Consider the following 66762-nt stretch of genomic DNA (forward strand, 5'->3'; position numbering starts at 1 on the left):
ACTAGTGACTGTTAACCGGATTTTTAATTCTCCTCGTGCACTGTTGTGACGAGATATAGGCCCTTTGATGCTAAAAATAGGAGTTGACCTCTCATCAAATACGTAGGACCTACATGAAACTTTGATGACGGTACGTCAAATTCTTACAACCGCCTTCATTGTAATTGTCTTATTTTCTCTCTTTATTCAGCAGGAATTTCAAATTCTTCCACCCGAGTAAATCCATTAATGCAGCCGTTGGTCTGAACCGAACCCATCCGATCAAGGTTTAAGCCACCACCGGTATCTTTACAGTTTCTTTGGTGCAGAGGCCGGTTATGACTCCGCTTATGCTGCTAAATGTCATTAAAGATGTCAAACTCAGTATCTCTCGTTGGTGTTTTTGGGGCGACGAAGGATATACTGTAAAGGCATCATATGTACACTATATAGATCAACTGAAGAGGTGTGTGCTGCTGGAAGAGAGAATGAGATCGCCAGAAAATTTTCAGCACACGAGCACATTTGCAGTGGGAATATCCTATGCGGTGTGACGGCTGTCACCCTCGTGAAAATGAAGTTAAAAATCACAGCAAACTATCAAATGTTTTGCAGCAAGTGCTCAATCGAAGAGCCTTCATAACTATATCCTTTTACCAATAATGTTGCCCTTAGAAACCAGTACGTCTATTTTTCGAGGCTTCATAAAATATGGTAAATTTTTTTTAGAATTGAGATATTGTTATGAAAAGTAATAATTGATCCTCGTGAAAATTTTATTTAATCATGGATTCTGAATATAAATAAAAACTATTTATTAAAATATAGTTACATAATTTTTCAAATTATAAGCATAAAAAAACTTAAAACTTTTAAGATTGTAGTTATTTTTATTTAGGTTAAAATCTAAAATAAATAAATTCTNGATCCGATTATTTTTATCCAAAAACTTAAACCAAACCAATCATTATTGTTTGGTTTATTTTAAAATCAAAATAATATGTGAGACCTGAAAATCAATCCAAACCATGTGGTTTGATTTGATTGATTAACACTCACATAAAACAATACCTAGTTTTTCCAGACGGCCCTTTTTGCATTCTAAAATAAATTAAGTTTTCAAATTTTTTTTACGTTATGACATTACTCAATTTTGTAGAAAGCAATCAGCCCAATTGTCAATTTCCAGCTAAAAGTATAAATATATGTTGTTTGAGCATGACTTAAAATAAAACTGGCATAGATAGATCCGATGGACAAAAGTTCATAACAGGGTGAAAATGTGAATTTCGGCTTCCATTGGATTACAAGTAACAAGGAATACAGTCCAGATACACAGCTAAATGTCAAATCAACAATACTGCAAATATAACATTCTACCAATGATTTGAATGAAGAAAAATATTTAGCACAAAAACAAACAATTGGACCATCGTTCTCTGTGGTAGAGCAACAATGAAGTTCCCATTCAACAAACAAGATGATGACAATCATGCAAACAATTGCCCTAAAAATTAGCAGCCAAATTTATATTCTCAATTTCACATATAAAATTGTTTATAAAAGCCAAATAATTTTCCTGCTTTCATTCCAATTGTGGCCGAACTGAAGATCCTCAAGGGTCAGAGGGCAAGAGTTTTAACCAGCTCTTTCTGTGAAATGACGAGCTAAAACTGGAAGGTTTTCAAGAAGTAGACTAAAAATGATTTTCTAAGGTAGTCAACTCAACCACATTATCTCGTAGAATATCATCGCGTTCAATCCAACTACATTCTCTTCTCTCCAGCATATTAATCTAGTTTTCTCACTTGTATCTCTAAAGTTTGCGGTGTTATCGATCTTCCTAGGTGTCAAGTTTCCACATCCACTCTAAAGAATCACATTAACACGCGGTCTTTGAAAACCCAAAAATGCACCTTTATATTCAAATCCCAAAGGAATAGCATAATTATTAATCTTTAATCATCTTCTCACTACAGGGTGATTGAAATGGACAAATTAGTTCTGCAGCATTAATATACATAGAACTAGTAAATGAAAAATGAATCAAAATAAGCCAGGAAACTGATGAGAATGGAGATCGATAGTGGGTAGTAGAACATTTTGAAGAAAGTTGCCACTGCTGAAAAATTCCATCTTTACAGACAACACTGACACGAATATATAAATTTAGCAAGCGATGATTTCACAAAAAAAAATAGACATTTAGCACAGTAACTAAGACACATATCTATCAGAATTGATTCGAAATCGAAAGAGAGCAAAATTAAGTATCATTAAAGCTGAATAGTATGACATCATGATTGTCCTCGAAGAAATCCAGCAATCGTAAAGGAACAATATCGCAAAAATAAAACTCGGATAATTGACCTCTTAATCGATGGTCTGCATGATATCCTCGGCGGTGAACTTAGTCCCCTTGTCCTTGTCAGCGGCGGCCCGTCCCTTAGCCTTGCGATCGAGGAGCGACTTGCGATCCTTATCGATGCGGAGCTTCGTGATGACAACCTTCGAAGGGTGAATACCAACGTTGACAGTAGATCCGTTAACCTTCTCACGAGTGATTCGCTCCACGTGGATCACCCATTTCTTTCGGTACACCTGGACCACCTTACCTTCCCGTCCCTTGTACGTTCCTCGAACAACTTGCACCTCGTCGTCCTTGCGGACCGGCATGGACCGGACATTGTGCTTCGTCCGAAGGTCACCGGAGAGAGGAGCGCTCATCAGCACGCGGCGGACGCTCGACGGCGCGGTGAAGTGAGCCTTGCGGCTCTTGCGCCTGGAGGAGGAGACGCGGGGGTTGAACTTCATTTGGGGTTTTTGAATGGTTCCTTGTTCTTCCTCTCTCAGATGTAGTGCTGCTGCGAGTTGTGTGTGTGCATAAGGTTAGGGTTAGAGAAAATATCTTAAATAGTCGGGCTGGTCTAAAGTTTATATTGGGCTTGAAATGTTGGACTCGCTAAGGGTGAGCCCAAAAATAATCTAGATTCCGGCATGTTGATTACCTGCTCGAAAGAAAAGGAGAATGGAAAAAGAAGGAAGACGATCATCACTCATCAACAATCACCATCAATCTCTTATCAAGCTCTCGATCAAATTTCCAGTTAAATTTTTCAATAATTATTTTTCTTTCATATTTCGAGTAGCTTCGCATTCCCCTCGTCCTTTTTCAGCAACTATGTTAGTTTTTACATCTCAATTTCCTTTGTATTTCCTAGAGAGTTTAATCCTTCAGCTTCATTTCACATTCCTTATCGTGAAAATTTCTTTATTTTCATTCGTAGTGGCATAATCAAGTATCCATGTAATTCGAAGAATTTGATTCCTAACTTTTTGGTTAGATTTCATTTTTAGAAAGCTATAACTAACCGCCAAATTGAAGATCTGAATAACCTAGTTTTAGAATTTAGATTTAAACGGTTAATTTCATCCTATCCATGTGGGCATTGACCTCACGATAAGATGGATGACCAAAATTTGTCTTTGCATATATAGGACTCACTTTTTTTTTTGAAATTGTATGTGTGGCAAGATCTTACCCGTTAAAATAAAGTGAGGGCAGTGCCTATCATCTACCGATTTAAATCCATTTCCCTTTGCTTTATGCGGCCATTCGACCGTGTGAATGAATCGACGTGGAGTCTGATGGTATTGAGAGAGAAGAAAATTAGATCTTCCCTCTCGATATATAAGTAGTGCCAACCATACTAAATTACCGAAAGAACACCTTTCCAAAATAATAGGTCTCCTTTACAGATGTCTCAAATATTATATCCTGAAACAGAATGATCTTGTCCATATTTGTGGTGAAAATCAATATGTTCGACATACAATACATATCCCACAATATTTATAACTAACAAAAAATAAAATTTTAGCAGCGAAAATAATATATAAAAATACTTTTTTCTTGGATCAAATGTTTTCCTTTCAATCAACATATGATACAAAATATTTTTTAAAAAATAACTAAAAAAATAATACTTTGAACATAAAATATAATATTTTTTACGAATGATCATCTCGAACTCCATCTTATAAAATTTTACTAATGAGATAATTTTTCAGAAATTTTAATATTTCTAAAATAAATATCACACGGTTTTTGTGTTTTCAAATTATGTGTCCACATTATGGATATGAGACGCTTGTAAGGGATAAAATTGGAGTGGTGCCAAATTCAATGTTTCTCAGACAAATCATATCTCCAAGTCCCAAAGAGATAACTATCGAGACAAAATAATTTATAATGAAATAAGCCATCTACACATTGTTGAGTTTTGTATATTGTCATGTTGGTGTTAAAATAGAGTAATAATTTGATCTTGAGCTTAAATCAAATTTCTTCACGTCGGTTATTTTTTTTTAATTTAAATAAAGTTTTATAAAAATTTTCTCCCGTTCTGAAATGTTATTTAAGAAATACATAAATACTAATAATAACTCCCACTTGATCTCTTCTAGGAAGGAGTGACTTTGAATGAAGATGAGAGGGGATAGGATATGGTTAAGTATATTTCAAATAAAAATTACTTCAATAATCATCTAACTTTTTATTCATTTATTATTTCTGTTCTCTTCGTTTTTGGTATATAAAGTTTTGAAATGACATAATTTTTAAGAATTAATTAAAAAATTATTTGAATGGCGTGCTCAAACTTATATTATATAAAATAAAAAATTATTGTAAATTAAATTTAGGGTAGAATTTTATACTCTAGAGAGTATACACAAACTCACTATTGTTATTTTTTTATTTTCTGAAGCCAAAAAAGTCATTGTTGTTGGGACCGATATTTCCAATAATGATAAATGACATATATTCGAACATGGATAGACCCTCTTAAATCTTAAGGAAATCCACAGTGACGGCTCCTAGGAAACTTGTGTTGAGCTGGCAAGTACTTCAGCTCTCACTGCCAATTTAGACATAATAATAATAATAAATACAATAATGTTGAAAATGTGAAATATTTGTGTTGAAAATTATAATGTTGAATGTTGAAAATTAAGTGTTGAATATTGAAATTTGTGTGTGATGATGAAGGTAATGATGTAATTTATTTTTGGATTATTTGTAAAGATTTTCTATAAATAGATTTCTCATTTGTGAAGAAAATCACAATTGAGTTCAGAGAAAAATATTATAAAGTGTGTAGTGTTATAATTTTGAGAGTTTGAAATTTTTAATTTTTACCGTAAATTTTTATTTTTTCACAACAAATAATTATTTTTTAAATTTTATATTAAAGAAACTAAAATTTAACTGTTGTTTTCAGTTGGTCGGACGACGAAGGAGATCCTACTGCATAAATATTTATGGGAGAGTTAAGTACATCATCAACTTTGAGCCAATTTGATTAAGCATATATATCTGGGTATCCTACGTGTGTAATCAATATAAGATTTATTTATTAATTATGAAAAATTTAATAATCTTATGTTTTTTTTAATCTAAATTATTTGTATTAATTGGTTGTTTCATATTGTACTTTTTATTTTATAATAATTATTTTTTTGCAATTAAGATTATTTAAAAGGTTGTGTTATAATTTTTTTAAAAAAATTATTAATATTTTAAATAAGTAGAATATTTATTGAGATTTTTGAATTGGGTGTAGTCTATAGAAAAATTGTTTGAGATTTTTTGGATTGTGGTTAGATGAATGTACTACTGAGGATGCCCTTATAAATTATGTTTGGAAACTTGGCCACAAAATTCAAGTGGCTTGCACCTGCGATTAGAGATGTTAATGGAGAGGGTATGGATAAACCCAAGACCCGCCCCATGAAGAAAACTTTGATCCATTACCCGCCCCACCCAGGTTAAATATTTTTCGGACCCACCCCACCCCAAATACGAAATGAGGTCGGGTAGACCCGCAAGACCCGTTAGACCCGAATTTTTTTAAATGAAAACTGTAATCTTCTTATCACATGGCTGAATTATGAAACAAACAAGTCTCTAAATAAAACACAATAGAAAACTAATTCATGTCTTCGACCACACTTAATAATAACAAACAAAGTATTTTTACGACGTAATGAATTACATTAAAAAAAAGTTACTAGCTCTCCAAAAAAAGTCTTGTCATCCCCAAAAATAACTCATCAGAACTTAAACAGATCAATTTAAAATCAGCGAGTAAGCAATATTTTAGACACATTCTTCATGATCATCTTCCTCTTCCTCAAGAATGGTAGGACAAGTTGGTAAATTACTTGAAGAATTACCTACAAAATTAAATAAAGAAAATACATTGAAAAAATAAAATTGTAATTTAAAATCGTAAAAAAATGTAATTTAAAGAGAGAAAGTATAGTCACAAAATTAAAATAAAAGTACAATAACAAAATAAAACTGTGATTTATTTACCTTCCACCTCACCCCACAACCATCTTCGCGAGCATATCAATTTATATCCAAATATATGGGGAGGGTATAGGGCGGGTATTATAGGACCCATGACCCGCTCCATACCCAGATGGGTTTGAAAAATTAGACCCGAGATCCGCCCCATGACCCATTTAGTATGCCCAAACCCGCCCCAGATGAGATGGGTCCATTGTGGTTTTGGGTAAAACCCGGACCCATTGACATCCCTATATACGATGACAAAATTATGAAAATATAATGTCGAAAGATAACAAATTATTATATTTGAAAAACGTGGATGCACATATTTACATTAAACAGGTTATGGTTATGTATGGTTACAGAATAATCCCATAAAAAAATGAGTAATGATTTGAAAATTATATAACATTAATCTTGATGAAGTAAAATATTTTAAAGAATAGATTAATCCATTTCAAATATTAATTAAATAGGGCGTTCAATTGGTGAAGTTAGTGAACGGTTAGTCAATGATCAAGACTCTGATTCTCTTTTACAACATCTTTTAGGACGTCCTTGTCACATGGAGTTTACCCAATATAATTTACCTGACTAATTAACGTAGTTTGCAGGATATTACATTAATCCGAGATTTTACTTGTTGCGTATCGAACAGTAACGACTACGAATTCCTATCTCATAAAAAATATATGTATATTACCGCTCAAAGTGAATCGTAATTAACAATACTTACAAGTGAAAGTTGCATGTTGTAAAGGCCGCAATGAATGATTTAGAAGCGCATTTTGGGTGCTTGGCACATACATATAATCGTGGGGATTTGAGAAGCCTTTTTCCCTTTATAGAAATAATACAATTTTTTGTGGAGGTGGAACAAGTGAATGGAACGGAATAATATTTTTATTTAGTATATTAAAGCTTGCATTATATTTCTTTGTTATATAATACTTGTGAACGGTCGGACCGAAACTATAACTGATGGTAATGATACAATTCAAATATTTTAAATTGCATGCATAATAGCCCAAACGTCATTGTTGCATCGCTCTATGCAGCAGAGACAATTATTGCATATCAACAACCTTCCAATAATTGTAATTTTTTCAATCAATGAGAATCGAACCTATGACATTGTCTCTGATACATATTGTAGGATCAAACGTTTGCTGCTTTATCAAAAATTAAAGCTGACGATAATGGTGCAATTCAAATATTTTAAGCAACATACATAACAACCCAAATATCATGTTTCGATCGATTTATCAATCAAAGACAATTATGACATCTCAACATAATACCAACGTTGTTAATTCAATTTATTATTAATGTATATCAATCAAAGACAATTATGACATCTCAACATAATACCAACGTTGTTAATTCAATTTATTATTAATATATAGTGTCTTAAAAACTAAAACTAATATATGTTGTATTATTATTGTTTGTATAATAAATCATTTGTTTTAAAACTTAAAATTTGTTAACCATTAAAAATAGCATAATGTAATGTACTCGCGAGTATCATATAATAAGATTTTCAAATTTTAGTTTTTTTAAATAATTTTTTCATACAATAAATATATTGGATTAGCAATTGAATGAAAAATGGTTATAATAAGTGCGATTGAGCTAATTGAAACAATCGAGATTTACTAAAATGTCTCTATCAACTTAAAAAAAACGTACTATTCTCTCATTAAAAAAGCATAAACTTAAAACCTATTTTAATAAATTTATAATTTACCCAGACTTATAATATCCCATTTATTTTTCAAAATTTAAAAATCAGTATATTATCTAAACAAATTAATAATATATTTAATAGAGTTGCATAATTATTTTTGTTAAAAAATAAGCCATTATCCAAATAATAATAATCATATATTATTATAAAATAATTATAAATATTTTTAATATAAGTATTGAGTTTTATAAATAAAAACAAAACTCCAAAAATAATACGTGTAAAAAATGACACTGATAATAGTTAATTGTGGTTCCGTAATTAACGAACCTAACTTCATATAATTGATTATATAATGTGTGGTATGAATTTGTATGGTTAAAGTTACATATAAATCATTCGTTTGTGGATTCCCTCTCGATCTCTCTGGCGACTGGTGGGATTCTTATCGGTCTCCCACCAATGTCAATATCACTATAAATTCTCTCTTTTTAATATTATTATTATATATTTATTTTTTCTGTCTTTTAATTCGATTAAAAAAAAAAAATCAAATTTTCTTGGATATATTCTACCAAATTATTTGAATTCTCATGCTTTTGTGTTTCGAAATTTGCCCACACTGTTTCTTGAGTGATTCAATGGTTGTTCCGATTTAATGAAAGTGTTCTTCACGTGTGAGTTTCCGCTGCATTGTGAGATATAAATTACCGGTGCTTTCTATAGACAGAAATATATATGTTGTTTATGTTAAGGAGGAAAAAATGACGGCGGTTGATTGCCAAAAGTTGAAATTGGGTAAAACGGTGGATTTGAACTCTTCCGAGGCATCATACACCAGGTTGACGTCTGTGAAGGTGGTGGTATGCAACGGCAAACACAAGAAATTGGGGATTTGCGGAGCAGCTGGAAGATCAAGCTTTTTGGCGCCAATTAAGGCGATGGAAGCTTCCAAGACGACAGCGTATGCCAATGGCCAAGTGAAGGGAGTCGAACGCGATTCAGCCGGCCATGTTCTTACAAAAGACTGCAGCGGTTTTACCGGTATTTCGTTGTTTTTGCCGTTTTGTTCGCTCCCCCACCACCCCCCTTAGGATCGTTTAGATCGTGAGAATTATTGTTTGGGATGTTTTTGGAATCTTTTTGCCTAATTAACTTGCTTGATAATTATGTGCACAGATAAAAGTACGGTTCAGATGTCCACAATTGGAAATTCATCAAATATTGTGTGGCACAATTGTTCTGTTAGCAAGATTGACAGGCAGGGATTGCTTAATCAGAAAGGGTGTGTCATTTGGATCACTGGATTAAGTGGTTCAGGTTTGTTTAGCAACGGGAGCTTTGGCACTGTAGCATTCCCTGACATTAGTTTTGATGGAAGCTTGTTATGTTCTTGATCGATCCATGATTTGTGGGGCTGACTATTTTCATGTGATCAAGAGACTGTTTCTAATTCTATGTTTATACGTTGTGTCAGATTGCCTGATCAGAACATTACTTGTTGGGTATGGGAATGATTAAAATAGTTCTATGTTTTTCCTGAGTATGTTCTGAAGTTGTTGACACGAGGATATGATAAGAGACAGTTTCTTGGAGCATTTCTTCGAGGTTAACTCCAACAGATTTAGCTATTCAGGGGAATATCGATAAATGTTGACTTTTCCGAAATTCTTGACTGATGTGCATGTTTTTTTGTTATCTCGAATTGTCAGCAGAGGGTGAAATTTCTAAAAAGGAAAATTTTAGGACAGTGATTCCATTTCTTTAGAATTCCCGAGTCTCGAGAAAAATTCACTCCATGGTGCATGATATATTCGACCCTATCTTTATGGCACTGCCCAAAGTATTGATCTAATGGTTGTAAAGTGGTCAAATGTGTTTTTTCACATTGGTCAGTGCATTGCATCACATGGTAAAATGACTTGACCCTCTCTTATAGCCATTGGGTCAATCCTTAAGTATGGTTATTTTCTTGTTTTTTGTGCAGCAAATGATCTTTCTACTTTTTGTGTTTAAATTCTACTTCTTGCGTTAGAATTCCTTTCTTTTCTTTCTTTTATTTTTTAGATTCAAATATGGTTCATCATTACTGGTAACATCTCTCATGTTTTTGCCATGCTTGGCCTTTATGTGGTGGTGGTTTTGGCAGCAGGAAGTAGGTGGTGGTATTTTATTTTATTTTTCATGATCTCTTACTTCAGGAAAGAGTACTCTGGCATGCGCTTTAAGTCGTTCCTTACACAGTAGAGGAAAGCTCTCCTATATCCTTGATGGGGATAATTGCAGGCATGGTCTGAACCGTGATCTTAGTTTTAAAGCTGAAGACCGAGCTGAGAATATTAGAAGAATCGGTTGGTTTCTATGATTATTCTTTTCAAATTTTTTGTTCTTTCGATTCAAAGTACCGAGTGATTTACTTCATCAGGAGAGGTGGCAAAGCTCTTTGCAGATGCTGGACTCATTAGCATTGCAAGTCTCATATCTCCCTTCAGACAGGACCGGGATTCCTGTCGAGCTTTACTTCCTGAAGGAGATTTTATTGAGGCTAGTTTTGTCTTTGGAAATTTGTTTCGCTGATTTGATTTGCCTCTGGTTTCTGCATGCAGGCAAGCGAAGTGGTGAAAATGATAGCTAGAATTACTGAATTTAAGTACAATGATATGTAGGTATATATGGATGTCCCTGTACAAGTGTGTGAGACTAGGGATCCAAAGGGATTGTACAAACTTGCCAGAGCTGGAAAAATCAAAGGTATGTGTTGTATGGCTGAATATTGGGATTCTAAAACATGGTTATGGTTTCTGTTATCTACTTTAGTTCATTACACTGTCATTATATCCTAGAGAATTAAAGTCCTCGCGTAGCTATCCCCTACCCAATTGCTTCTCTAGCTTCTTCGCTCTTATGCCTTAATATATGGATCCATTGAGCAAATTTTGGTCCAAGAAAGCAAATACCAAGCTACAAGTGTGGCCCTGCTGGGAGACTGGACCCAACCCACTTGCACATGTCATGCATCTAAAGCACATAACGTCAGTTGGATTTTTCTTTCTGCGTCACTCTACGTAACAGTGGTTCATTGACTCATATTATTATTTTTGGTTTGTTTATAAAAAATATCATGTGATTTTTTTTTTGATCTCTTCGCGCAAGTTTGCCTTCAGAATGCGCTATCTGCACTGGCTTCAACTACCGTTCAGGAAATTAATTCATCTTGTTATTTGTAAGGGCCTATGAAATTAACTTCTTATACTGTTAAAGAAGGAGAAGCCAAAACTGTCCGTTTGCTGTGATTTATTGAAGCCCTTCCATTGCATTTATATTTTTCGGGAAATCAGCTTCATTGCCCTTTTACAGGTTTCACTGGTGTTGATGATCCATATGAGCCACCTTTGAATGCTGAGGTATGTAAGTTTCTAGATTCGATAACAAATGCTGTTTACATGCTAATGCTTTATCTCGTTCACATTTAGCCATGTAACACGACACATCTTGTGCTTATGAAGCTACAATGTTACAACATTAATATTGTGTTGATCCAATGTTACCTTCATCAATCTTGTTCAGTTAGCTTTTGGCAACACGTTCCTTTTGTTCCAGAAAATGATCCTTGATTTACAAAATAATGCCTTATCAAGAAAAAGATTATAGAACACGATCTTCTGAAGCGGTCTCTTTTCCTTCCAGATAGTGCTGCAGCAAAGCGAAGAGGTGTGCGATTCTCCGGCTGTTTTGGCTGAAATCGTTGTTTCTTTCTTGGAAACAAAAGGTTACCTGGAGGCCTGATTACCTCAACGTCCTCTCATGCCTTACGTGCAGTCTACTTGTGCATATTCTGTGTGTGTTACTTGTTCCATCAACAGATTTATCTTATTCAAATTTTTTTGTTGTCAACGAAGAGCATGTAGTTGATTGATCAATCAACTGAGGAGCAAATAATTTCAAACTTTTGAAAGTTGAATCAGTGTTTAGCCGGTGAATGATTTATACTAGTTATTGATTAATAACTAGTTTGCCTGTAATTTTTTTTTTCTTCGTGTACTTGTGAATTGTAATTGATTGAATTAAGGATCTGTCTTGATGAATCAATCCTTAGATTGGTTGTAATTCGTTAAGCAAAATAAAGCATGTTTGTTGTATTTGTTTTTGTAATGCTCTTCAGTGTTGTGAATAATTTCCGACGTCATTTCGATGTGCAAATGGGATGCATGGAAATTTCCTAACTATAGCTTTTGATATTATGGTTTTTCTCCGTCACTCCGCGAACGTTATCATAACCATGTTGAGCTTTCTCTGTAATGGTATACGAACTAACAAACCAAGCAAAACCATTGAGGAGACACTTGTACAATCTGGAAAAAGGGAAGCTAAGGAGATTCGAGATTACTAATTTTGTTCTGGTGCATGGTATAATATTAGCATTTTGAAAAAGTTGTACATAAAATTTAGTTTTTATTCTTTTTAACATATGAAGATTTTGATCTGTCTTATTTTGTACATAAAAATGGAACGTAAATTTTGGAGTCTTTTGAAGTGTTTTTAAGCGAAAGTGGGGTAAAAAATTTGATGTCGATTAATTTCTTGTTCTTCTTATCGTTCTATTTTGGTCAAGCATCGTATGGGACCAATTAATAATATTGTATCTTGAGTTATGGAAGTGGATACCTCGTGTACTAAATTTATAAGGATTTGTTTGGTTAGAAATAGATAGAAGAAAGGGAATGGATAAAATACATGTAAGATAGGCTACACACAGTGAAGGATTTTGTTGGATGATGGATTGTTCGGGATTTCAAATACTTTCAAATTTTTATTATTTTTTTTAAAAATAAATAGAAAGGCTAATTTCAAACTTTTGTAGCCAAATTAGCGTTATTGATTCCAAATTAACTATAAAGCTCAATTCCATTGATCCAAACATTTGAAAACTACATTAAAGGTCGAATTATTTGCATTCACCTCTCCTTATATTTGATGTATTTGACACTTACCTCTCTTATCATATATGTAAGAATTATAACAAACCAAGAAAAATGAATACCAAATACATGAAAAGTAAGAAAAATGAGTGAAAACTACCATTTTAATGTCAGATGAATTTTTTTTTTGCACCAAGAAAAGTTGTCTGTCGAATATCTATGGTGCCCAAAAACAATGTTTCACTTTCTTCTTTAAAAAAATGTTTCACTAATAAAGCTAAATATAACCACTTTTCCAGACAATAATTAATTTTTCATAAATATAAAATTTACTTAAAAAATAAATTAAAATTTTTTATCCCTTTCAATCTTAAATTATTTGCATCTTGTGTATATAAATTTAGACTGATCAAGACTTTTGCTTTCATTGTCATTTTGACGCACTTACTAACGAGGTTTTGTTGGTACTCTCCAAACAAAAGATATTTCAGTGCAAGTCTCTCAATGCCGTCTTCTCTGTTTTTCCAAAATTTTATATTATATAATGACTCGACATCAACTTATAATTTTATATAATAAATATTAATTTATACTTAAATGGTTCTATTGTATAATATAGTTGAGATCGGTGGAATATTGTTGAGTTCAGCTTCCTTAAATGTTTGGTGATTTAGCATTTACATCCCATAGGCTTCACTATTGACATTTCGACCTTGATTTTTTTTTTTTTGTCTTTTACTTAAGGATAAATTCGTCACATTTGCAAAAATGTAAAATAAATTAATGGATGATACAAATAATATACATATATCAATCTTCTTTGTTAAAAGAACGAATTCGTCGCATTAAATATATATCGGGATTGTGGAATATAATAATTATGTAAAATCATAAGGGGTTTGTTGTGAACTTTCAAATTTAAAAATCCACCCATGCGTGACGCATAGATTCACCAATTTTTTTTCTGGCATTTATTTGTGGCCAAAAGAGTCATGTGGTACCTCAAAGTTGAAAACTCTCCAACAAAAAATTATTCAGAAAAATATTTGGACCCAATTTAATACAATGAGTAAAGAACCCCTTGCTGGTCTAAATGGATGATGGATGAATTCTTCTTGGATTTTGGAAGCTTTCACTTCACATTTTGTCTCCATTTGAAACTAAAAACTACTTAATATTTACTCATTTCTCGAAGAAGACAACAATAGTCCAAAGAAGGAATTTGGTGCAAATAAAAATGAAGGGAATAAATTTAATTGAACTTGTAGTGTAAGAATAATATTCACATTCATCGCCAATATTTATTTATAAAATATATCGATTTTTTAATTTGAACATAAACTTGACACATCAACGTAGTTGTACAAAGTATACCACATCAATGAATTACTTGAATAAGTACTAAATAATATTTGCAACTTTGCCCGAGGAAATAAGGCATCGTATAACATGGGGTGGAGTGGAAAAGTAAAGAGCATGCCCATATTTTGGGGATATTTGGTGATAACCAATATAATAGTAGTTCTATTGTGAGACGTGTCAATCCTACCGATATTTCAATAAAAAGTAATACTCTTAGCATAAAAAGTAATACTTTTTATGGATGACCCAAATAAGAGACTCATATCACAAATTATGACTCGTGAGACCGTCTCACACAAGTTTTTGTCCCAATATAATATGATATTGAGATAACAAACACATAAGAAATAGAATGATGGTTCTTTTTTTGGTAGTAATAATTATATAAAAAAGGTAAAAAAAAATAAAGTGGGAGATTTATTGGCAGAGTTTGGAGAGGGATTGGGGGGCAGGGAATGCGGGTGAATTGTTTTGTTGGTAGTGATGACGATGCACGCCGGCAGCTTTTTCTTGTGGCTCTTTCACAACCCATTCGTCACGCCGACTCCCACTCACTCATTCCACAGTATTATATTATATAAATCTTAAAAAATACACATAGTTTTGGGTGTCTTTTGTCTTTCCCTCACCCACAAAACACACACACTACGAGGGGTCTATGAAAAGCTCAGCCATTGAGAGCCACTTGATGAAAATGATTTGTCACTTTTTTTTTTATTTTAAAAAAAGTGACTTGTATAACTATAAGTTGAATTTGAGTTGTAATATTTTAGAGTACGGAAAAGTTAATTGTGTAATATTTGAAGCTATATTATGTCCAACTCATTATTCCACTCCACTCCATCTCTTCCTATGGATTCACCATAAAGAAGTGGAAAAAAAATCCAACAAAAGCTTTATACGTAGCAAAATTCCAATTTCAAGATTCTCCCCTCTACTTAATTCAATTCTCCACTATCCAATTTCTCAACAAATTTACGTAAAAAGAACAGATCGATACAAACAACTCCATCTTCCTAGCTCACCTTTAATTTCCACTCCAACAATATTAATATATATTCCAACAGATCACGAAACCAAAGCCAAAGTTTGAATTTTTATTTGGCGTGTGGGTCTCCTCTTGATTAGATGGATACATTGTTTAGACTTGTAAGCCTCCAATCTGATCAATCTCTCAATTCCAGCCGAACCTCCAGCAGCTCGAGATCCTCCAGGCAAAACCCTTATCAGCAAGAAGACGAAGAATGCTTCAACATTTTCATGGATGATGAAGATTTCTCTTCTTCTTCTTCCAAACACTACAATCCCTATCCCCACCACCAACTCCACCACCATACTGCTTCAAATACTCCCACTCCCACCACCACCACCACGACGGGCAGCGCCACCCCGACTCACCACCATGTCTACGATCAATCCGCCAATCAATTCTCTTATTCTCCAGCACGTGACGTGACCCTCGAATTCGCTGCCTCATTTTCAGGGCATGATAGCAAGTGGGCTTCTGATATTCTCTTGGAAACAGCGAAAGCGATAGCTGACAGAAACAGTGCCAGGGTGCAGCAACTCATGTGGATGCTCAACGAGCTCGGCTCGCTCTATGGAGATATCGATCAGAAGCTTGCTTCTTACTTTCTCCAAGCTTTGTTCAGCCGCATGATGGATTCAGGTGAGAGCACGTACCGGACTCTGATCTCCGCGTCCGAGAAGAACTGTTCTTTCGACTCTACTAGAAAAATGGTGCTGAAATTTCAAGAAGTTAGCCCTTGGACCATGTTCGGTCATGTCGCTTGCAATGGTGCGATAATCGAAGCATTTGAAGGTGAGAGCAAATTACACATAATTGACATTAGCAACACCTTTTGCACACAGTGGCCTACTCTTCTTGAAGCCATGGCTACTCGTAGCGACGAAACCCCACATCTGAGGATCACCACCGTCTTGGTCCGCAAAGCTGGAGGCGCAAACGGTGGCTCGGCCGGAGTGCAAAAGGTTATGAAAGAGATCGGCAGCAGGATGGAAAAATTTGCAAGACTAATGGGCGTGCCCTTTAAGTTCAATGTCATACACCATTTAGGTGATTTGTCTGAACTGAATTTAGCTGAATTAGATATCAAAGAAGATGAAGCACTCGCCATAAATTGTGTGGGGGCATTGCATTCCGTAACAACAGTTGGTAATCGTAGGGATTTGTTGATATCCATTTTTAGGAAGCTACAGCCTAGACTCGTGACGGTTGTTGAAGAAGAAGCTGATCTTGATATCGGCGTTGACGGGCTTGAATTCGTCAGGGGTTTTCAAGAAAGTCTAAGATGGTTTAGGGTTTACTTCGAGGCATTGGATGAGAGCTTCCCGAAAACAAGCAACGAGCGTTTGATGCTTGAAAGGACAGCCGGATGCGCCATCGTGGACCTGGTGGCGTGCCCGCAGGTGGAATCTGTGGAGAGGAGGGAGACGGCGGTGAGGTGGTCTCACCGCCTGCAAGGTGGCGGATTTAGACCGGTTTCTTTTAGCGAAGAGGTCTCCGATGACGTGCGCGCCTTGTTGAGGAGGTACAAGGACGGATGGTCAATGGTACAGGGCTCAGATTCCACCGGAATATTCCTTTCCTGGAAGGATCAGCCGGTGGTGTGGGCTAGTGCATGGAAGCCCTGAACATCGGGAGACTCCCACAAGAAATGGTGATGAAGCCACACGTGTGTCTTGAGTTTTAGTTGGCACGTGCTTGGAAGGAATAAGTGAAAATATCGGTGAAGTGATTTTCTTTCTTGGAGAAAAATATGAAAAAAGGTATTATTGGTCTTTATTATTATTTTTTCTTTGAGGGATTTTAATTATCATTTTCCCATTTGGATTGGATAGAATTGATCTAATTTTTAGTAATCTTGTTCCCAATTTGTGATCAATTTGCAATATTTTTTTTCACATGTTACCATGTCAATTTGAAGAATGCAATATAAGTTATGAATTATTTCCAATTATAATTAGTAAATAGCTCAACCTAGACTAAATCAAATTAAACACCATTTTCTAAGAAAAAATATTTGAATATAGTAATTATAATGATGATTAATGACACATATATCCTTTTATTTGTAAATTGATTTGACGTTGTTTAATCAATAATGGAGTTGGTATCAGGTTCAAGATGATTTCAATAAGAATATTGAGAGCTAAAAAAATGTGTAGTTAATTACCAAATTCACTCGAACTCCAAAAAGAAGTCGATCGTTTTCTTGAGTTTATAGTATAATATTTAGGACGGCAATATATATAATGGAGTTGGGCTTTGTTTGGAAATCTAATTCTTATATATGTAAAAGTGTTTAGTCTTTAGTGGCAATATGGTGTCCTCATGGTTATCCTTTTCTATAAATATTGTTGTATTCTTTTTCTTGGCTATTGGATCTTTCATTTTGTATATTAATTTTAATTTACTCGAAGGTTGCATTTGGATGGAATAATTCAGATTTGATAGTTGGATTTCTTATAATTTCGTTTTGTGTGAATCTGAAATCAAATCTAATACTTCATATATGACTTTAAAATGGATGTACATGAATAATAAATTAGTAAATTTCAATCCAAATGCATCACAAGATGGTCTCGATGTAGTAATTTGGATGTGAGGAAAGACATTAAGAGAGTGTTTGAGAGAGCTTATAGGAATCACTTCTTGAATTTTAGTCTGGTGGAAGTGATTTGAGGTGTTTGTGAAAACGAACTTCAACTTCTATTACTTTTAACCAAAAGCTAGAAGTAAGATTGAGAAGTTTTTTCTGCTTTTGTTTTGTTTTGTTTTTTTTTGTTACTGATTTAAAGTTACAATTTTGCATTTGAATCTTTAAAAAAATCATCAATTACTCTCGATTTATATAAATATTTTTGGAGATTTTCTAAAATATTAAATTTTATTTTTATGAGTTTTTAAGAGTTTCGAATGAAATTCATAAAATTCAAACTCATATTTTATTTCAAGAATTTTATATATTAAAAATAATTTTTTATAATTTTCATTTCCATATTTATTTATTTTTACATATTTTATTCATTTATACAAATTTTTCATTTGTTTTACATTTTTTTATTAAATCTTATATAAATTTTCAAGTATTTATATTATAAAAAGATAAATTAATTTTGATAAAAAATATTCAAAATTTAATATTAATTATATAAATATAGTGTTGATGGTGTGAATACATAAATTTAGATAATTAAAAAAGACAAATGTTATATAAATTAAAGTTATTGTTGTAATTTTTTTAAAAAAAGTTTGGAGGCAATTTTTCTCCAAAATTCAAATTTTAACTTGTATTAGCGTACTAGGATTTTATTTCCAAACACTCTATATTTTTGTTTCTCACCAAATTTCAAAAAATCTCTAGAAGAATCATTTTGAAATATACGAAGTGAGAGATAGGGATAACGGAGACAAAGAACCACCGTCCCTTCGGGTAGGGCAAAGGCCTGAGTTAGAGTCTTCTACTGACGACCCAACGCTTCAGAGTGTAAGTCCCCTTCAGCCAGGCTTGGGCTGAATAGGTGAGTAAGTTTCGTTGTTGTGAAATAAGAAACCTTCGTATCTTAATGCAAATATTTAATTTATTCGGAGCTATTGGAACGGGATCCACTTTTTGAGGATTTTAGTGATAGGTTTTATAGGAGCTCTCTCAACCACTCCTTAATCAAAATTTCTCAAATGGTTCCATTTGAAAATATTTGAAATAATTTACATCACCTATATAATTAATTATTAATTAACAAAATAAAATTTGAATTGAGGAAATTTAAATTCACGCAATTTAACAGTACACGTTTAGTACAAACATAACCTAAGAGAGTTGAAATGAGTTTTTTTTTTGTTGATATATATTTTTATAATTAAATAATATTTATATCAACGATTCAAATATAGCATCCACCTTTAGTCAGTACTTGAAAAAACAATCTTTTCACAAAAAGAGATTCATCGTTCTTGGCCGATCTTACTTTATAATATTGTCATTTTAAATTTCCAACTCGGATACATGTCTAATTAAAATTTTGAAAATATACTGGAGATAAAAAAGGGCTAAAAATTTCATTTTCCATTAAGCACATCATATCATATAATGAATATATAAAACTAAATTAAAGTTTAGAAAAAATTTTAAATTATAACAAAACAAGAAGTAGCTAGAGTGGACGTGTTGTATTATAATTTCTTTCTTTTTTTCTTTCTTTTTTTTTTCGGAAAAAATATAACTATGAAGGGCAAATAGACCCACCAAAAAGGAATAAATATTTGAATGGGAACTTCTTTTAATGGTTAACAACATCTTTATCTTTTGATGAGACTTGCCACGCTCCCCTCCATCTTTATATTATATATTCCCCCACCATCTTTTTCCACCTTTTCCCATCTCTTTTCATTTTTTAAAATATAATACGAAAATAATGTTAATAAATAAAAATATATATAGTGCTCTTTATTTCGAGATTTTAATATGTTCTGTAATTTTTTTTTTATACACATAAAAATGATCCATTTACCCTCTTTTCTTTAATTTATTCAAAAGCTTTGATTTTGTTTGATACGAGCACACTTGACAATTATTTATCGTAATAATCGTCCATCAATTTACTTAATAAATATTGCTTATTATTCACAAGAAAATAGAATATGACATACAACTTTAGTGCAATGCATCTATCTTATTTATTATTTAAAAAAAAATGTTTTCCATTACCTTGAAATACTGTATCATTTAAGTTTTATAAACTTTCATTCAAATTTATTTTAAAAAATGACTTTCTTTGACTAAATCCCGTGAGACAACCAATAGCACTTTCTTAAATTCCTTAGGTGGAGGATTTGGGCCATTAAATTTATTAAAGCCCAACGATGTCACATGGTTGAATTTACCCAACCGTGGGCCGATGATACAGCCCAACTCAGTACCAACAACTGCAATCCAAATAAATCCATTCTTTACTCTCTATACATATAACTGGAACGAACAATATTACATCAATTTCCATAACCTTAAGCCTGAAGATTCCTCTGTATGTCACAATGAGATCAAGAAAATGGGAGACAATAACACAGCATAAAAACGGAGTGGGAAGCATTGTGCTGCAAGAATGACCTCTCCAGATCTTCAGAGTTTGGTCCCTCTCCATGCAGCAGGGAGCCTCCATCTCTTGTGCCAAAAAATCGACACTCTAGACCATAAAGGGAACCTGAAACTGTAATCAAGAGGACGATCTGCAGGTCCTCCTACGGTTAAAGGTAACCATATGTATCTCGAATCCCTCAAGTCAGCTGGATTCCAACGATCAGCGATGAATAAAAAAAAACCAGGAATTTCTGGTAAAGGAAGAACAAATGTACTCTGAGCAAAGAATGTTGTGAGTCGAAAGATTTTGTTCCCACCGAGGCATGGGTTCCCCATTGTCTCCCACGGCCCCATTATTGATTCAGAAGTGTGTGCGAGAGCCTCGTTTGGGGCCCAACCAGTACATCCTGAGGTGATCATGTAGTACGTTCTGTCGTGCTTAAATAGAGCTGGTGCTTCTCGATGCTGTCCCACAAGAATTCGTTTCATAACTCGTGTGACATCAAGGTACTCTTTGTTGAGGGGACCAATATGAAGCTCGCTATTGTCTCCAGATGAATAGATGAGATAAGCGACACCATCATCATCTTTGAAGATGGTCATGTCTCTGCTGTCAAATCCATGGGGACGTATACTATAGAGGTAACTGAAGGGACCTGTTGGATGGTCACTGATTGCAATTCCAACAGAGGCTTTAGTGTAGTTAGCATCGTCTACGTGCATCCACATTACATACTTTCCGGTCTTATCGTTGTAAATTACTTTTGGCCTCTCGAGCACGTTTGACATGTGTAGGTCACGAGTCTCGTTTTTTTCATCCGCTGCAAGAACGATGCCCTCATTTTTCCATGTCCATAAATCCCTCGATGAGTAACATCCCACACCAATAACATCCACCTGTAAGGGAGAGAACATTTATGAGCAAAGTAAAGATTGAATCTTGATACACTTCCAAAGTTGGACCCCATTCGCAAGACTAAAATTTAGGGCCATGTTTTTATCTTCATTTGATCACACACCAATTCTAAGAAACTAACAAGCGCGTTGTAAATAAAATTTCCATGTTGACAAAAATCCATAACTTACCCGTGCTGCTCCTTTTTTGTGGGCATGGTAAGTAGGACCATCTTTATACTCGCCATACCAATAGTAATTCAGGGATTTCTCATCATACAAAATACCACCTCCATGGGCTTGTATAGGATTTCGTTCAGTGTCGAGCCATATTCTGCCTGGATAATAGTATAAACTCTCGTTGCCAACATCCTTCATGGGATCCACAGCCGTAATGATATTTGGAAAAAATATGTGCCTTATTTGAGAAGAATCATCAAGAAATTCATCAATAAAAGTAGTAGGGCGCCTAGGTTTTCTTTTAGCGGCTCGTGGGGATCGCCTCCTTGGTGGAGGCATCTGTATATTTTCCTCCTCAACTTCTTCTAGTTCACGAAATAGTTGATAGTGGCTCAACCTTGTATGTATATGTTGTTTATGTGCATCTGAGTCGCTAGTTAAAGTGTATAAATGAAGAATGACAAGAAAGCCAACAAGGCTCCACACTAAAATTGGCCATCTGTTCCCTGCATTGCAATGTAAAATAGTTAGTTTCCGATATTTGTTACTCATCCTCATTTTGTTCCCTTTTTCTACCTCCAGGATAATGCTGCATTTGGAAACATTAAACCCCATGGAGGTCCAAAACTAAAGTCACAAAACTCATTTTGTTCAGAAAATAATCGAAAGGTTTTCTATGCAATGCCAAATCTTGTGAGCACACCAAAAGGTCAATGAAACCATAGGAAACCGAATACCTTTTCATGAGAGTCGCCTAATAAAACTGAAATGCAACAATGGTAATTCTGAAGACGTCAATCTTGTCAAATAATTGTTTGGTAGTAGCTAAATTGTCTATCTAAATTATGATAATTTTACAATGAAACAGCGACCTCAACGAATATGGGAAAATGCATGTCTCGCATCCCTATTATTATATTAAAAAAAATTGAAATAAAGAGTAGGTTACAAGTTGTTCTGTGTTTCAAATCACCAATCCTGAAGAATACTCAGACTACAGACCAACTGTAGGTTTCGTCAAAATTAGGCCACAAAAGGTTTCTGGAAATTACCAACAAAGTAAGATTTCAGTAAGGACAAAAGAAAACCCAAGAATCACATTCGCAAGCAAGATTGAACTCAATCAGAGCACGAGTTTTACAGAACTGAAACCCGTAAACAGATCCATGAAAAGCTTGATCAATCTACGAGAAAAGCCCCAACACAATACAACAACAAAAGTCCAAATAACAACAAATACATAGAAATATCAAGAAACCCAAGAACTAGAAAATAATGAAGTATGACTGAAGTCAAAGAAGCTCACCCGCAGTCAGAAATTGAAAGAATTTTCTCGACATGGGCCTGGCGGCGATAGCTCTCTTAAATCTTGTCACCATGGATAACACTCAATATCACAAGCATACTTTCACTGAAATTCTCAAACAAAGTGTCACGGAATTCTCGAGGAGAACCCCGTTTATTTTATTCTTAGTTCATTAACCAGATGAAAAGCGTGAACAAGAAGAGAATTTTGAAGGGAATTTGATGAGTAAAAGAGAAAAAGGCAGAAACTTTGAACTGGGTTCCGATTATTAGTTGGATCTTGAGTTGATGATGGTGACGTTGACTCGAAACCTATAATGGAACACTCATGCTTGCCGTTTTCACAGCGATAGTTATAAAGTAATGTTTCGGTAGAGTACAGACAATACATAGATCAATGTAGTATTTTCCTTCCATTTTGTAATGTAAATTTGGATTTTATTGGAAAATATGGTGATTGGATTATAGATAAGATCACGATTTATTGCAACAGGAAAACTAGATTTAGAAACTTTTATTGCTGTCAATGAAACAATGAGCGTAATAATTACTCAAATCTTATGTGTGAATTTTGGGAGTTTCAATGAATGGTGGATGCTTCTGTTTCGAGATTCACTGCTTTGGGAAATCAGTCAAATAGTCATACCAACCGTCGAGAGCAAGCCCAATTGTAATAAAATATTTTTGTTTTCTGTTTTTTACTTCATTAACGAATTACATTCACGAGTTGGTGAAATTCATTTAGGTACAGATACAATTGATAAATTATAAAATTAGTATATGAATTATTGTGAATTATTTAATTAATACACGATCAAGCTAAAAATCAATTTTACAACATATATTGTTTTCAAGTTTAATTATCATTAATAAATTCAATTAGATACACATTTTTATTTTAAATAATATTTATTTATTAATTTTTTTCAAAAAAGTTATATTTATTTCTAAATTATATTACAATAAATCATTATCTAACTCAAATATGCAACTAAATGATGTTGTATCATATTGATAAAAATATGGCAAAATAAATATTTTTCACCGGAGTCCATAAATACTATTTTCGAATGACCGAAACAAACATGATAATAAAAGTTATAGGTCGTGAAATGACAAACTTCCTCAAAAAAAATCAGCGACTCGTGACAGCTAAAGTACCGATACAACTTCACATGAAAATTTTCAGTCATTGTCATTATTTATGTGACTCCGTCACCAAAATTTTCTGTTTTTAAAATATATTTTAGCTATGTATATAATTTATTTATCGAGTTTTAATTTTTGTAATATATAATTGTAATATTATAATATTTATAGAGAAAATATATATTATATATTTAAAAAAGTTTTGAAAATATATTATATTTAGTATATAATTTATCAATTGATATATGTTTGTGTTGTTTCATCATTTTTATCATTTTTATACAAAGAGTATAATACTTATTTATTATAATATAATTTTCAGATAAATATAAAATTATTTTTACAATTTTTAAAAATAAAATGTCTTTTAAAAATAAAACGTGTGTTCAATTGAATTTAATAAAAATAATTAGATTTATGAGTAATTTTATTTAAGGGTAAAACTTACTTGTTATTTATATCATGTACTAATTAGATCATTTACCATCGTTCACATGTCAATTTATCATAGTTCATGTACCAAAATGATTTCATTCTTTCAATTAATTGCAAACCAGAGTTATTTATTGGTACAAGATACGTGTGTGTGTGTGTGTGTGTATATATAATATTACACTTTTTAAGAAATCTAAAGGTTATAATATTAAAATTTAAAAATATAAATTAAGATGCTTATTAGATTTTCTAATAGTTAATTAGAGTGGTTATTTACATTTGACAATATTTTAGCTATTTTAAAATTTACAATATTTGTTTTTATAATTAATTTTTTATAAGGAATGATAGGGTCAGTTAAATTAGGAATAAGATTAAACAAATCTTGTGATTACATTTGAATAAAATGATGCAATGATTTGAATTTGAATATTGGATACATTTTGTCTCGGGTAAGTTTCATAATAATTTCAACACATTTCAAATGAAAAAGCACTCTGTGCAAATCCATATTTATTGATCCGTGTAAATATACATTAGAACGTGAAACGTTTAATTTCCAAATCCTACAATGTTCAAGTTCTAACCTCATTACATAATCTTTTTTTGTCGAATAAATCAATGAATTTCATGCAATTTACTTTGGCCAACTTATAATGTGCTTAATATTTACACTGGTCTGAGGAAAAAAGACCACCTATTGTAGCATCTTCCACTATCTTGAATGGCTTTTTCACACCAAATCAACACCAAAATCACCATTAAAATGGAGAGGCTTAGCATTGCTGACCATAGTACTTTTGTTTGCAGTTTCATTGGACCACATTGGTGCAAAGCAATGTCCGAGAATGCTTCTTGTACATATGAACAGTTCATCAGTTTCGAAAAATCCGGGTATATGTTCATTAGGTCCTGTATTGATCGGCAATAAGCCAGAGTCATGGAATATATTCCTTTTGGGAGGATTAATCTTCCATCTGCTTCGCAATTTCCTGATGAATTGGCCTCGAAACAGACGAATCTTGACAGAATCTGCACGAAACATGTGAGGATTCGTGTATTTAGTTGTGACTTGGAATGTTTCTTGAAATGATGCATTTTGAGAAGCTAATAGTATGAAACACCCCATTTTCTGTTGGACTTGGGCAGTCTTATGCATGGTCTGCCTAGTTAGCTTGAGCCTTTTGAAGAAATTTTTTTAAAAATATGCATGAATAAAATACTTACAGTAGGTATATCTCCAACTGGAATACAATTATTTCCACAATTTTCAGGTGAATAGGTGTAGTTAGGTGCACGGGAGAAAGGGTCACAAACTCCCTGGATTTCTCGATTTTCGTTACTCTCGTTCTTTACGAACACTTCACGCATGCGCAGCTCCGAAATCTTTAAGTTTATCTTTGTTTCACGACAAGGGAAAAAAATGAGAAAAACACGAATATGCAGGTGATGTCCAGAATGAAACTTGACTTTTACTTCAAAATTTTCTACGCACCTGAGTTATGAAATTGTGAACTGTGTAGCCAATCTGTATTAAGGTTCCGTCGGATAATGAGGATTTTGGGCATGGAAGCATGTCTGCTAGGCTGTTGTTTTGTGGGATTTGCTCAAAATTCTTCAAACTTGAACAGGTATCGCCAATGAAACTGTCCAAGAATTCAATCCATTAGCATCTATGCAGGAAAATGAAACAGTAATGCAATCACGTACGATGAACTTCACAATTGCGTACATATAGAAGACGAAATCGATACCAGTTATAATCCAGCTCATCGTCGTTAGAATCCAACAAGAAAAGATTAATCTTAACGTAGAAAAAGAGCACTAGTCAGATATTGAACACATTTGTGGTCTGACCGATGTACAAACTTTGTGTCACTTACACTACAAGACCGGGACGATATTGCAAAGCGAGTAGAACTGAGCCAAAGCAGCAATCCATTAGTCTAACCAATTCAAGTTGGTTTTTGTCACATACATATTTGTCAGAACAAGTTACAATATGATCATATTATACCATATAATATGTCTGAATTCCAATGATCCATGAAGTATTAGTTGTCGAAAACTCACCTAATCCAGCAAATAAAGACGCCAAGTGGGCTGATACAACCACAAGATTTATCAAGTATCTGGAAATAAAACAGAAATTAGTTACAAGGAATGAAACGTCAGAATTTACACTTAATATAAGCATAATGACCCTTTACAGTGTTTGTATGGCTTGTTGACAAGATTGCCTCGTTTGGACGATAAAATTTTGAATACTTAATGATCCTTTTCTCAGACGATGTGTTATAAAATCCAACAGTTTGCAAGTTTTCGAGTCGTATGGACGTAGATCAGTCTGTATGTCCATCAATGTATTCCTAACTTCTCCTATAGCTTGATGAGCATCATTTCCAGCATCAAATATGGTTTTCTCAAGCTTTTTAGCCCTCTCCATTGATTTCTGGTTTGCTGAAATGACCACACCGCTACCAATTCTACAGTATTTATCAAACACGGGCCAAATAATGACTACATAACATGCAAACTAAGGTATATATATTAAGTAAACAAAAATTGAATTGCATAAAAAATTTTACATGGCAAAAATGGTGAACAGAACAAGAAGCAAGAATATCATCAGATGTGAAGTTTGATGTTGATAGACTATGTGAGATGTTGCGGTGCATGAATTCTTTACGAGTATAAAAATCCCGAATCCTATTCCACTGAGTAACCAGAGTCCTGCCACTGCATATCCATGAATACCTGCAAATGCGGCTGACTGGAATTTCAAGAAAAATATGTCACCAACATGATAACATAACGTACTTTTCAAAATTTGCATATCAACTCACAGCCCAGTAATGTTTGTTCTTGATATCATAATCTCCACCATAGTTTTTGAATTTTCGCAATGGATCAGGCCTTCTGGCGATCTGTTCTGATACAGGGGAGCCAAACACAAATGAAATTTCAGATAACAGAAATATGGAGACCACGAGAAACACAAAAGTAATGGCAGTGGTCTTTTGACTGGATTTAACCATAGCTGCTTCAACTTGTTTTCTGGGATTTTAGTCGAGGAGTTGGGAGAAATGGATGGAAGACAAATATAAGATGAAAAAAGTATAAGGAAACTGGATTCTTTCACTTGCTTGTTAAGGTAAGTATAGCTTGTAACCATGGCTTTTGTGTCAACTTTTGTGGGAAGTTTCGAAGCATTGTAACATCCAAGTTAGAATTCCGTCGCTAAGTTTTGCAGAATATATTAAATTTTAATTAAAATTATGTGAATTACATTATTATCGTTATTCATAACCTTTGATTAATAATTTATTTTCATCGTTATTCATAACCTTTGATTAATAATTTATTTTCATCGTTATTTATAACCTTTGATTAATAATTTATTTTCTGTTGAACATAAATTCAAATATATATAATCAGCGATACTGCAAAACTCTATCAGAAAAATGATGAATTCAATTTATTTAATTTAATCGTATAAGAATACCAACCAAATGACACTTTATTCAAATTGCAACACATGAAAATAAATTTCAAGTCTATTTATTCTACTCTATTTTCTTTTTGCCAACAATTATGTCTCCTATTTTTCTTCTAATATCTACTCACAAATAATATTAATAATACTATGCCTTATAAATATGCTAAACAATTTATTAAAAAAAGCTTGATTTATTACAATGATTTTTTTTAAAAAAATATAATCTATTGCTTGAAAATAAATTAGGAAAAAACTAGAATGCTAAAAAATTTAAATATTTTATCTATGACATTTTAAAGAAACCAAAACTATCTTCAACATGATTTCTTGAAATAAAAATCTTTTTCATATAAATCATATTTAAGTACGGATCCTACTATAATTTTTTTAAATGATCATATGATTTATATATTAATTTGTTTAATTAAAAATTTTAAAATAATAAAATTATATTTATCCACCAAGAAATATTATTTAATTTTTTAAAAACTATATCTGAATTTGATTCAACTTCGAAAATTTAAATACAAAAATAATATTTGAGCTGACTCAACGGGTTATGTTCATATATGTTAAATTGGAACTTGAACTTAATTCAACCCCAAAAGCTAACTCAAGAGGAGAGGATTGTCCAAGCCCATATATACAACTCTCAGGTATTTCATCCAAGCGATGTGGCACAATTAACACATCCTTCTCACGCCCAGGAATGAACATCTGGAACGTGAAATTTACAAATGACTCAAATATGGACAGAATGGGTGGCCCAGTTATGGACAATCCAACACATAACGGTGGAACCTGAGCTCTGATACCATGTTAAATTGGAACTTGGACCTAACTCAACCCCCCAAAAGCTAGCTCAAGAGGAAAGGATTGTCCAAGCCCATATATACAACTCCCAGATATTTCATCAAACCGACGTGGGACAACTAACAATATAGAGAATGCTTATTCTTATATTTGTTATGAGGCACCACATATATAAACAATTATCGAAAAAATAATAAATATTAATGATTATTTCATTAGTATTTATAAATGAATTACCAAAGTATTATTATTTTTCTCTACAGAGATATATTCTCTCACTTTTCATTCATAAATCCCAATATATTATAAAAATTTTAAATAAAATTTTCAAATTGATATTGATTTATACCTTCATTTTAAGTATAACAATAAATAAAAGTATGGTTGTTAATAAGTTTTTGTATTGTAAATAGACAGTGCCTTTTACCTATTGGTTTATATATTAAATTCAAAATTATTAAACCTCGATTAAATATTCAAATTTACCATCTAAAAAAATAGTTAATATTCTGAAATATAGAAAAACAAACAATTTTTTTTAAAAAAAATTAAAAAAAACAATAACAATATCTATAAACGAAATAATACTTTTATTAATGTTGTTGCATTGATTATTTCAACAAACGATTTATTTTCTTAAAAAATAAAATCTTACTCATTATTTTCGTGTTATCATGTGGATGCATTGACTTTAAATTGGAGAACACTATATCATATATTTTATAATTAAGATTAAGATTCTCTGTGTATGATCTTTAAGTTATAATAAAAATCAAAAGAGATGGTACAACCATCTATGTACAATTCAAAGACAAATTTAATTAAAAAAATTATTTTCAATATTAAATTATAAGCTTACAATATGAGGGGACATGCCCCTACATAAAAAAAAAACCTTGAATTCCTATAAATAAAACATTGACAAAAACTTGTGTGAGACGATCTCAAATATCATATTTTGTGAGACAGATATTTTATTTGGGTCATCTATGAAAAAAATATTATTTTTATGCTTAGGGTGTGTTTGGTTGAGTGGATTAAATAAGAATAGATTAATAGTCAAATATTTATCGTTAAAATTTTAAGATGTTTTAATAATCATTTTGACCCGGTTTAAGATCCAATACTATTGATCAAATAGTTATCCATAAAATTGGATATTAAACCGGGTCAAAATGATTATTAAAACATCTTAAAATTTTAACGATAAATATTTGGCTATTAATCTATCTTTATTTAATATACTCAACCAAACGGAGCCTAAGAGTATTACTTTTTATTGTGAATATCGATATGGTTGACTCGTATCACAGATAAAGATTCGTTAGACGGTATTACAAGAAACATATTCTAAAACATTATATTTCTAAATATGATTGAATTATTACATTTATTAAATTTTCAATATTTTAACTTTACAAAAAATAATAATTTTTAATGATTGTCCCAAATTTCTCGGCATGTGAATCGTCTTTTCCGTAATTCTCCCCCATCCTATCCCGCTGCGACGAATAATACCGGGCCAAAGCAGTAATTTCATCGTAACACTGGGCCCGATACTGTTACAGGTATTTATTCCCAATGGGTGTCTATCGTTGTACCACATATAATCGAATCAACCAGCTGCTCGATGACCGAGAAATTTTGAGAGGACAGTTGGGAGAAGACAGGGGAGAGATCCGCCACGTGGCCGCTTCGTCGCAAATCGATCGTAGCAATGGGTCTCTGGGAAGCTTTTCTCAATTGGCTGAGAAGGTGTCTGCTCGTGTTTTTTTTTTCTCGCGTACGATGTGTTTATATTTGAATGAAAAATGGAATCTTTCGCGGTGGTTCATTTCTGGGTATCTGAGATGTTTTCGAAATCTATGCATAAGTTTGTAGTATGATTGTTTTTTTAGATAGCTGGGTGAAGATTTACTGGGTTGGGTTCAGTGTCGCCCCCTATTTCGGGTGTTTGTATCATTAATGGAGAATGATATGTCTTTATTTGTTTTCTGAATTGTTGGTTTTGCAGTGATGAAGGTTTTGCGTTATGGTCGTGTTTCGGTGCTGTTTTTGTTACCTTTTCTTTATCTCATTTATTGCAATGACAATGTTATGTTTGTGATTCTTGTGGGATTTAAGGAAATGTAATTTGGATGATAACATTTTGTGGTTTTTGGGTTAAATGGGTAGGGTGTTATCTTTGAAGCTCCATAGACCATTCATCTTTTGACTTAAAATGCTATCTTATCTGTTATGGATTGTCAATTGCTTCCACTTTGTACTAAATACCATTAGAGCTTGAGATGAATGGAGGCGGGGGCCAAGGGGGGGTAGGTGGAGCAGTTGCCACCTCCGTTTTCAGATTCATAAATTTTTATGCTTTATATAACGAGAGCATGGATTCGCCTCCCTTAAAATTTACTATCATAGCTACACTTGGAAAAAGGACAAGTGCGGCACGCGGCACGCGGCACTAAAGGACAGATCAATCACCCCAATTCAAAAGAAAGAAGCCCACACAAACACAAAATTGTCAACATGATGAAGTATTTACTTGTGTTTGGAATAGTTATTTAAAAGAAGATTTTTTTTACTTATTTGGTGTTGAAATTTGATTTTCTTTTCGAATTTACAAGTACTCGTTTTGTTTTATTGTTGTAGCCTCTTCTTCAAGCAAGAAATGGAACTGTCTTTAATTGGTCTTCAGAACGCAGGAAAAACTTCGCTTGTTAATGTTGTAGCTGTAAGTTAATGTCTATTATCTTTTCATATACCGGTTTACTAGTTTTAGCGTAAGTTTTTCATTAGCTTTAAAAAATAAACCGAGCTTTGCATTTTTACTATTTTCCTAGACTGGTGGATACAGTGAAGACATGATCCCTACGGTTAGTTTCGGTTCTGTGTGGGTCGTGTTTGTAAAATTCAGTTATCTGTGATTCTATCTTGGATTATTGATGCATTTCAAGATATCTGTTGAGAAAATCTTTTATTCTTCAGGTGGGATTTAACATGCGAAAGGTAGTTAAAGGAAACGTCACAATGAAACTGTGGGATCTTGGAGGTCAACCAAGATTTCGCAGTATGTGGGAGAGATACTGTCGTGCTGTTTCTGCCATTGTGTATACTACTCACGCCATCTTCAGTTTCTTATACAAGTGCTTTTAGTTTATTGTGGGGAATTCATTTTAAATGAAACTTACTTAAATATAGTTCTATGTTCACTAAGACTGGAGTGATGTTTCTAGACTTAATCCGATTCTTGCACGTCTTCTGGTGCAGATACGTAGTTGATGCTGCCGATCAAGACAACATTAATATCTCTAAACGAGAACTTCATGATCTGCTGAGTAAACAATCTCTCAGCGGTATTCCTTTGCTGGTAGTAGGAAACAAGATCGACAAGCCTCAAGTCCTGTCTAAACAGGAGTTAACTGATCAAATGTGAGTGTAGGTGTGTGTTCATGTACTTTTGTTCTTGCATGTTCTCTGTTGTGTATAAAAAAAAGGATATTGTCGTGCAGGGATTTGAAATCTTTAACAGGGCGAGAGGTATGTTGCTATATGATCTCTTGTAAGAACTCGACGAATATCGACCAGGTTCTTGATTGGCTAGTGAAGCATTCGAGATTGAGGAGCTGAGTATGAGTTCCATATTCAAATGGATTTCTATTGTTTTTCTGGTGGATACATGATCTGTACATTCTTTCTTTCTTGTCTAGTTGGCTTGCTGCTTTCTTCAAAGTTGGCAGTGTTCTGTGTATTTAGTTACATTTGATTCTTACCACAAAAGAGTTTCATTTGGCTTTAGGATAAATCCACTCTCTACTTCGATTTGTCGTCTGAAAAGCATTTGTGTTAGAATATTTCCTTTGCTAGAGGAATGATTGCATAAAATTTCTTTGTATTAGCATATGGTTTATTTTGTTTGTGCACTAGTTGGGCAAGGACTCTAGTAGTTGGAATAGACCCTGTAATTTACTTAAATTAAATTTCAAATTAAAATACATTAATTTTTAATCTCATTAATTAAAGTTTTAATTGAAACAAACTATATTAAAATTTTTTGAATTTATTAGTAGGATTTGAAACAAATGAATATCAATTAGATTCATACAATAAATTCTATGATAATAAATATATTATTTTAGCAAATTATATCATGTTCGTAGAGTACATAGTTTTGTAATAACGGTCAAAGTTCACGCATTGCCCTACGCATATTTTGTATTTTAATGTTTACTGATAAGTTGTTTTTTCAATATGATATTATCTTTTATGGAAAGATAATTATTATACGATGAAATGTTTAATTTTTAATAATATTTTTTGTACGTGTCGTTTATATGTACAATCTATTAAATAAATAATTTTGAATTTTGAAATTATTAATTAATAAAGAAAATAATAATAATATTATTATTATTTTGGTGTAATTTAGGGTTTTACTTCAATATTTTATCATGCGGAAATTTTTACGACTATGAATTTGGAAAAAAGAAATTAATAAATTTTTCTGAAAAAACAGAGATTTATAATTAGAAGGCAGGATAATATTGAATAGTCTCTTCCATGGAGGCCTCGGCACCTCCAAACCTTCCGAATCCCCGACCGCAACTGAATGTCGAAGCCACAAATCAGAAACTTTTGAAACATGGAATTCAACCAACTCCCAAAATCATGCACACCCTCCGCAAGAAGGAACTCCAGAAATCCAACCGCCGGCTCGCCAAAGAAGCCTCCAAGCAGCCCCCACCCCTTACGGATGCGCAAAAACAAGCTATTTCGGAAGAAACCCATTTCCAGACAATCAAGTCCGAGTACAAGAAGTTCGAGAAATCCATGAAAGGAAACAATAAAATGGTGGGCATGCCTTGGGAGGGGTTAGAGAAGCTTCGGTTGAGAGAGCTGGCGAGTTACAATTTGGAGTATGGTGGTGACAAGTTGAAGCGTGAGCGTTTAAGGGAGCTCAGTGATATTATTGAATGCGAGAGGGATAAATTCTCTTGGCTTTTGGATGATGATATTGCGTTTGAAGATGGATGGTTTGAGGAAAAAGGCAGAGGTTGGGTTCCGCCTAAGCGCAGCGAGTCTGAATCGATCAAGTTTCTGATAAATCGGTATCGTTTCTTGCTTAGTCATTTATAATTTCAACTGATTTTCTTGCTGCTTATTGGGATTGCTATTTTAGGCTAAGTGAAACAGAATTGAGAATTAAAGATTGGAAATTCTCAAGGATGATGAGACAAACAGGGTTGCAGTTTACGGAAGGGCAAATGTTGAAGATAGTAGAAGGGCTAGGGAATAGAGGACAGTGGAGGCATGCATTGTCTGTGGTGGAATGGCTTTATAACTCGAAGGATTTTAGACAATATAGGAGCAGGTACACTTTTCTTGCTTTGAGAATTGAGATTATCACCCACACAATTTTTTAAACTTCAAACATGTTTACCATTTCGATTTTTTTAACTGCAAATTTAGGTTCGTGTACACAAAACTATTGGCAGTGCTTGGGCGAGCAGGGAAGCCTTGTGAAGCTCTTCGTGTATTCAATTTGATGCGTGTACTAATCTACTTGTAATGTTCTTGCATATGCCACCAAGATGTATCTTTGTTCATTGGGTGGAAAGTTAATCCAGATTGTTTTTAGGGTGATGCATACATATATCCTGATATGGCAGCATATCATAGTTTGGCTGTCACACTTGGTCGAGGTGGTTTTTTGAAGGAGTTGTTGAATGTTATTGAATCCATGAAGGAAAAGCCCAGAAAGATCAGAAATGTGAGGCACAAGAGTTGGGATCCTGTCCTTCAACCGGATATTGTTATATTCAATGCGGTAAGTGAGTTCTCAAGATTTCCTAGGATTCTTTCTGTATTTCTTGCTCTTGTGATCAATTTATTATAAATGGATGATCCTCCAGGTTCTAAACGCTTGTGTTCCGACCCATCAATGGAAGGGTGTGGCATGGGTCTTTGAACAGTTGAGAAAGAATGGCCTTAGACCCAATGGAGCCAGTTATGGACTAGCGATGGAGGTATCAACGATGGATACCGTTTCATTTTTTTTATAATGTCTGTCCAGCTGGATAGCACTCACTGGACGGGTCGCAGATATGCGAGTTGTTAAGAGAGAGTTTTCATGCTAATGGAAGTATTGCTTGGGGGGGAGGGGGTATTGGTTTGTAGCAGAGAGTTTTCATGCTAAACGAAGTATTGCTGGGGTGGTGTTGGTTTGTAGCCTCTGAAAGTGTCTTTTTGATGGAAAAAGTCACGATATTTGGTAACAATTATTTTCTTGACAAAATGGCCCTTTTGAGGTATTTTAGTTGTAGCGATAATTTAGTGTACTTAAATTTTATGAAAAAAACCATTATAATGTCTTAAGGACCTCTTTCTAAGAACTCTGTTGACTTCTTGGTGAAGGTGATGTAAAATAGACACTTGATTTTGCTTTTAGAACACTTTTCTCTCTACAAGTCGATAAGGGTATTTACAATGAGTAATCATTAGGTCAACCTGAATCCTATAATTTTTTTATGAAATTTTGTTTTTCATTTGATTCTTACTGGCGGTGTTTTTTGAAGGTGATGCTGCAATCTGAAAAGTATAACCTTGTCCATACTTATTTTGAGAAAATGAAAAGAGGTGGGGAAGCTCTAAATGCATTGACATACAAAGGTGTTATTCTCCCCCTCATCAACATGTTCTTTATTGTGTTTCTGTCCTGATCTTCTTTTTGTATTCCACAGTTCTTGTCAAGGCCTTCTGGAAAGAAGGTAAAGTTAATGAAGCTGTTCAAGCAGTCCGGGATATGGAAAGAAGGGGTCTAATTGGAATAGCGAGCGTATATTATGAGCTAGCTCGCTGCCTTTCTTATTATGGAAAGTGGCGAGAAGCTATTTTGGAGGTTAGGCTTCAGAAGCAATTTGCATTTGCTTCTCGTGTTATTACTTAAATGGCATAAAGTTGGTTTAGGGTGGTGAAGAATTGCAGGATTGCTGGTAATATGGCAGGACCAGTCATAAAAATAAAGTTGAACATGTTTTGTTCTTGAACATGAAAAACATCTGAACATGATTCTATGTCAAAAATAAAAAAAGTTCCAATGCTTTTTCTATGGATGTCTCTAACTTCATTTGTCATAAATTTATTTCTTGTGAAAATTTGTGCAGATTGAGAAAATAAGAATGCTTCGTCCTACTCGACCTTTGGCAATAACTTTCTCGGGCATTATATTGTCTGCCATGAATGGTGGGCACGTGCAAGATTGCGTATCCATCTTTGAGCACTGCAAAACCCTCCTGGCTCCTGATATTGGAATCATTAATGCCATGTTGAAAGTTTATGGTCGGAATGATATGTTTACTGAAGCTAAAGAACTATTCGAGGAGACCAGGAAAAATAGTTTAGTTTTAGACACCAGTGTCAAAGGTCACGTTTCTTCCCCCAAACCCGATGCATACACTTTTGGCTCTATGCTTGAGGCCTCTGCAAGTGCTCACCAGTGGGAATTCTTTGACTACGTGTATAAAGAGATGACCCTCTCAGGTGAACAACTAGATTTTAACAAACATTCTGAGTCACTGTTGGAAGCATCTCAGGCTGGAAAGGTACTCTACTAGTTTACTTGCCCATCTCTATCCTATTTCTGATGAATATTTTCTGCTACTTAGACTAGGACCAGCAGTGGTAAAGAGGTTTTAATTTTCTGATACAGTGGCATTTACTGGAGCACGCGTTTAACACAATCTTAGAAGCTGGTGAGATACCTCCTGTGTCGTTTTTCAGTGAAATGGTATGTCAAGCCACTGCTCGATGTGATTATGAACGGGCATTGAATATTATCAACTCAATGGCTCATGCTCCATTTCAAGTTGGTTTTGAACAGTGGGTCAATCTCTTTGACAAAAATGCGGATATGATTGATCATGCCCATCTGAATGAGCTTCAAGAAACCCTTGTCAGTCGAGATTTAGTACAAGAAGCTACTGTCTTAAATTTGTCCAGAGCATTGCAATACATCTGCAGATCTCCCGACCATGGTTCAATGATCGGTGAAGTTACTTCAGATAGCTGTGATGGAGAATCAGATAGCAGTGAAAGCAAAATTCTTCTCAACTTTTGCAATAATTTTGCTGGTCCAGATTTAGCGGACAATGATTATACTCGTCACAGAGACTCAAACAATAGGATGGGTTGTACCAAAACGAGCTTTAGCAGGAAGGATCAGGAAACAGAAGGGGCGGGCGTCACAGGACTTGTTGAGCAGTTTTTGGACGATGATCTGGAATGGGACATCTCAGAATCAGATTATGATGACCAAGAATTGGAACATGTTGAAAATGGAGAGATCCTGTCAGATGTTGATGGCTTCAACTTTGAACTTCTAATACCTAAGAGTGAAGATGATTCTCAAGAATTAAACATGCCTTCTGCATATGAGATTCTGGAATCTTGGAAGGATAAGTGGAAATCATAGGGTGGATTCGATATCTGCTTGAAGCTATTGGAGTAATGAGCTCCTTGTGTAGTTTTTGAATCGATCATTTTTATAAATGAAAACAACTATAAAATCAGTATTAGTGGATTTCTATGATTTAATTTGTTAGTCTGATCATAATCCACTTGCGTTCGACTCACCTCCAGTACATAATAATCTACTTTATTAATTCTAACTTTTCCAGATCACACAACAACAAAGAAGTGTTATTTTACATGTAACGTGAAAGGCAAGGAGATATAGACGGACTGTGGAGCTATTGTTGAATCAGTCGGTCAAGTTCCAATTTCAGCTATACTCTGTAAGGATGGTCTCCACTGCCCTCCGCCGGCATGATACCTTCCCAGGCCGCCCTCGACGATTGCTCCGCCATTGCCGCCGCCGCCACCACTGCTTCCGAGGCGGGGCATATCATGGCGCTCGGTCTGAAAAAGGGCCTGGCAGCGAAAGAGATTTAGATACCAAACTAATGTCAATACATCACATAAGTCACAAAGGCTGAAGCTACCTTCGTGGAACATGAATTTGTTGATTTTGAATTGCTTTTCTTTTGGCCCGCGTTAAATGCTCCTCCCTCCTGCAACGTCTTTCTTACTTACTTTGACGCATTTTTTTGCAGCAAACCCTTTCAACACATCTGAACATTCACATTCAAGAAAACCGAAGACATGATCAAGAAACCAAACCCGGAACTCAAAACTAAATAAAATAATTTGAAATGAATAATCAACCAACCTTCAAAGCTGATAAGCCTATAAACCTGTCCAAGAAGCAAGATATCATCAGGCTGGAGAAGCTTCAGCTGTCTCCCAGGTGGAGCGCCGGCGTTTTCATGAATAAGCGCCACGTAGTGCCCGGGGTTGGAATTCATGACCTGGTTGGCACACACAGGCCAGTAAATGCTCTCCACCTTATCGTTCCCCGGATGCTGTATCACCACCGTCGCCGCCTCCGCCGCCTGGCAGTTCCCCATCGCTATATTCTAGGAATCAACTAACTGGAAGTCGGATGGTGGTTAAAACAATCAAATCCACTAACGACTGACTATATATCGTTACACATCTATGAATAGAAATGCGACAGATGGAGATAAACCCTCACATTTATAATCCATGATGACGATGAATCTGAAAAGGGACAAGAGAAACAATCAAACACAGAAGAAATTCTTCAGTATACATCGATGATTAATGGTTGGCGAGCGTGTTAAGTGGTGGAATGAATCATATATATAGAAGAAAGTGAAGGAAGAATAATAAAATAAGAAAGAAATGGAGGAATGAATTTATGAAAGGAGCTTGCATTAATTAATTGGGTGAGACGTGGAATGTTAGATGTGCCTAAATGCCTGAAACTGGAAATGGCGGGCTCTAGTTTATCACCATCATTTCTGGTGGGTGGGAGAAGACGAGTCACTTCATACTATTTTTATATTTTCAAATATTATAATTATTTTATTTTTCAATTATAAATATAAACTTTGATGTGTATTAAATATTTTATATAATTTTTATTATAGTGAGTGTATCTTATTTAATATATACTGTGTTATATTATTATTTTAAATGGGGTAAAAACTTAAATTAATTTTACAAAAATTATTCGAAGTCAAGAATGTTATTCGAACGTAATAAAAAATAACAATTGTTTTCTTCCTCTATTTCAGTGTAATTAATCTATTCGTAAAATTTTTGCGATTATATGGAAGAAGGATAAAAAAATAGATTTTTTTTAATCGGGGAAATCATAATTTTAGTATTGTACTTTGATTTTTTTTTTTATTTTTAATCATATAATTTATAATAGTTTGGTTTTCACTAAATAACATTGATTTTTATATTTGGTAATTTTTTTGTCCGAATCCACTAAACTATTAATTAATGCTTATTTGACATCCATGCATGCTCTTCTGCATTACTCACATGACGAGAATAAAATCTATAATATTAGGCATAATAATTGTCCCTGCTGGATATAACAATTGAAACGTGACACTTGAGTTGTTATACAATTTAAAAGATTTGAGTTGAATCATTACCACAAACTGTAACTATATCTCAAATGGAAGCTTTTGCTAATGCGCTAGTTTATGGGAATCTGCAAGATCTACAGAGCCAAGGGGAACTCTTCACATGGTGTAATAAAAGACAGGGAAATGACCTTATTTTTGCCAGATTGGATAGGTTTGTCTGTAATATGGAATGAAAGCTTCTTTTTCCTGATGCTAAGGTGGAACATTTACCTTTTTTAGGATCGGATCATAGACCGCTCTTGATGACTCTATATTCAGATGCTACTGTGAATCTGGTGCGGTATCCGAAGCGTTTCACTTTTGAGCATAAATGGTTTTTAGAAGAGGGTTTCGACACTTTTTTCAAAAATTGCTGGCAGAGTATTATCAAATCCGATCCTCTACCTGATAAACTACTTCGTTGTCGTGGGGAGTTGCAAAATTGGGCTGGAACGCATTTTAACCAATTGGGAAAGAAAATTCAGAAACTGCGAAAGGAGGTTAATCTTTTGATGAGCTCAACTATAGCAAAATTCAATACAGGTCGTATTTCTGAGATCGAGAAAGAGATAGAAAAATTGTCATATCAAGAGGAAATACATTGGAAACAACGGTCTAGAGTTAATTGGTTGAATTATGGAGACCGAAACACAAAATACTTCCATTCTTCGGCCACTACTAGACGAAACACAAATCAAATTCGGGGGCTTAACAATGCGGATGGAGTCTGGTGTACCGATTACTCAAGTCTGGTAGATATCACGACAGATTATTTTACTTGTCTCTTTACATCGATTAAACCATCCACACAGGATATTGCAATGGTAATGGATACTATCGTACCAGTGGTTGGAAATGAAATGAATGATAAATTATGTGAGCCTTTTACCGAGGATGAAATTCGAAAAGCAGTCTTTGATCTGTCCCCTTCTAAAGCGCCGGGATCTGACGGGTTTACTGCGATGTTCTATCAGAAGTTGTGGACTACGGTAGGCAGAGATGTTACCAAAGCAGTACTCGAGATTCTGAATGAAAAGGGTGATTTGAAAGAATGGAATTCTACCGTGGTTACACTTATTCCAAAAGTTTCTGAACCAAAAACGTTGAAAGATTATCGACCAATCAGTCTTTGCAACACATGTTACAAGATTGTATCCAGGGCGATTACTAATAGATTCAGACCTATTCTAGCACAACTCATTGATTCCACTCAAAGTGCTTTTCTTCCAGGGAGATTAATCTTGGATAATGTTCTGGTTGGTTTTGAATGCATGAACTGGATCCGGAATAATCTTAAGGCAAAATCAGGATTTGCAGCCCTAAAACTCGATATGAGTAAAGCCTACGACCGAGTAGAGTGGATTTATCTGCAGAAACTTTTACTAAAGATGGGGTTTGCTGAGGGATGGGTTGAATTGCTTATGAAATGTGTCACCACAGTTTCTTACTCTTTTAAGATAAATCATTCCATTTTTGGCACAATAAAACCGACGCGAGGAATTCGACAAGGTGATCCTCTTTCTCCATATCTATTTGTTCTATGCACGCAAGGTTTGTCTTCTCTCATCAGGAAATCAGTGGAGTGCAAGTTGTTTAAAGGTGTTAAGGTTGCTTCTACTAGTCCAGTAATCTCACATCTCTTTTTTGCGGATGACAGTTTAGTGTTTTTCAGAACAAAGAGAGCTGACTGCTTGCAAGTTCGGAATTGTTTACAAATGTATAGTCGAGCATCAGGACAGCTGGTGAATTACGATAAATCCGCCATTACTTTCAGCCCGAGCACTTCAGCTCAATCTATTGAAGATATTAAAGATGTACTGGCAATGGAAGAGGTGAAAGGTCTCAAGGCACGGTACTTTAAGTATTGCGATATTTTGGAAGCAGATTTGGGTTCTAATCCCTCGTATGTGTGGCGGTCTTTATTGTGGGGGTGTGATATCATTAAAAGAGGATTATGCTGGAGAGTTGGAGATGGTCAACATATCTTCATTAAATCTGATCCTTGGATCCCAGGTCTCCCATCCTTCAAATGCAATCCATCTGTTCGAGTGGATCCTAGCATGAGAGTGGCAAGACTGATTTCTAGTTCAGGACATTGGCAGGCAGAACTTGTGAGACAGATTTTTACATCCCACGAAGCTGAGGCGATTCTTAATATTCCGCTCAATAACAAGGGTTGTCAGGACATCAGGTATTGGAAAGATAGTCCAAATGGTTTATATACAGTCAGACTTGGTTATTTATTGGAAATGAATATTTCGAAACCTCCTCCTTTCCAATCATCACATCCGTTGAAGCAATGGTGGAAGTTAATTTGGAGCCTTCATATTCCGCCAAAGGTACGTATATTTATGTGGCGAGCATCACATGATATTATACCCACATCAGGAAATCTAAGAGCACACCATGTGCCGACGGCAGGTATGTGCCCTTTGTGTAAGATATATTATGCTTCTACTAGTCACTGTTTACTATTTTGCTCATGTGTGCGTCATATTTGGAGAGAGACAAACTTTTGGCAAATCTTGGGTAAATTTCGGTTGGCTCCTTTTGTAGATTGTGGTTTGGTTTTGTCGAAAGAGTTGTTGAAAGAGGATTTTGAATTATTTGTGATGATGTCATGGGCCATCTGGTATGAGGTATGTAAGATTAATAACTCCATTACTAGACTACAAAAAGAGTTGAGAATTGATTGGGCAGTTGCATTGTTGGATGTATATCGACGATCAAGTACATTGGATAGGTATTCACAATTGGATGGATCTTTGGCTACAGACCATGTGTGGCATCCACCGTTACCAAATCAGTTGCGATTGGATGTTGATGCTGGTTGTTGTCAACTCAGGAATAAATTCAGTGTTGGGGTGGTTTTACGGAATTCAGTTGGGGGAGTAGTGGGAGCAAAAGCTTGCCTTATTAGACCTTCGAGTTCAGTGAAGGGGGCGGAATTGATGGCTATTCAAGAAGGAATGGACTTTTGTCGACGTCATAGTTTAAAGAATGTTTGCATTTTTTCAGATTCAATCCAGGCGATTCAGGCAGTAACCAAACCTGGTGAAGATCGTGGCCCAGATTGGTGGATCATTACGGAAATCAGATCTTGCTTGGAATCTTCGGATTTCATATCACTTCGACATGCGAGAAGAGCGTCGAACAAAGCAGCTCATCATCTAGCAACAGAAGCTATTAAGAATGATGCTATTGGGGAATGGTTTAATTGTCTGTTTTCATCATCTTTTATGAATATTGTATTGACTGACTCTTTGGAGATGATTTAATGGATATGTGTGATTTATTTCCAAAAAAAAAAAAAAAGTTGTTGGTTGGTTAGTGTTAACATTAAAAGAATATACTATTTTTTAAAAAAAGTAAATTTTTTTGAGTGGAGATAAAGTTATGCGGAAGACTCAAATGTTTTAGTATATGAATGAATTTTCTAGCTTAAAATAACAAAAAAAATCTGATTTTTTTGTTTTTTTTATAAAAAGTGTGCTACTTTGAAACATATACATTTATCATAACACAAAACTCTCGTGAGATAGTTTCACAAGTCAATTTTGTGAGATATATATTTTATTTGAATCACTTATTAAAAAATATTATTTTTTTATTGTAAATATGAACATGACTGATCTGTCTCACAAAAAAAAAAGTGAGAACGTCTCAAAAGAAACATATTCGTATTATAAATTTAAAGTAGTTTTATTTCACAAAAAGAGGTTAAATAAACATTTTTGAACTGTTCAAGAGCCTATCCGTGTTGAAAAAAAAGAGGGTTTTATTTTTTATTTTTTCCCACGAAGTCTTTCTTTAAAAATTTCTTCATAAATGTATAATAATTTAATAGTTGACTTGAAAGTCGGAAGATTTTTCTAATTGTGCTCGATTGAGAATTAACTGATACCAAGGACCGGTAATATTAATCCGTGGACGACCTTAGTGCAATTGACTTCTGAATGTAACGACGTGTTGCCATTGACTTTTGAACAAGTTTTTCATTTTGTTTAAAAGAATTTGAGACGATTCAGCTCCTTATAACATTTGATATCAATATATTATGTAAATATCCTTATCGTAAAAAATAATTGAAAGGAAAAGAAAATGATTAGGCTACGGATGCATATCCAAAATGATGAAATATAAGCTATAAAATGTGGTGCATGTTTAAGAAATACGAAATTGTTTGGCTAGAGGAATCATACAATGAAATATGGATGATAAATCATTATATATAAATAACATAATGTTTTATAATTATAATAACTTTGGATGAAACAAATATATGTAATCAATTAATGTCTCATACTTGATACAAAATGATACTAAGTATTTAAAGATTGTCTAAATCTTCTGGCACATTATCTGTAACATTCCTATAAACGAGTTGTAACTTCTTTTAACTTTTCATAATCAATACATATAGTGAATTTTTATTTGTTACACAGATTATTACACGAAAATGACACAAATTATTTATCCTCATCTACCCTGTTCCTTTTCAATTTTTTCTAAAGTATAGTTGGATGTTTCTTGATCTTAATTATTTGAACTCATGTCCACCCAGCTGTCTCATATACATATAGTATACACAAATATCTGCCAAATTTAGCGTTACGATGGTCTCATTATATTTGATCATCTTCCAATATTAGGTAGATTGGGACTTCGATCATAATATTGTATGTATTTCATGTAATATGTCATTGAGAAGTCATTTAAGGACAATACAATTATGTTATTGTCAATGTTAATAGATGATTTTTTTTTTTACGAATAATTTATAGTCACTATTTTTCGTATGTATATTGAGTAAACCTCGGATATGTGCAATCTTTACATATTCAATCATCTCAGCTACACAACGATGATTTTGGACCGACTTATATTCAAAGGGATATCTGAAAATGTTAGACGCTTGGGTCTATGTATGTCATATGTTACCCATGTCTGATGGCACTCCTTAGTTCTTTCATTTTCTGTCTCATTAGGAATTGAACAAAGGTCAAACTCCAACCTGTAATGGGTTGGATTTTGAGGCCAAACTTTCAAGAAAGTGGGTTGGGTTTGGTTTTCGTCCACTCGGATCATGAAATTCTAGTAAGATTTTTGTCCTTTTTTTGTTATCATTTTTATTTTAAAGATAATTTTGATATTGCGTTGAAAATATAGATTTTGAAAGCTTGTTAAAATTATAAGATCGAATAAAATCATACACGAACAACTAGGGTGAATATGTTAAATTAATAATTTCGATAAATTAATAAAATAATAATTTTTTTAAAAAAACCGTTATATAATACTATGGTTCCGACATATAGTAAATTAATAATTCTTTAAAATTATATTTAGGAAAATTTAGTAAAATATGATTCCATTATTTTTTGTTTTTTCATGAAATTCAATTATGTTTTTGTTTTTATTTATAAGATGAATTTTATTTGAGTAGTCAATACAATGGATATTATTAAATTATTAAAAAAATTGAATACCACTTAATTCGTTTTATAAATATATATGTGCAATGAATTTTTTATATATTAATTCGAAGGAAATAGTACAACATGTTATTAATTTTTTATTCTCTGAATCAAATAGATATTTTTTAAAATAATAAGTTATTCATTTATTGATTAATTACTATATAAGGCCCGAGATTTTATCATTTTAATCCGAGATTATTTAATCTATGAATTTTGGAATATTGAGTCATATTCCATGGTTTTACAATTCTATAGGATTGAAATTGAATGAAAAAAAGATGTGAGCACCAAATTGCAAATAGTGAAGATTTCAGGGACTAAAGTGCAATTAATGGGATTGAGTGAGACACTTGTCTTGCCATGCTTTTAAAGGTTGTAAATTCTTCATATTGCATTCAGCATGTTCAGAAAGAGATCGAGACCTCCATACATTAAACCTCAAGCTTCATTAATTCTTAGAAATTTGATTGTGCAAGATCCGTACATCAGAATTTCAATCTGAGTTTAGTTCTGTGATCCTCTCGATAAGAGCTACAAAAGGATGTAATTCTTATTTATTTCCAGCATGATTCAAAAATATGATGTTGAAGACATTGTGATTTGATTGTTATTACGCGTTCGAGAAATACTGGTAATCGTAGAATCGAAACCGGATCGAAAAACAGACCGTTTATGCACTTGTTATCATTTTTCAGATTATATCGCTTGATATTGAGCAGATTTGAATGATGATTGTATTTGTTGAGATTATGAGTTGCTGAGATTGTTTATTGATATTGAGTTGCCGAGGGTATGTCGAGATTGTACCGTTATGTCGTCAGAATTTGATACGATTGAGATTGATCAATCATGACGTGATTTGAATTGTATATTAATATGGTACTTCTCGGATGTCATTCCAGATTGGTATTGAAGATTTTAAAGACAGAACAAAGCCGAACCCCGAGAAAAGAAAGGTAAAAATCAATGTTGAACCGGGAGAATGACTCGAGTGAGATAAGACTTGAGTTTCCCTAAAACCACATACTTATTTGCTATTGTTTTCAAATATTTGAATTCATTGCATTTATATGCTTGTTCTATTGATTTGTAGAAATCATGAGTTAGACGATTGATTTAAGACATAGAGTCTTTGGCAGAGGTGCCAGGTCACTGGACGTTTGGTTTATATCGATGTTGCTTAGAATGCAGATCAGCTTCTATTGCAAAGATTCGATATAGTGTACCAAAGTCTGGGAATAAGAACGTACCGCTATCTAGCTGAGGAGAGTAGATGAGTTGTTGCGTTCTTATTCAACCGGGATCCCTAGACTAGGCCAGATTGAGTCGAGTCAAAGAATAAGAATCCGAGTTTGATTTACTGAATTGTATCGATTATGTTTCATAGATTCTGTTACATGTTTTATCAATTATGTTTATATGTTTTTAATAAATGTATATGATTTAATACAATGCATGTTTCGTTGTTTTATACTGGGATTATATTCTCATCGGAGTTATCCGGCTGTTGTTGTGTTTGTATGTGTGGATGACAACAGGTGGTACTGAATCAGAGTTAAGAAGAGGATGAGAGTTCGAGATTAGAGTGGTGATTCCGGACTTTGATGTAGATTTAGTTTCATCACTTAATGTATAGTTGTTGAACCCTAGTTTGAATGTATTTTGTACAAGACTGGTATTTTTATGTTGACATGTATATTAGACTGATTCCATTACGTTCCGCATTTGTATAAAAAAAATTTTAGATCCAGTTTAATTAATTGATTCATTTATTCCCAAAGAATGATTAAGAATATGATTAGCGTCCGGGTCCTCACATATTATCTATGTAAATGAATAAAATTTCATGATCAATATTATTAATTTATAGAGATTTCATTGTATTAACAATAAAATAATAAATGTGAAAATTTTATGTAAATACTCAGAGATTGAATTACATCTATTTTTGTCAGTTTAAAGATTAATCAAATCATTTGATCTTCTCAAGTTGATGATATGAGTAATAAGCAACTTTGAGCTCCAGACTATTTGGAACTTGAATTCTAAACGCCACCACACAATCATTAAAGCGCATTCAATGGAAAATAAAACTTCTCTGTTTTTAGTTACGCATAAATGTCACAATAATTATATGCTCCCCCCTTTCTTTATTTGTATTTTCACTTCAATTAAAAAAATTATTGGAAAAGTAAATTTGAGTAGGTAAATAGGTGAAAAAATAGAGACAATAATACTAATACAAAATGATAAATATAGTTTTTATATTTTGGACAGGGAGTAGGTCTCTTGTGAGACGATTTCACGATCTTTATTTATGAGACGGGTCAACCCTACCGATATTTACAATAAAAAGTAATACTCTTAGCATAAAAAGTAATACTTTTTCATGGATGATCCAAATAAGAGATCTGTCTCACAAAATTTGACCCGTGAGACCGTCTCACACAAGTTATTGCCCATATATGTAGTATAATTTTAATAAGATACTAGTTACTTTCATTAAAGATGACTTGGGTCTATCAATTATTTTGTTCCAAATAGTTAAACTTTTACTAAAAATTTACAAATCTTCCTTAAATATTTTTTTTTTTGAATTGAGTTAGAAATTCAACGCAACCGGTGTTCCGAATCTGGGAATATTGTGTCAGATGGCCACTTCGAGCCTTTTTTAGAAACTTGTTTGGACCACTCGGTGAATCCTGCTCTCAAAGAACAAGAAGATTACAGTTCCAAGTCGTGCATAAATCATAGCGCCAAATTCGTAAATTGCAAAAAAAGAAAAAAGAAAAAAGAAAAATGGTTTAACTCAACATCTCCGCATCGACCCAAAACATCTCTTTTTCTTCGTCTTTCCATCTTTTCAATCGATGAATTGTTTAATTTTTTCTTGACTATGAAAGAAAGAAAAAGAAATACAGCAATAAGCAATATTGTCCACTAGATTGCGTCTTGTTACACATTAATGATGGCTTGAGTAGGCCCTGATCTACATCTCTCCCTTGTTTTGTTGGCTCATAAATGGCCTCCAATTCTTGTTAGATCCGCTGAGATGACCAAGAAATGTTATTATAAATTTATATGGTCTTTTCTGCATTTCAATAATCACATTTCTTGGTCGTTTCCCTGCGGCGGAGTGCTTATTCTGTTCAGGTATTTATCTGTCACTGCATTTTGTATACACATTATGGGCAAACGCATGCATGAAAAAAGGGCGAATTTCTTGACTGCCCATCTAGAGTTAAGATTTAAAAAACATTTCTTGGTGTAAAATTTATGGTGATTTTGCGACTTTATGCTTACATTGTGTATGATGATTGGTGGGCTAATCAGAGAATGGATAAGAACCGAAGTGATCGTGAATTGAAATCTTGCTGTGAATCAAATGATAATGAGATGATTTCTTCTTTATCAAAAGAAGGGAAAGGAAAAAGATTGTGGAAGAAAGTGAAGTACCAGTTGGTGGAGTACCATTCTTTGCCTGGGTATTTGAAAGACAACGAGTATATTCTGGGCCATTACAGGTCCGAATGGCCAATGAAGCAGGCCTTACTCAGTGTTTTTACCATTCACAATGAGACCCTCAATGTTTGGACGTAAGCATTTCTTTTGTACTTTTGATCACATTCACTAATCTTTGTTCCCGTGGAAAAGCGTGACTTTGTTTTGTGATTTGGTGATTTTGGTTGCGTAGAGATGCAATTTTTGTTGACATTTCGAATTTTATCTCTCTTTTTTCGCCTAACACGTAATAAGATTTGTATTTCGGGGACGCACTCCAGGTTATTTGGACTCAAGGAAAAAGAATTGGAGTTTATGACTATCGACACTCAGTTTTCTTCTTTCTCCTGCTTTTTTTCATACTGTATGCTTGATTATGGCCATTTTACAGCTGTGAAGAAGTGGTGAGAGAGTGACAGGGTAGCTATATTATTGTAGGTATTTGGAAAATTGCTCGGAAATATGTATGAAAGGACGTAACAACTGGTCACAAATGACCACACAAGATCCCATATCCTCCAGCAGCCATTAAAGCTTAGTTTGGGAGTCGGGATTTGGAAACGAAAAGAATGGAAAGGAATTTTAACGACTTCGATTGTTCAGGAGATTTTAATGGAAGGAAAAGAAAGGAAAACATCTTATGGATTTAGAGTAAAATTTGGATTATGATACTTTTTTTCTTCTAAATTGGGGCAACTGAAGGTGAAATAGTTGTCATGATTGTGTGTTGCGAGTATTTTCACCAATGGGTTAAGTAAACAAAAGTTCAGGAATTGTTAAGAGTTAGTGGGTAGCTCAAAGATGACACAGTATTTAAGTGCCATAAGTCTTTGTGTGACCACAATCTATTTCCCTACACTATTCAATGCTCCTTCAAGGACTAACGCCGTTGGTGTGACCACGTGCACTTCAATGCTAGACATGTTAGGTTTTCATGTTACAGTCTCGACCTCGAGTACTGGGGCATTACTGTTTTTTCTGTTTTTTTCCCTCTTCCGAAAAAAAAAATAAAAACTAACACTTAGTTAGGAAACTAATTATGCATGGTTTGATGTACGTACCCAGTTTGAGATCAAGAATTTGAGTTTCAACTTGATAAGCAATAGCTATTAAATTGTTCATTTGCACGGTTCATCTAAAAAATATGTGCTGACAAATAGTATTTGAGAGAGAGCAACGGTGACTAAGAATACAAGGTGAGTTCTAAAGGATTAGTGGGGTATTTAGGGTGTAATAAGTGGTAGACCTGGTATACAGGTTACTTGATCTGTGGCCATTGTTTTCTATCAAGTACTGATTAAGGATTAACTCTAACTCGCAACCATGATTCATCATCTGCAGGCACTTGATAGGGTTCTTCTTATTCCTTTCCTTGACCATTTATACTGCTATGATGGTTCCAAAGGTTGTGGACCTACATCACTTACCCAACGTGCTAAAAAAAGCTGATTTTCACCAATTACAAATGGAGCTTACGACTTGTATCCAATACTTGCCACACATGTCTGATTTTCAAAGAATTCGAAAGGGGTTGAAAACTTCCTTGCATACCATGGACTTGATTCTATCCTTGACTGATTGGCATATCATGGAACTTCTCAGCAACTGTTTACCAGAACGGCTTTCCCACAGTAACCACACCGATACTTGTGTTCTGGTATTTCTCAGTTCCTTTATCCAATTCACTGTTCTCCATCAGATGGTTTACTCTTTCTCCATTTGTTGTTTTGGCGAAATAGGGTGGGAATATTTGAAATCAATGTTTACAATTTCCTAGGTTCAAGTTCAAAAGACCAGAAGTTAATATCCCTGTCCTACATTAGTTTGTGTCAAGGATTTGGTTATAGTTTTATATGGATATAGTACGAATTTCTTTGATTTGGATCAAACGTTTTCATAAATACTAAGTAGTTATTTGAAGCCGTCACGCAAGGTCTCACTTGTTTGGCACTAAGTCTCACTTGTTTGGCACTAAAATTATTCTTACCCTATAATTCGAGAAAACGTAAAAACATATTCAATCACTCAATCTTCTGCAGAGTAGCATGAAGGATGACGTGGCAAACATAGTAGCACCATTGATGTCAAGGCCTATCACTCGGTGGCCGTTCTTCGCCTTCATGTGTGGCGCAATGTTTTGCTTGTTAGCAAGCAGTGCATGCCACTTGCTCTGTTGTCACTCGGAACGCTTATCCTACATCATGCTTAGATTTGATTATGCAGGAATATCCGCCCTAATATCAACCTCCTTTTACCCCCTTGTCTATTATTCATTCATGTGCTATCCTCTCTTCTGCAACCTGTATATAGGATTTATCACAGTTCTTGGTATCGGTACAATATTGGTATCCCTTCTTCCGGTTTTCCAAAGCATTGAGTACCGTAACTTTCGAACCATGCTGTTCGTTGGAATGAGTTTATCAGGTGCAGCACCTATCCTACACAAGCTCATTTTGTTCTGGAACCAGCCTGAGGCAGTCCATACAACAATCTATGAAGTCTTGATGGGCACATTCTATGGGATTGGAGCGCTCATCTATGCAACGAGAGTGCCAGAGAGATGGATGCCTGGAAAATTCGATATTGCTGGGCACAGTCACCAACTTTTCCATATAATGGTTGTGGCTGGAGCTTATACACATTATCGTGCTGGGCTCGTTTATCTCAGATGGCGCGATCTTGAAGGATGCTGAGGCTCGCTCCGATTGCATTTTCCCAATGCTGTATTATTTTGTGTTATGTAAGGCAAATTCTGGAAATGATTTTGTTAGTTCAATTTCGTGTGTATTTATCAGAGCATACGACAGAATTAGACCATGAAACAGAAACACACGTGATATCATGGGAAAATTCAAGTCTTTTAAAAATAAAAATTGTTGGTATAATGAGTGCTAACTTCCAATTCTTAGGCTGTCATGTGGTGGAGTACTTTTTTTTTTTTTTTTTTTTTTTACCCAAGAAGCAACAAAATTTTTAAAAAAGTTTGTTTAAAGTTCAAAACGTTTCTTCGGTGTCATATGATTTAAAACTATTCACAAAGTGTTTAGTTTAATTTACCTTTGCGTTTTAAAATGCTTGCACCAAACTAGTGTGAAATTAACGGATGTATCATTTTTTGTATATCTTGACGAACGATCTACTTGAATAAACGCTTTTTTTATTTTTCTGGATTAGGTCCACGATTGAAATATGAATTCCTTGTCTAATTTACACTAGAAAATTAAACAAGATTTGTCAGTGAGATTCGATATCCGGAATTCAAGACCCCAGATGGGGTCGTGACGACAACACGATGGTCACGTGGCGGTGCTGAGACAGTCTCGGTCGTAAACCTTTGGTGGACAAGGCCGTGGTCGAGAAGTGTTATGAGGGAGATAGAGATTTTATTGTTGATTGTGTATTATTCTGTCTTGTACATATACTAATAATACCAAAGTTTGTATCTCAATCATTTTAGGACATTAGAAATTTGATTGAGTTACTATGGCGCAATCAACTACAATTCATACCTAGATAAGTATTTATTTTTCAACCTTTAAAAATACATGTTATAATAATTAAATAATAATTATTTAATTAATTATATCAATTATTAATTCTAGACATCTCTAGAATATTTCTTGGATATTTGATTTATTGAAATTCCACAAGTCAACATTTGACTGAATTTTCATCGTTTAGGAATTAAACAATTTAAGAATGTGGATTGTTATAATCACGATCGCCGATCTTCCATCGTCGATATAACGAAGATACAAATCTCATTTGTATAGTGAAAAGTGAAATCAAAATTTTCTACTGTTCATTTTTTACAGCGGTCTATTTTGTGAATATTTTCACTAAATTTGACAGTTATACTCTCTTCACAAAATTAGCAGTCAAGCTAACTTCCAATATTAGAATCTACTTATAAACTTCTTTATAAGCAATGCGTTTGATCTCCATCAAATTAGAGTCGTTATCTCAATAGGAACACAAAATCCAATACTATGTGATTCGAAACAATACGTGTTTCTAATATGGACTTACCCTAATTAGCTTCATTCCGTGTATCAACCCTTTGATCTCAAGAATGTCAGAACTCAATTTTGATTGCACACATCAAATCATAGTAAGAACGTTTAGTAGCATCGTCTTCTGATTATCTAGGTATAATTGATAATGTCTGCAAGAGCCAATATGTTATGGTTAGCCTACACTATTGTCTCTTCACTCATATATTCTGATCGAATATGCAACCACTGGTATATCGAGAGTTGCAAATGAATTTGATGATGCGATGCATTTTTGAGTAATAATAGTTGCATCATATGTGCAATTAGAGAACTGTATTCCCTGAATAATATGTCGTACTCTGGCCAGAGATTCCATGCATTATTAACTTATCAGATCACATAGGATATTCAAACCCGTAGATGAGCTGTGAATCTCCGGCTACAATATATTAGCTTCTACATATTTCTGGACTACATCCAACCTTGCCACCTAGTGGCCCTTGTAGAGTCGATAAACGACTCAAAGTGAAGAGCTGATATGTAGAAGCTCCATGTTGTCTGTGTCTAAGGACTAGTGTTGTACAATCATAACCGCGAACTATTTCACTCGATATGTGATAATCACTTGGAAGGCCTAGGGAACGAACATCTCCGTGCTCTTACCAATTAAACGTGACGTGTACATCACAAGTGATAGTCTTGAGCTCGAGCGACCTTTATTTTTAATTTAGGTGACTGAATTGAATATGAACATATTTAGAATATACAGTACACATGTGATGAATTTCATGATCAATCTTGTGAAATTGACCTCGTTGTACTAAAATATATTCAAGGTTTTTATCTATGCAACTTGAATAAGTATACAAATAAAATCTATTATAAATAATATTTGGATGCATTAAGCAGATTTTAAATAAAAATTCGAATAATGTAAATTTAGTTTTTCTTTTAATAAATCAAAATTATATTATGCAACAGGGGGGATTCGAGGAATTTGGTGGCGAGGATGTTCAATTGCACTTGCCGAGGTCTCACTCATTCTTCACTGCCAAAATTTGTTAAATTATGATGACTGTCATTTTCGTATCTCGTGATTCATAAATACATCTACTTTTAATACAAATCTCATTTCACTTTCTTATCTTTTCCTACCAAAATTTATTTATTTTTTCCCCTGTTTTCCAATTTCTCAAGTTTTAGTCATTTGATAATCTTTTAGGAAAAAACAATTATATATTTATCAAAATGATCAAATCATTTACAGCTTAAAAAAATTACAAAATTAGAGCTGGCTCTACACTGCACCGGAAGAAAAATTCCCGATACGATATACTCGTGCTCGAGCTCATTAGTTCGCACTTTAATGCGAATAGGTAAGATGAGTGTTCTAAAAAATAACATCAAAACTATCAAAACTTTAACCTTTAGATGGAGACAAATCCAATAATTAGGGAATTTTAGAAATTAATTAGATATATAATTTTTTAAATAGTTCCATTATTAGGTGAGCTAATTACAGAAGCAGATTAATAATAAATTAATAAGATTATAATTTTTTGAAATACATGATAGCTTAGTTTCTTTCAAAAGTCATTTTTATTAATGATTGGAATGTACAGACTCATATTAACCTTGTCCTCGTATATATTTTATTTTTTTTATTTTAAAGGAAATAACAATATATATCTTATTAAAAAAAACAGCTCAATTCTTATTAATATCTGATTAAAATACGCTGCAATAATATAGCATATGAAAAATGAATTTTTTGACCATTAACTTGTCGAATTTTGGGTTTTGATCAATTAAGTTTTCAGATTTTGGTTTTTGTACATTAATATGTAATTTTCCAATATTTTGGTCCAATTACTAACGTAACATTTGATAAATAAAAAATGTTCAATTTTATGTCGATATTTTTTAATGTCACGTTATTAATGTAATCAAATTATGGAATCAGATTATGGAAACCGTCATGATTTGATCATTCGGCCACCCTTTTAAATGCCACATTTAAGTTGCATAGCATTATATGAATATGACGGTTCATTTTTTGATTTCTTGAATTTATTAATTAAGAATTGGTGATATTTAATAACTATTTTGATCATCAGACTTGGTTTATCTAAAATAATCCTTTTAGTATTTGTTATTTTTAAATAAAAAAAGCAAACTTCTTTTTTCCATATAAAAATTACAAATTATACAATAAATGAATTACTACATCTAAATTTCTATATTTCGAAAACTACTTACTTAAAAACTAGTAATTCTATTTTTTCACTTTTACGGAGGACACATGCATATATTTTTTAACTTATTCCAAGATTCTTTTAATATTTATTATTATTTCAAACGTTTAAATAGAACAAATTCTAGGCTTTTTTTTTTATTATCAAGTTAGTAGAAAATTTTATGTGAAAACACAATATTTTAATACACATGCATTGCATTGTTAGGTTATAAAAAATTTATATGAACATAGAAAAATTTGCAAACTATTAATTAGAAGTTTTGAGTAAAGACATGAAATGAAATTTTTTTTAGATTAGGAAAAAAAACTTTCATCTTATAAATAATTGAGTGGTTTTTATATCTCTGCCATATCCGAAGAAGCAGGAACAAATTGGCTCTGCTTTATTTCCTTCCTGCCGATCAAAGCTTGAGGTGCTGGTGCAAAATGCCCATCAGCACACTGAAATCTGAATTCCAGTACTTCGTAATGCACTAAGCAACAACCGCCATTAAAGAACCTTCAATTACCAGCTTTCTATCCCCAAGTTCCTTTCGTCACTCGCAGTAAAATACCGCTTGTTTCAACACCCATTCAGCTGTTTTGGAACTATTCGTAGACTATATACACAGGCTCCGAAAAATCTTTAGTAGAATACAGGGGATGGTGACGCATTGATTCAGAATTCAAGGTGGTGACAAGATGAGTTTCATCACTAACAGACGAAATTCACCGCGACGACGCGTGTTTGGGAGGATTGGGCTAAAAATTCAGTGGGTTTTCTTGGTTTATAATGGTGTCCTCGGAGGTCTCCTAGCTCTATAATTTCTACATGGCCAAGTATAATGCTCGGAGCAGGGCGGTTTCGTTTCTTTCCGATACCTTTCTCATGGTTGGCGCTTCTATGGTGGTTTTCTTGACCATCTGGGCATTGTGGTCTTTCTTCAGCCCGAATGCGAAGCAGACTCCGGCTTTCTCTGCTGAGTTAGACGGTTCACACACCTCCACCACTGCCCCTTCAGTGAGCTGCGTCGATCATGTTTCGGGGCCTAACCTCCGCCATGATCCGCCGGATCAGAACTTCTACGATGATTCTACACTAAGCTATACGATAGACTCGCCGCCATTGAAGAACTGGGACGAGAAGAGAATAGAGTGGCTGAAGCAGCATCCCACGTTTGCCGCCAGAGTGGAGAACCGGATTCTGATGGTGACCGGGTCACAAGCGACTCCGTGTAAGAATCCTATCGGCGATTATTTACTCCTGAAATTCTTCAAGAACAAGGTGGATTACTGCAGACGCCACGGCATCGACATTTTCTATAACAACGTGCTGCTCCAGCAGAAAATGTTCTCTTTCTGGGCCAAAACCCCCACCATCAAAGCAGTAATGCTCGCCCATCCCGAAGCTGAATGGATCTGGTGGGTCGATTCCGATGCCGCCATAACAGACATGGACTTCAAACTCCCATTGGAAAGATACAAGAACCATAACTTCGTCCTCCACGGCTGGCTCAGTTTAATCTACGAGACGAAGAGCTGGACAAGCATCAACGCTGGCGTGTTCCTCATCAGAAATTGCCAATGGTCGATGGATTTCATGGATGTCTGGGCCAGCATGGGTCCACAATCACCTGAATACGATAAATGGGGCGAAACCCTGAGCACCATTTTCAAAGACAAGATTTTTCGAGAATCCGATGATCAATCCGGCTTAGTTTACTTACTCTTGAAAGAAAAAGAGAAATGGGGAGACAAAATCTACGTCGAGGATGAATATTACTTCGAAGGGTATTGGATGGAGATTATGGGCACATTTGAGAACATCACAGAAAAGTATAAACAAATTGAGAAGGAGACGCCATTGTTGAGGAGGAGACACGCAGAGAAAGTGGGCGAAGTCTATGCTACTGTGTGGGAGGAGCATCTAAAGGGAGCTGGATATGGGAGAGGAAGCTGGAGAAGGCCGTTTATCACTCATTTCACAGGGTGTCAGCCGTGCAGTGGGAACCTCAACCAGATGTATTCTGCGCAGACTTGCGTGGATGCAATGCAGAAAGCTATGTTGTTTGCAGATAATCAGGTGCTGAGGAATTATGGGTTCGTGCATGTGGATTTATTGGATCCCTCGGCGGTTAATCCTCTGCCATTTGATTACCCTGCTTGAGCTAGTGTTATTCTGGCTGGAAAACCTACCAGTTCAGAGTGAACTACCGCAAACCTCGCTTTGTCCTCTTTATTTAATTTTTTTTCCATACTAAACCTTTCATTATTGGAACCTTTGGTGCCCTACTGTATTAAGTATTGCATGATTGGAAGATACACCAAGTTGAGATGCACTTTTTCATCAGAGTTCCCAACCAAACGTTTGACGGTTTGAGTCAGTGATGGTGTTCCCTATTGTGAATGTGGGGGGTGGCCACCCGCGGGCCTGGGGGGAATATAAAATTTAAAATATCATCGTCACTCACGTGAATATCAGATTCATATTATCCACTCGCACTTCCGCAGACATGTTCTACGCTAGCATGGCGGGTTCCAGATCCCCAAAAAGGCACTTTATTTTGAAACAAAAACCGAATATAAGCGGGAGCAGAATCCAAGATCTTTAAACTTCTCTTTCATCGCCCTTCGCTGCCAGCTCAAAACTAAGAATCTTAAGGATACATACAATTTGATACAGTTGGAACAATCACAAAAACCAGAAAATTCAAGAGAAAAATCTAGGGACAACCATCCTGGCACCGAAGTATTCAAATCTTTGAGCACCTTAATTTACAAAACTCAATCAAATTGCCTTAATTCAAACTACATTATCATTTCAGAATGGCGACGTGGATGTCCTGGGCCAAATTACGATGTCGGGTTAGAATATACCAGCAATTGTCAGTTCCGCGCCTATTACAGTTACTACGAAATCATAGCATAGGCTTCATTGTCATCTCCCTCTGCTGCTGGCACCTCACTGAACATGTATTGACTTTGATATTCCATTAAGTATTGTGTCGACCTCTTTACATCAAAAAATAGCTCATAAACTCTGCTAATGTCTTCAATTTCCACAAGCTTTCCCTTCCGTTTTTGGCAGGCCAAAGCCGCAGACATGATCAGGTTTATGGCATATCTCAAAGAAGTATTCTCTCCAATTTTCGTCAACAATACCTTAGCATCTTCAGACATTTCTACATCTTCCTCTTGGCATCGGATGTCCAAAATTTTTCGAATATCATCTGGTGTATACGGTTGTGTAGAGATGATTAACAGACGATCAAGAAAATCAATTGGAATACCATGTGGGGATCTGTATTTTGTGCCTCGAATAGAAGTAATTCCTCTGTTGGTGGCAACAACCACTATAGGTGCCATATCATTCTCCAATGCACGGTTCAAGAAAGAAAAGCACTCAATGTCAAGCATGTGAACTTCGTCGATAAAAAGTACACCTGGTACGATTTCCGCTTTTCCTTCCTCCCTCCACTCAGCAACCTTTGTATCGATTTGTTCCCTAACTTCAGCACGAATTTCACCGGTATCACCAGTGAACAAAGCTAAAAATCCCTGTGTTCTGAATTACGAGAGGACTGTCAGTAGAGATGCAGAGCAAGAGAGGACCATTATTTTTAAAACTAGACAACAAACTTAATTCTAGCAGAAAGTTTTTGAAAATGTATCACTTATAGACTTCACTACGCATTTCTAGTTACTTTTAAAAAGCTGTCTGGTACAATCAGATGTTAACCCAAGAAATCAGGCAAAAAACAGTAGTGGTACTGATGCCAAAACGTAGATTAATGAAGACTTCACAATCGCAAACAATGTATTCTGCTCGTCCATACGCATATGCCATAAAGTAGCACACGAATTGGGCAAAACCAAGAGCAAATTTCTGACCCGACACAGCTTGAATTTCCACTAAATACTAGTAATGATATATTATCTGCAAAAAAGCCATGTATTTTCTATTTGTTCTACTCCATTACATTTGTGCAAAGGATATGGCTAATCTAGTTTGGTGAGTGTACCAAGTAAATTCATACAATTTATTTAACTTAAATTCAGCATTTAGCTCAGATATGAAGTTAGAACACTTGCACTAAGATATTTCTCAGGGTCCAGTGTATTCTTTTTACAGCCATACTTTGGTGGCTCGAACACAAAGCCAATTTACACACTAGAACTAGGGCTGTAAATGATTCGAAGCGGTTCACAAGCTTTTCGATATGGCTCGATAAATATTTGATTTGTACTTGAAATTATCAAACTCCAACCAAAAGTATTTTGTTCGATGGTGAACTTGATATTTTATTACATAATGTATAATATATTTACATATTAAATATATACATTTCGAGTTTTAAAACGTTCATTCTCAAAGTCAATGTTCGAACAATAATTTGAATAGCTAGCGAATAAGTTCAAATATTTCGAGCTGATATTGAGCAAACAAACTTGATCTCGAATATAATTAATTCGAACGAATTCGAGCCTTAGTAAATTTGACTTCATTCAGTTTGTTTACTCAACTAGAAACAATTTATATAGAGGGAAAACATATCAACCAAGCAAGGCAATTAGCCAGTAACTTCACTAAATTAAACACATAAATATTTGTTTTTCAGTACCTGCTGTTGATAACATCTATCTCGTGAAGGGTAACGCAATGCACGAGCTCCTTCCTCTTTTGCAGCTCCCCGTCCGGGCACTGCAAGAACTTGGTCTGCGCCCCCATGGCATCATAATCCCGAGACCTCGAGAAAGATCTACCCAGCTTCGTGATTTTCCCAGATGCCTTGTCAATGGCAATCACGTCCCCACTCTGCACTTTCTCCTTCCCCAACGCCTCAATCATCTTCACCCCCAAATCATACACCGTCTCCATCTCTGTCGTCTTTAGAGTCAGCTTCCCGGTCTTCGAAGCGGCCCCCGCCACCGCAGGCCGGTCAATCTGTATCTCCACCACTTCACCTTCAATCACCTCAGTTTCCTCCTTGATTCTAACCCCGATAGCCTTCCTGAAGGCCTGCATCAACGCTTCAGTTTTCGACATCTCGAGGGAAAACAACTCACTTCCTGCAAGCATAGCAAAAGGGGTTTCTTGGCCGAGGGATTTGGCCATGCCCATAGCGATAGCAGTCTTCCCGGTGCCGGGATGACCAGCTAGGAGGACCGCTCGGCCGGCAATTTTTCCTTCTTGCACCATCTTAACGATTACTCCGGCAGCTTTCCGGGCGGAGGTCTGGCCGACTATACCCTCGGAGGAATAGCGTGGTTCAAGGGCGGAGTCGAGGCCCAGGCCCCGGATATGGGAATGAGCTCCAATTCTTTCAATTCGGGTCAGATCTCGCATCTCGGAAAGCTTGATTTCCGCCATGTCGAAAAACCCGAACGTAAATGAGGACAAATATACGAACCGGAGGAGCAAACGATATGAGACTGGGGTTTAGGGTTTTGGTCTTCCACACACCAATATGTAGAAGCCCAACTGGCACACTACAAGTAGGAGTGGACATATATCGGTTAAAATCGAAATAATCGATCGAGCCGAAAAATCCAGTTTAAATGATTTGGTTTTATCGATTTTTCGGTCGGTTACGGTTTCAAAATTAAAGAAATTCGATTTTTCGTTTCGGTTTACGATTTTGATCCTCAGAAAACCGAAATAACTGAACCAGCCATATTATATTTAACTATATGACTTTTTGTATAATGAGCTAAGAAATGAGCCTTAGTCATGTGACAAGTCCAATATTGATAATTGGAATTTCAAATTGTTATTGAAGCTCATATTGTTAAATGTATTGACATTTGGGATGCAAAATCTATGTGCATTTTGGAATTGAAATTGGAATCTAATGACTGTGTATCCTTTTATTGAAAAGCTACTGTTTGAAATTGTATTTCAAATTGTTATTGAAGCTTAGATTGTTAAGTCATAAGTTTATTGTAATCGTATATGTTCTACCAATCTACTATCATTGTTTCTTTTATATGTGTTGCATCCATCAAGCATCAAGTGATGTATAATTTTATTTCTTAACAAAATATTATAAAACCGTATATAACCGACCATATAACCGAACCATATTACAAAAAAAACCGGACCGAACCGTAATAAAATAGTTTGGTTTTGGACCAGATATATTCAAAATCGAAAATCGAAAAACCGAACCGTTATAGAGAAAAACGGATCGAACCGACCGACGCTCACCCCTGACTACAAAGACCTTTAAAAATCTAGTCCAAACCAAACAACTCAGGACCCACCATATATAGAAACCTAGATGGCTTATTCAAAGCCCATTAATCATATGATCCCAAACAGCTTTCGACACACCATGATCTACGAGCCCAACTGGCCCATTATTTAAAATGTCTGGTTAATTATTTTTATTATTATTTAATTCAGATTGTGATGTTCATTTTATAATCCCAAAATGAAAGTAATCATATGTCACATTCTCATATACAATCTCTTCACTTTCATTTCCTTTCAATTTTATATATTTCAACATATTTTGTATTTTTAGATTCAACTTTTTTTTAAACTATATTTTCTTCTAAAAGTATTGATTTAGTTATGATGTGTACAAAATTAAATACAATATGAGATTTAATAAATAATTTTTTCAAAGTCTGAAAATTTAATCATAATATATTATACTAAATTCGAAATTTATTTTGAAAACCCATTCTCGAGTTTTCAAAAACCGCAAGGATTTCTTGGTATCATTAAATAACAACGATTCCCTGTAGGTTTTACTTGCAAAATAAATAGTGAATATATTTAAACTCACGCACTTTTCATACTTCATAATTTCATTCAACCATTGATTAAAATAAAATAAAAAAAAAGATAGTACCCTCCTGAATCTGCATGTCAATTTTCAATTGATTCTTGAAATTTATATTGCAATTTTATCAAGTTTATTATTATTAAGTCGAATAATTCTTAATTTCCCTGTTCAGTTCATCCTATCAGGATCTTAGATACTATGTAGTTGTAATAACCCATTATTGTTTCAAATTTTCTTGGCAAAAACTTGTGTGAGACGGTCTCACTGGTCGTATTTTGTGAGACAGATCTCTTATTTGGGTCATCCATGAAAAACTATTACTTTTTATGCTAAAAGTATTACTTTTTATTGTGAATATTGGTAGAGTTGACTCGTCTTTCGTTAATACAATTCGAGTTTTCTTTCCATAAGGAGATCTCTCCCAAATATTTGCGTACTATAAACCGAATATTGTATGATTTGTATTATAAATTCAATCACCGGTAATTATTGCCAACATTCTTAAATAAACCGCAAACGTTTCCATTCTTATTTCATTCATTGATCATATAATATTGCTGATTAAGCATGCACAGAAAATAACACATTAAGCCTCCAGAATGGATCAAAGTCGTCTGTATTTAACATCCATCTCAAAATCACGATCACCACTCGCAATCTTACTTCTTCTAGCAGCCACGCAGCTTCTACTCCTTGGATACGCCCCCTTCGGTTGCACATCGTAGACGCCGAATTCACAGCACTTGTTTTCATCAATCCGACTTATCGTGACCGACTGGCTGCGAGGCACAGGCGCTCTGCCCATTGGACTAGGCCTTCTCGAGCACTCGTCTGAACTGGTACTGTAACTCGAATTCGAGGAGGCGAGGCTTACGCTTCTGGGCAAGCTCCCGAGTTGAGGTGTCGGGCAGCTCATGCCGCTGCCATAGAACACATGCATGCCGCTGGTGGACATGTTTTGGACGTACAAATCACGGGCTTTGGCCAGAATCTTGATTGGCCCTTTCATGAATCGAACCAATAAGTTTTGTTTGCGAACCTTTAAGCCCATAATTCTTTCTTCCTTCGGATTAAGTACTAAGATTAGTTTGAAGAGAATGATCGAAACCAGAGGAGGAGATGGTTATTATATGTGTTATGGGAATTTGTTCGTTGGATTATAATATTCATATTATATTATATAATCAAGTCGCAAATGATATCGAATTAATTTAATCTAAAAAAGGGGCAAAGGGGGGTGTTTTCTTTGGTGGGTGAACCCATTGCATGTGCATGTGTTTAGGTACCAGCCAGAGATATATTTGTTTGAACAAAGGAGCACCCATCGCTAAATGCATGATAGTTGTTGACTTTTGAAAATATTGTTTTCTTAAAAAAAAATTTTGACTTCTTACATGATTTCATGATTTTTTCTTACATTTAAATATAACTTAGATATCATGATTTCATATATTTTTTCTTACATTTGAAAACGCTGAATTTTGATAATAAAAAAATGATGTTAATATTCCAAATTGTAATGATATAATAAAGGATTCGATTAATTATATTTATTGTTTCAAAGTCAACTATATTAACTACCCAATTGACTCAACCATATACTCACATGCATAAATATATTTAATAGTTATCGATTTCAGAAACTAACCCCAGTATAGGTTGCAATACAATAGCACGATGCATGTGTTGCTTAAATTGGCTATTAATTGCGATTGTCATTCTTAGAATAGTATATGATATTTAACTATGGTTAATTATATGATGGATTGTGATTTGCATTAATTGCACGGCATATTTTGTTAATGACACTTAAACTTATGGAGAGTCATCAGCAAATATTAGGAGAGATCTCATCAAGGGGCATTTAGTTATCTGACTTGGTCAACCTTTTATTTCGGAAAATAAAAAATCAAAACAGAACCGATTTAACCGATTTTTTGAAAAATAAAACCGAATTTCTGAATTAACATAACCAAATTTCCGAATTAGTTTGGTTTTGTTAGTTAATTCGGTTTAACAGAATTATTGTCCACTCTTGTGTGCAATAATTGTATCGGTTTGATAAAGTAATTGAAATGTGGTATTTGAGTTTCCGTACGGTTAAAATATTAGAGTTTTGTTATTACCACCAGTTATAACTTTTGGTAAGCGTCAATCACTCAGTCGTAACAACTGGTACCAGAGCGAGATCATGAGTTCGAATCTTTCAAAAAACATATTTATATACTTCTTGGAGAGGGATTGTTGGGTTAAATGTGTAAAGGTGAGAGAAATACTCTCATAGGTGATCTCCTAGGAAATGCTCTTGTACGACATGCTACTAACGTTGTGCTGTTTGATTTGGTTGGTTAAATGAATCGTAAAAAAGGGAACGCCAAATCTTAAGGGTAAACAATCTTTGTCGGGGACATCAATAGAGGCATATCAGGATGATATCGATATCGAGGGACTGAGATAGTACCAGCAGCGAGGCACGACCCCAATGTCCATCTCGCATTCACGTGCCTAACAACTCAACCTATTGACACCGATATCAATGCAGTCTTTTATGTCCAACAGTCTCTTAGCATGGGGCTCTACACTACCACAACTATAAGAAAATAATTACGTCTTGACTAACAGTTATAGCTTTTGTCTTATTGATAAGCCTTTGATACCAACAAATTTGAATTAGTTGCCAAAAAACTTACGGGTTGTTTATTTAAACATGTTAAAAACATAATTTAATTAAAAATATAAAATTTAGAAGAACGTAATTATAATGTTTTAATAATGATATAAGATAAATATATCTTTTTATTTTTATGTAAGATTAACAAAATTTTATACATCCCAATACTTATATTTTGTTAAAAAAAATTAACGAAATTTTATGTACTCTCAATAAACTTTGGGATAATTTTTTTGTTATTTTATATAATAAAAAATATTGAAAATATTAAATACTATGGAGTGTTATTTATCTGGCCTGTCCTGCAAGTATTAAAATTTTGTGTCCTTTATATATATTAATGTGTTAATAATTTTTTTACCAAAATTTAAATATTAATATTATAATTAGATATTAATATTTAAAATTGATGATCATACATATGATAATACAATATTAGGTTTGAAATTTGGTTTAAAATTTAAATTAGATTTGAGTTGAAACTAATGATTTATGATTTTATATATACATTTATTATTGAGATCTTTATATATGATATTGCAAAATCTAAATTATTTTGTGAGCAGCGTATGGGCGCCATATATATGAGACATAGCTCCTAATTTACAAGCTACGCATTTGAGATTATTATTAAAAATTTAGATTTTAAAGCACCTCAATTTTCAGAATCTTGAAATTAAAACTCATCGTGTCGACTTTCAAAAATAAAATAATCATATAGATTAAAATAATGATTTAAAATATCAAATAAAAGGATTTGAAATTCATGAAACCTAAAATTATAATACCTTAATAAACACAGTGAACTTGACCTTAGGTTGTGCTTGATCTTGATTTGAAACGATGGAGTTTTTGTTTTAAACCTAATATATAAATTTTTTAAAAGAAATAAATGGAAAATTGTGAAATTGGGAATATTTACGTGTTATAGTTGCTAAAATGTTAACGTAAAACTGAAAAATACTTAAATAACATCGAAATTTGATGACTACGTGACTCTGAAAATACTAATATTTTCAATGTCGTATCACTAAAAAAAAAATTATGGCGATACTTTAAACTCATTCTTTGGGCCACTTTACTACTTATAGTATAATTCACATTGACGCTACGTTTTTATTTAAAAATTTTAATTCTTTTCATGCTTCATTCATTCCAATAAAAAAATATATAAAACACAATAAATATAAACATTTCAAAACAGAAAAATAAATTTGGGTTGCTTCTATTTATTATTTTCATCTGATAAAATATTTTATTTACCCTCCAATTAAATTTTCCAATATCTCACCATTTCACGTCCTGTATTCATTTTAGACATTTTTTTTGTCTTATTGTAATAGATGTAACGTTATTTTATTATTTATTTATCAAAACAATTTTTTTATATTAATGTAAATAATGGTTATTACATTTCCACAATTTTTTTTTATAAGTACTTCATACATATTATTTATTTAATTATTTTAAATTAAAATATTTCAATATTTCTAATTTAATGTATGCAAATATACTTTCATCTAATGTTTTCATAATTGGACTGATGGTCGAACTGATTTACCTTGAAAAAAGGTTCAATTGTTTAAATCGGTTGAACCGATAAACGAAAAACAATTATATTATAAAAAATAATAATATAATATAGTTAATAATATATTTTAAATTTAAAAGATATTAATTAATATGTATAAAAATAATTAAATATATATATATTTATCAACTTTTAAAATCTAAACATCATAACATAATCAAATATAATTTTATCTATATTTTTTTAAAATAAACAAATAAAAATAAAGTGTAATATTACTGAAATAATAATTCTACTAAAGTTCAAAATCCAAAAAATAATTAAATAATCAAAAAAATAAAATTTCAAATTATAAATATAAGAAAGAAATTTATTTAAAATAAAATAATTTTTTTTAAAAAAAATTTAAAAATGGGTGAACCGGACAGACCGGTTGTGATCGATTTGACTATAAAAATTGTTTATAAGCTTGTTCCAAACCAGACCGATGGCCGGTTCGACCGGTCGATCGCAAACTGATTAGTCCGATTTTAAAAACACTGTTTTCATCATTTTATCTAATATTTGGACTACTATTATGAATTAATTGTTGTTGCATTTATAGAACGTCTAGAACTATCCTTGTAAACATGTACTATCAAGACCCACTATGTTGAACAAGTTAAGAATGAAAAATGTGCATGAACAAAAATACACCATTAAACCAATCAATCAATGCACAAACATAACTTACATGGTTCGATTATATACCAGCCTACGTCCACGGGAGGAAAACGAACCACTTTTTTTTATCAATCACCATATCAAGATTTTACAATAAAAACTCTATGTAACAACAGGAAATTGCAATCAAGATTCAATCTCTTGTCAGAATCACTTGAACTCACAATCTCTTTTGTTTCCCTTGTATCCCTTTCTCCCTTCTCTATATAGTGAATTATTCTCGTGTTGATTGTATCTGAATATCTCACCTATTCTCTGATATATTCCACATATATATGCGTTATTAAAGCAACCGGTCACTCCCTTTTCTAGTTAGTAACAATCCACTTTTTAGCTCCAACAAGTCTTCATATCATTTCATTTGATTCTTCAGTAGTTAACTCATTTTATTATCTTTCGATTACTTCCATTAACCGGGAGATCCAGTCACTTCCTGCAATCAACATGATATGTCAACTTTCGATATAGCTTACCAACAATCTCCACCACGTTTCCAATAGTTAGTTTTTTCCACCTCCTATCGAGTTACTTCCATTCCATAGACTTGACCTAGTTGGAACAATGTCTGAACTTGGCATGTGGTGATGTCTTTGTCATCATATCCGCTGGGATATCTTCGGCAGGAATATTTTGGTCCAGCACTTCCCCTTG

At 34.0% G+C, this 66762-nt stretch overlaps 12 protein-coding genes across 17 annotated transcripts; 7 read left to right on the plus strand and 5 right to left on the minus strand.

Annotated features, from left to right (window-relative positions):
• Window positions 1-2237: 2237 nt before the first annotated feature.
• LOC140976314 (large ribosomal subunit protein uL24y) lies at window positions 2238-2864 on the minus strand. The gene has a single exon (XM_073440387.1). It carries the CDS (start codon window positions 2791-2793, stop codon window positions 2353-2355), a length of 441 nt encoding a protein of 146 aa, XP_073296488.1. The 5' UTR covers window positions 2794-2864; the 3' UTR covers window positions 2238-2352.
• A 5567-nt stretch (window positions 2865-8431) lies between these two features.
• Window positions 8432-12166, plus strand: LOC140976232 (adenylyl-sulfate kinase 3-like). Its single transcript, XM_073440219.1, has 7 exons — window positions 8432-9071; window positions 9207-9347; window positions 10229-10378; window positions 10453-10571; window positions 10694-10778; window positions 11385-11431; window positions 11715-12166. The coding sequence occupies exons 1-7, from the start codon at window positions 8792-8794 to the stop codon at window positions 11811-11813; spliced, it is 921 nt and encodes a 306-aa protein (XP_073296320.1). The 5' UTR covers window positions 8432-8791; the 3' UTR covers window positions 11814-12166.
• Window positions 12167-15155: 2989 nt separating this feature from the next.
• Window positions 15156-17223, plus strand: LOC140976233 (protein SHORT-ROOT-like). Its single transcript, XM_073440221.1, has one exon. It carries the CDS (start codon window positions 15437-15439, stop codon window positions 16961-16963), a length of 1527 nt encoding a protein of 508 aa, XP_073296322.1. The 5' UTR covers window positions 15156-15436; the 3' UTR covers window positions 16964-17223.
• Window positions 17224-20259: 3036 nt separating this feature from the next.
• On the minus strand, window positions 20260-23150 carry LOC140976234 (uncharacterized). Of its 2 annotated transcripts, none has more exons than XM_073440223.1 (3): window positions 22790-23150; window positions 21496-22072; window positions 20260-21306 (listed from the first exon to the last, which is right to left on the minus strand). In XM_073440223.1, the coding sequence occupies exons 2-3, from the start codon at window positions 22039-22041 to the stop codon at window positions 20452-20454; spliced, it is 1401 nt and encodes a 466-aa protein (XP_073296324.1). In that variant the 5' UTR covers window positions 22042-22072; window positions 22790-23150; the 3' UTR covers window positions 20260-20451. The 2 variants fall into 2 exon arrangements, with proteins under 2 accessions (XP_073296324.1, XP_073296323.1); XM_073440222.1 differs by having other exon boundaries at window positions 21496-21989; window positions 22790-23148.
• A 1728-nt stretch (window positions 23151-24878) lies between these two features.
• LOC140977518 (uncharacterized) lies at window positions 24879-27468 on the minus strand. The gene is made up of 9 exons (XM_073442261.1): window positions 27219-27468; window positions 26961-27145; window positions 26583-26858; window positions 26446-26504; window positions 26256-26292; window positions 26105-26176; window positions 25868-26018; window positions 25600-25770; window positions 24879-25404 (listed from the first exon to the last, which is right to left on the minus strand). Exons 1-9 carry the CDS (start codon window positions 27408-27410, stop codon window positions 25042-25044), a joined length of 1506 nt encoding a protein of 501 aa, XP_073298362.1. The 5' UTR covers window positions 27411-27468; the 3' UTR covers window positions 24879-25041.
• Window positions 27469-30216: 2748 nt separating this feature from the next.
• Window positions 30217-32502, plus strand: LOC140976237 (ADP-ribosylation factor-like protein 8a). Its single transcript, XM_073440225.1, has 6 exons — window positions 30217-30439; window positions 31331-31412; window positions 31522-31554; window positions 31667-31788; window positions 31949-32110; window positions 32191-32502. Exons 1-6 carry the CDS (start codon window positions 30402-30404, stop codon window positions 32306-32308), a joined length of 555 nt encoding a protein of 184 aa, XP_073296326.1. The 5' UTR covers window positions 30217-30401; the 3' UTR covers window positions 32309-32502.
• Window positions 32503-33190: 688 nt separating this feature from the next.
• On the plus strand, window positions 33191-37307 carry LOC140976235 (pentatricopeptide repeat-containing protein At5g67570, chloroplastic). Its single transcript, XM_073440224.1, has 9 exons — window positions 33191-33786; window positions 33858-34049; window positions 34148-34229; window positions 34317-34505; window positions 34591-34704; window positions 35254-35347; window positions 35419-35576; window positions 35842-36279; window positions 36387-37307. The coding sequence occupies exons 1-9, from the start codon at window positions 33239-33241 to the stop codon at window positions 37146-37148; spliced, it is 2577 nt and encodes an 858-aa protein (XP_073296325.1). The 5' UTR covers window positions 33191-33238; the 3' UTR covers window positions 37149-37307.
• A 193-nt stretch (window positions 37308-37500) lies between these two features.
• LOC140976238 (uncharacterized) lies at window positions 37501-38569 on the minus strand. Of its 2 annotated transcripts, none has more exons than XM_073440227.1 (3): window positions 37905-38569; window positions 37678-37806; window positions 37501-37594 (listed from the first exon to the last, which is right to left on the minus strand). In XM_073440227.1, the coding sequence occupies exons 1-2, from the start codon at window positions 38140-38142 to the stop codon at window positions 37730-37732; spliced, it is 315 nt and encodes a 104-aa protein (XP_073296328.1). In that variant the 5' UTR covers window positions 38143-38569; the 3' UTR covers window positions 37501-37594; window positions 37678-37729. The 2 variants fall into 2 exon arrangements, with proteins under 2 accessions (XP_073296328.1, XP_073296327.1); XM_073440226.1 differs by having other exon boundaries at window positions 37501-37606; window positions 37905-38568.
• Window positions 38570-39258: 689 nt separating this feature from the next.
• Window positions 39259-42458, plus strand: LOC140977433 (uncharacterized). The gene is made up of 3 exons (XM_073442180.1): window positions 39259-39352; window positions 39421-41601; window positions 41737-42458. The coding sequence occupies exons 1-3, from the start codon at window positions 39259-39261 to the stop codon at window positions 42456-42458; spliced, it is 2997 nt and encodes a 998-aa protein (XP_073298281.1).
• A 5058-nt stretch (window positions 42459-47516) lies between these two features.
• Window positions 47517-51092, plus strand: LOC140976239 (heptahelical transmembrane protein 4-like). 4 transcript variants are annotated; one of them, XM_073440229.1, is made up of 4 exons: window positions 47538-47813; window positions 47994-48256; window positions 49503-49818; window positions 50201-51087. In XM_073440229.1, the coding sequence occupies exons 2-4, from the start codon at window positions 47997-47999 to the stop codon at window positions 50852-50854; spliced, it is 1230 nt and encodes a 409-aa protein (XP_073296330.1). In that variant the 5' UTR covers window positions 47538-47813; window positions 47994-47996; the 3' UTR covers window positions 50855-51087. The 4 variants fall into 4 exon arrangements, with proteins under 4 accessions (XP_073296331.1, XP_073296330.1, XP_073296332.1 ...); XM_073440230.1 differs by lacking the exon at window positions 49503-49818 and having other exon boundaries at window positions 47517-47813; window positions 50206-51092; XM_073440231.1 differs by lacking the exons at window positions 47538-47813; window positions 49503-49818 and having other exon boundaries at window positions 48059-48256; window positions 50201-51092.
• Window positions 51093-54763: 3671 nt separating this feature from the next.
• LOC140976241 (putative glycosyltransferase 7) lies at window positions 54764-56736 on the plus strand. Its single transcript, XM_073440234.1, has one exon. It carries the CDS (start codon window positions 55225-55227, stop codon window positions 56557-56559), a length of 1335 nt encoding a protein of 444 aa, XP_073296335.1. The 5' UTR covers window positions 54764-55224; the 3' UTR covers window positions 56560-56736.
• A 261-nt stretch (window positions 56737-56997) lies between these two features.
• Window positions 56998-59838, minus strand: LOC140976240 (uncharacterized). The gene is made up of 2 exons (XM_073440233.1): window positions 59015-59838; window positions 56998-57957 (listed from the first exon to the last, which is right to left on the minus strand). Exons 1-2 carry the CDS (start codon window positions 59761-59763, stop codon window positions 57303-57305), a joined length of 1404 nt encoding a protein of 467 aa, XP_073296334.1. The 5' UTR covers window positions 59764-59838; the 3' UTR covers window positions 56998-57302.
• Window positions 59839-66762: the final 6924 nt, after the last annotated feature.

Source organism: Primulina huaijiensis, chromosome 5 (assembly GCF_012295235.1).
Source record: "Primulina huaijiensis isolate GDHJ02 chromosome 5, ASM1229523v2, whole genome shotgun sequence".
Classification (NCBI taxonomy): Eukaryota; Viridiplantae; Streptophyta; class Magnoliopsida; order Lamiales; family Gesneriaceae; genus Primulina; species Primulina huaijiensis.

What these genes read in the sequence shown, in the direction of transcription:
- LOC140976238 (XM_073440227.1), bottom strand. Translation starts at nt 38,142, where the DNA reads ATGGGGAACTGCCAGGCGGCGGAGGCGGCGACGGTGGTGATACAGCAT. An exon ending in TAGGCTTATCAGCTTTGAAG is followed by an intron (nt 37,807 to 37,904) that starts GTTGGTTGATTA and finishes GTGAATGTTCAG; the next exon opens with ATGTGTTGAAAGGGTTTGCT.
- LOC140977433 (XM_073442180.1), top strand. Translation starts at nt 39,259, where the DNA reads ATGGGAATCTGCAAGATCTACAGAGCCAAGGGGAACTCTTCACATGGT. An exon ending in ATTTTTGCCAGATTGGATAG is followed by an intron (nt 39,353 to 39,420) that starts GTTTGTCTGTAA and finishes TACCTTTTTTAG; the next exon opens with GATCGGATCATAGACCGCTC. An exon ending in ACACCATGTGCCGACGGCAG is followed by an intron (nt 41,602 to 41,736) that starts GTATGTGCCCTT and finishes CTCCTTTTGTAG; the next exon opens with ATTGTGGTTTGGTTTTGTCG.
- LOC140976240 (XM_073440233.1), bottom strand. Translation starts at nt 59,763, where the DNA reads ATGGCGGAAATCAAGCTTTCCGAGATGCGAGATCTGACCCGAATTGAA. An exon ending in ATAGATGTTATCAACAGCAG is followed by an intron (nt 57,958 to 59,014) that starts GTACTGAAAAAC and finishes CTCGTAATTCAG; the next exon opens with AACACAGGGATTTTTAGCTT.
- LOC140976314 (XM_073440387.1), bottom strand. Translation starts at nt 2,793, where the DNA reads ATGAAGTTCAACCCCCGCGTCTCCTCCTCCAGGCGCAAGAGCCGCAAG.
- LOC140976235 (XM_073440224.1), top strand. Translation starts at nt 33,239, where the DNA reads ATGGAGGCCTCGGCACCTCCAAACCTTCCGAATCCCCGACCGCAACTG. An exon ending in TTTAGACAATATAGGAGCAG is followed by an intron (nt 34,050 to 34,147) that starts GTACACTTTTCT and finishes CTGCAAATTTAG; the next exon opens with GTTCGTGTACACAAAACTAT. An exon ending in AAATGCATTGACATACAAAG is followed by an intron (nt 35,348 to 35,418) that starts GTGTTATTCTCC and finishes TGTATTCCACAG; the next exon opens with TTCTTGTCAAGGCCTTCTGG.
- LOC140976241 (XM_073440234.1), top strand. Translation starts at nt 55,225, where the DNA reads ATGGCCAAGTATAATGCTCGGAGCAGGGCGGTTTCGTTTCTTTCCGAT.
- LOC140976237 (XM_073440225.1), top strand. Translation starts at nt 30,402, where the DNA reads ATGGGTCTCTGGGAAGCTTTTCTCAATTGGCTGAGAAG. An exon ending in TTTCTCAATTGGCTGAGAAG is followed by an intron (nt 30,440 to 31,330) that starts GTGTCTGCTCGT and finishes TTATTGTTGTAG; the next exon opens with CCTCTTCTTCAAGCAAGAAA. An exon ending in CGCTTGTTAATGTTGTAGCT is followed by an intron (nt 31,413 to 31,521) that starts GTAAGTTAATGT and finishes CTATTTTCCTAG; the next exon opens with ACTGGTGGATACAGTGAAGA.
- LOC140976234 (XM_073440222.1), bottom strand. Translation starts at nt 22,862, where the DNA reads ATGGTGACAAGATTTAAGAGAGCTATCGCCGCCAGGCCCATGTCGAGA. An exon ending in CTTTCAATTTCTGACTGCGG is followed by an intron (nt 21,990 to 22,789) that starts GTGAGCTTCTTT and finishes ATTGCAATGCAG; the next exon opens with GGAACAGATGGCCAATTTTA. An exon ending in ACAAAAAAGGAGCAGCACGG is followed by an intron (nt 21,307 to 21,495) that starts GTAAGTTATGGA and finishes TCTCCCTTACAG; the next exon opens with GTGGATGTTATTGGTGTGGG.
- LOC140976232 (XM_073440219.1), top strand. Translation starts at nt 8,792, where the DNA reads ATGACGGCGGTTGATTGCCAAAAGTTGAAATTGGGTAAAACGGTGGAT. An exon ending in AGACTGCAGCGGTTTTACCG is followed by an intron (nt 9,072 to 9,206) that starts GTATTTCGTTGT and finishes TTATGTGCACAG; the next exon opens with ATAAAAGTACGGTTCAGATG. An exon ending in TGAGAATATTAGAAGAATCG is followed by an intron (nt 10,379 to 10,452) that starts GTTGGTTTCTAT and finishes TTACTTCATCAG; the next exon opens with GAGAGGTGGCAAAGCTCTTT.
- LOC140977518 (XM_073442261.1), bottom strand. Translation starts at nt 27,410, where the DNA reads ATGGTTAAATCCAGTCAAAAGACCACTGCCATTACTTTTGTGTTTCTC. An exon ending in AGAACAAACATTACTGGGCT is followed by an intron (nt 27,146 to 27,218) that starts GTGAGTTGATAT and finishes TTGAAATTCCAG; the next exon opens with TCAGCCGCATTTGCAGGTAT. An exon ending in TATCGTCCCGGTCTTGTAGT is followed by an intron (nt 26,177 to 26,255) that starts GTAAGTGACACA and finishes TTCTACGTTAAG; the next exon opens with ATTAATCTTTTCTTGTTGGA.
- LOC140976239 (XM_073440229.1), top strand. Translation starts at nt 47,997, where the DNA reads ATGGATAAGAACCGAAGTGATCGTGAATTGAAATCTTGCTGTGAATCA. An exon ending in GAGACCCTCAATGTTTGGAC is followed by an intron (nt 48,257 to 49,502) that starts GTAAGCATTTCT and finishes CATCATCTGCAG; the next exon opens with GCACTTGATAGGGTTCTTCT. An exon ending in ACACCGATACTTGTGTTCTG is followed by an intron (nt 49,819 to 50,200) that starts GTATTTCTCAGT and finishes AATCTTCTGCAG; the next exon opens with AGTAGCATGAAGGATGACGT.
- LOC140976233 (XM_073440221.1), top strand. Translation starts at nt 15,437, where the DNA reads ATGGATACATTGTTTAGACTTGTAAGCCTCCAATCTGATCAATCTCTC.